Source organism: Sander vitreus, chromosome 2 (assembly GCF_031162955.1).
Source record: "Sander vitreus isolate 19-12246 chromosome 2, sanVit1, whole genome shotgun sequence".
In the NCBI taxonomy this organism is placed as follows: Eukaryota; Metazoa; Chordata; class Actinopteri; order Perciformes; family Percidae; genus Sander; species Sander vitreus.
The window spans coordinates 7678973-7739920 of record NC_135856.1 but is presented as its reverse complement, the minus strand read 5'-3'; the positions used below and the strand labels follow the sequence as shown (position 1 = coordinate 7739920).

The 60948-nt window shown below is 40.6% G+C and overlaps 1 protein-coding gene across 2 annotated transcripts; it reads left to right on the top strand.

Moving 5' to 3' along the window:
- Nucleotides 1-406: 406 nt before the first annotated feature.
- Nucleotides 407-33274, top strand: LOC144533696 (vasorin-like). Of its 2 annotated transcripts, XM_078275243.1 has the most exons (3): nt 407-700; nt 4636-5422; nt 28516-33274. In XM_078275243.1, exon 3 carries the CDS (start codon nt 28536-28538, stop codon nt 30669-30671), a length of 2136 nt encoding a protein of 711 aa, XP_078131369.1. In that variant the 5' UTR covers nt 407-700; nt 4636-5422; nt 28516-28535; the 3' UTR covers nt 30672-33274. The 2 variants fall into 2 exon arrangements, with proteins under 2 accessions (XP_078131369.1, XP_078131360.1); XM_078275234.1 differs by lacking the exon at nt 4636-5422.
- Nucleotides 33275-60948: the final 27674 nt, after the last annotated feature.

The window sequence follows — 60948 nt, the reverse complement described above, 5'->3', positions numbered from 1 at the left end:
CAAAAATAAAAAATAACCAATGCAACTTTAAGGAGAGCCGCTCCAGACATTTGATAAACTGCTACAAAATGCTGGTGTGAACACTCCTCATGTGTCCTTGAACACATCACTGAACCTCTGAATCAATTAAAATCTTTAGAATGGGTCATACAAAACTGGTAAACAGACTGCCAGGCACTTTTAGAAATAGACAAATACATATATAACCACATGGAAGATAGGAAATGAATAGAAAGTCTTGTAAATTGCATTTGTGAAAACCTTTTTAGTGTCAACATTTCACAATAAACCATCTTTCCTGCTGTGGATATTTTTTGCAGGTGCAGTGCGCCTCGGGGACGCGCACGACCGCGCGCCTCGGCTTCACACGGTCCCTCCCACATCCCCAGCTTGTTTAAGTGCTCGCCTCCTTTACTTCAATGAGCGCTATTGTTGAAAAGTCTGTGCGTCCCTGAACTCTTGCGGACCTGGGTCTCTCCAACTCTCTGAAAGACGGACGGACGGAGCGGAGCGAGTGCGCTGCAGTGATAGCCTACACCTTTTGGTTTTCGGGTGGACGCTAACTCTGCTTCCTCACAAGAAGAAGGGTTTTGAACAGTTTTGGGGCTTTGCACAGAGAGACACGCCGACAAAGTGGATAAAAAGTTTGGGAAGAAGCTGCTCGAGCGCATTCCCGCGGACTCTGGATTGCTTTACCAAGGTAAGCTTCAAGTGTGATTTCTCCACAATGAAATGCATGAAGTGCATGTTTAGTGCAAAATGCGAATGACTGAATAAAACAAGAACTCCACATGTGAATGCGATTTTACGGCATTTTAAAGAGAACCCCTCCTCGTGAAGTCTTTTAGATGCGGTGTGTATTATCGATTAAAAGCACATAGTTAATCAGTTATCCTGTAAACTGTGACACTCCGAGAGGTTCTGATAATGGATCCAGCCTCAGCTTCTTTACTCAAGCCGGGCTTCACATGTGAAAGCTTCCCTTGTGGCCGGTGGATTTGTCATTGTATCCTCGCATTCCTCTCCCCGGCGCGCGGCTCACTATCTTGGGTCAGGATCTGGCGGCCAGACGCGCTCAGAGGGAGGCACGGACAGGAGACACTGAGAGGAGTGTTTCCTGCAGAGATATGTGGAAACAGGATTAGCTCTTATCGTTGTCGTTGCTTCAGACCGTGATTGGGTCGAATGTTTCGGATTAGAGGATCTTTATCTGCCCCTCCATGGTTCCTCTCACTTCTAGCCGTTTGTTTTCACCTCAGATGAGGAGACTTTAATCTGTAAGATTGGCTGCTGATCCCCAGAGACACGTAGAGACATTCCCGTTGGGACATATAGGATGACTGTGGGTTTAAAACGGTTTTACTTTATAATGTTCTTCTCTGCATGTGCGGTTCCGTGTGCATTTAGGTTTGCACACATACTTAGGTGTTTTTATTTATTTATGCACTTCTACTCTATTTTATTCTATTCTAGTCTATAGAACTCAAACTATTTTGCTAATTGATTAATTGCCAAAGTAAATTTTCTCCAGCAGAAATGTCAACCCTTTTCTGGTTCAAATTTTTTTTTTTTTCAATGTCAAACGTGGATTTTCTAATGTTTTCTGACATTTTATATGAATCGAATGAGAAAACAATCACCAAATTCTACAATGAAAATACTTTAGTTGCAGCCCCACTATTCTGTTCTACTCTATTACTGACAGCCTATACATATTTCTCTATTGCAGCAGAAGCTAACTGTAAATTGTCTGAAATTAAATGATTAGTCGATAGACTGATTACATTTTGATCATTGATGAACTACTTTAGCTTTTAATCAAGAATAAAATGCCAAACATTTGGCACTTCCAGCATATCAAGTGTGAGGAATTATTGCTTTTCCTCCATTTATATCACTGCAACTTTAATAATTCAAGGTTTTTGGATTGTTGGTCGGACAAAACAAGGAAACAGGACGTCATTTTGGGAAGTTGATATGGGCATTATCATGTATTATCAAAAATAAGTGACAGCTCCAGCTGTGACATTTGCCTGTGCCCTTGCAGTCCTTGTTCTTTCCTCAGAAAAGACAACAAAAACTTAAGTGATCTTTATTCATGTCTGAACTGCCATATACACCTGCACTTTGTGGTATGCATTGGTAACCCATGAGTAATATGTAAATGAGAGTTTGTAATGCATGGAGAATCCAATAAATCTAGACAGTGGTATGTCGACCATGAGCTGCTGTCTTTACCTTTTATACTTGCTGAGTTTGGGTACAATAAGAGCTTTCCAAATCAATATTGGTCTGTGAGCAGGGAGAAAAAATAAAGCCAGCCTGGAGTATGAGTATGGGAAAAGCAAAGAAAGGTGGAGACTGAAGTACATACGGGAGAGAGGGATAGCAAAGCAAACATTCCTGACTTGGTGTCTGAGCAATTTAATTAAGGTTTTTGTGAGATGCTACAGCGAGCACCTCAAGGTGAAGGCTTAACCCCACTTCCCTCCCGTTTCCAGCTTGGACTAATCCCAAGGGTCAGCTAATAAGTGTGTGGGTCATGCCACCATGACAACTAAATAGGAGTGAACCCAAAGGAAAGCTCCACAATCAGGGAGTTAATAACCCCATGAAGGAAGTTAAGAGGTACAAGGTGTGTGTGTGTGTGTGTGTGTGTGTGTGTGTGTGTGTGATCAGCCACACCAATTTAAAGCCCCTCCTCTTAGTGGGGTTTAAGTGTGCCCTGTGGTGCTGGGATGTTACTTACACACACACACACACACACACACACACACACACACACACACACACACACACACACACACACACACACACACACTCCCTTCAGGTCAAATTTCGGTCACTGTACCACTGGTTGGGTAGATTATTTTTATAGGGAAATAAAATCAACAACACAACTGGCTGTTCACATTATCTGACACTTCAAACTGAAGTTCTGCTTCCATGTTGCAGTTTTTGAAGTTTTTCTTAGCTTTCAGGGACAAACAAACAACCATTTTTGCAATTTTTTTTGCTGTTCTCTACACCCACTGTGTTTAACATGTGCAGATGTGACATTTTTACCAGTGCAGAGAGGCTCGTGTCTAGCCTGCACCCTTCTGCTCTCATGTTCTGGTTTCAGTTTGATCTGTTTTCCATCTTGGGTTTTCTGCTGTTAGCCTAATTCTGTAGATTTCTCTGAACAGAGTACCAAACACTCTCACTTAAATCACTGATATTGGACGATTCTGCAAAACCCTTGATTACATTCAATGACACTGCCATGTTTGTGGAAGTATTTCTGCTTTTTTCCTTTATTAATATGCCATTTTTCAACCTCCAGTAAGGCTCAGTTGAAAACATTGGCTTTTTATTGCTGGTGTTCTGTTTTTTTTTTAAGCACACATCAAACTGCTCAGAAAAACAGGTGGAAGAAATCTTGATCTCTCCCTTCTCTTGCCGTCGTGCAGATGTATAGGTGGGGTGGGCCGAGTCGCTTGTCAGCTCATTTGGGAACGTTTAAGGAAGCAGGGACCACGCAGATGGAGCGGACGTCCAGCATCAAGCCTCTGACTGCTGATAAATCACTCTGCTCAGTTCAGTCATTATGCTGCTTTGGGCTAATTTCCCCCTCATGAACATGCTGGAACTCTGCAGCCATGCTGAAACCATTTACAGTAACAAGCTATTTTGATAATATATGCTGACGATAGGTTGTTTCCCTGGTTGCTCTGTTTTTGCTCAAGCATTTGGCAAATGCATTTTTCCAAATTATTGTGCACTCTAAACCATCTAACCTTGGAAGTGTCTAGAGGTGCAACTATTATCACTCATTCTTGATTACTCTCTTGATGAGTGAAAAAATGCCTATGACAACCCCCCCATGGTGACATCTTTGATATGCGTGTTTTATCTGACCAACCCAAAGTGTCAATTTACACTGAAATAAAATCGAGAGAAGCTGAAAATACTCATGTTTGAGAAGTTGGAAGCAGAGAGTGTTTGCCATTTGTTCTTGATAAATGACTTCAATGACTAATTAATTGATTATTACTGAATATTGCCTTGATATGCGTAAACCCAGTTTAAGTTTCTGGCATGAACGCTCCTCTCTATACATAAACTTGCTGATCATAGTATTAATAAAATGATGGCAGTTAGGATATTGCTAAACTTGGTTTCTGTTTTCAGCATAAAAAGGCTCATGTTACATCTTTACAAGGTTCCTTGACACCCGAGGAATTCTAGACTCAAACCTACAACACGCTGAGACTTAACATGCTCACCAGAGGGGAACCTCTACTTTCCTAAAACTCTACCCCTGCCTCCACCCCTAGGGAGGGTTTAGGGGTTGCTACTCCTTTACTAACCCATGAAGCGTGTCTCTAAGCATCTCCCCCCCCTCATCCTCTCAGTGTGTTTTATAAACACGGCGGTTCAGTAGGAAGGTAAAGAGCGTGACACACCCTCGTAACATTCCTCTGTGGTACCAGGAGGCACCAGGACAGAAAGATGCAACCCTAACCCTCAGCTGAGATTGAACAATTAACCTTTTGATAACCTGATATTAGCAGCTTCTCCCTCAGTTCATATCCCATGAAGGGATACTTTGCCGATTTTTAATCAAGCTCTGTGTCATCTTTGTGTGGGCAGTGTGTTTAGATGAATGGTGATTGGCTTCCCTCCCTGGCGCCAGTGCACGGAGGAGCGGAGCAACGGAGGTCTGCCGAGAGCCGACTTTTAACAGGCAGAAACCTCGGACAGAACCTGGCTCTTGGTGGGCGGCCATCTGACGCGACTGCTTGGGAGAGAGGGAGATCATTCTGCATGAAGAATGCTTTTTGCTTTAAGGCCGACACGTTGAACTTATCTTATCAGACCTCATTTTTTCATTAGTTAGGAAACAATATCTTTAATAATTATTAACCAAGTATTAAACATGCTTTCATTTTTTCTTAGAAGCAGAGATTGCATGTACAGAAAGTTTTTATATTCTGACTTGACACCTAATCTGTCCAAAGTCTTTGAGATAACACAACCCTCCCCCTCCATAGTCCGAGAGCAGCCAAACCACTACCTGAGGGCGAGGGGAGGTGTCGGTGTGGGGGGTGGTGTGGTAGATTAGGAAAACCCCACCTTCTAGCTCCCTTTTTCTGAGCCCCTCTCTCTTTTTTTCCTGAGGGCATGTATTCTGGCTGCACACACACACACACACACACACACACACACACACACACACTCTCTTTCATTCCCATTCAACAGCCCTCATTTCCCTAAACACACACACACACACACACACACACACACACACACACACACACACACACACAGACATAGGCTGGAAGTAGACCGTGGCCTGGGGGCTGCAGGGCCTCACAAAGCACTTCAAAGAGCCGAGGTCTGGATCTATGATGTCCTGAACAACCCAAAGGCACAACAGGTGAAGAGAGAAGCCGTTTGACAGAAGGTATCCGACAGTGATGGTTACTATGGACGCGTGCGCAGAAGTCAACGTTTGTGTGTAGCACGTCGTATGTGTCAGGACGTGTGAAACAGTATTGAGCTGCAGTTGCCTCAGGTGTTAAGCTTAGAGGAATGTGTTTTGTGCTTATGTCTGTCTACATTCAGCTGCACATGAAGTATCATGCCCCCTTTTATCCTCCTTTTGTTGTTCAGTAAACCTTGCTTTGTGTCTATGTGCGTGTTCGTCATTTTAACCCTTAAAACTGTGTTTTTGTAGTGGGGTTAATGCAGATAAATGTTTGAAAAGTGATTTTAATGTAGATCTAATTTATATATGATTAATTTAAAATTGTTAAATTATTGCATTTCAACCTGCTTCACATAGGCGTCTAGCCATTAAGATTTTATGCAGTTTTATGTAACATAGACTTTAATGAACTTTGATCTCTTGGTTGAAGCGCTTGCTGTTTTTGTTTCCTCAGTTTTATTGTATTGGATTCAGGGGATACATTTAAACTACAGTATATTAAAGGTTGCAGAGTGTTATATTCATTGCTTTATGAGAGAAGGTGTGTAACTGAACCCGATGAATTATGCTACAGTACAATTAGGGTGAATACTGACTCACAGCCTTGAGGCGTGACATCACACTTGCTCCTCAACTAATTAAACCAGGAAAATTGTGATTGACTTGTTTTGCCTTAAGTCAGACGCATAGTTTGTGTGCAGGTGAACTGTAATTTCACTTCTGTGTTGGTAAGTAATAGCCTCAAGTGTATTTGCAACAGAACTATAATTGCCCAGTCTTGCCATACTCAGTTATGTTGTAATACGCAATAGCCCAGTTTTTAACTGACAGTCCTTCATGTCTTGTCGCAACACTGATGCTGAAAAGATCCGAGACATGCACACTCACCAATCCACACACATCTAAAGATACATGCACACATTAACACATGCATGCACACACGATCACAGAGTTCTCCTTGTAGGCCTCGCTGCAGCTGGCAGGGGATTAAGAGTTCAGGAGTCAAAAGGGGGACCAGTCAACAGACGGCGACACAGAACTGACGAAGCATAAGAAACTCAGGCAAAGAGAGGGAGACTTACAGAGAGAGAGAGTGTTGAATCAGAGTCAAAGTTACAATCAGAAGAAATCTGCCCTACCGAGCGAGTATGTTCTGCGGTGTTTCAAAATGGCCCGAAGCCGATTGTCTGTCTGATTAAGCTTGGACCACCACAGAAAGAGAGAGTGATCAAACTAGTGCGTTCAGGCTTGCGCAAGATCTCCAACTGTTACTCACTTGTTTATCATGATGAGAGCAGATTAAGGTCATGATTCCAACAGTCAGCTTGGCTCTAAATGTCACAGATCCTGTCAGGCTTGTGGTATTTTGAAAGTAGAGGGTTCTTGAGGTGGGCTGCAATAAAGGATTGCCAACATCTTCAAACTAAAAAAAGGAAGGATTCACTGTCTGTCTGTCCATCGATTTTCTTTTTTTCTTTTTTTTTCTTCTTTTCCGACAACCGTTAATCCGATCGACCTCACACTTGATGTATTGCTGAAGAGCTCTTCAGATCTATGAGACATATTTATTAGTAATACATTATGCACACACTGTGTAGTGTATTAAGACGGGACCCCTATTAACTTTTACACCACTGCATGGCATGCTGGGTACGGTTCGCTCTCCTTTGCTCGCTACAACACATTCAAGAACAGATAACGGAAGAGAGACCGGAGATGTTACATTGTAGCAAACTCAAACATTTCAAGCATCGGTAATGTAACTTCCGGATGCAACACTTTTGTTCCTGGAAATAGCCTGGTCCCAAATAGCTAGCTGTTAGCAGTATGACGCATATTAAAAATAGCTAGAATCAATAAGAAAAAGTAAGAGTTAACTTGCACATTATATTGTAACACAAAATATATTTCTAGAGCCTGGCATTAGTTTCCATTGTGTTAACAAGGCCGCTGATGGCAAACTTAAAAAAATAAAAAACCTCAAATCTTGAGGGGAAAATTAAAAATAAGATCAAAGGGACAGGCTAAATGATCCACATAATACAAAGTACCCAAATAGAACTACTGTGGAAGTGAGAGGGTTTCTGTAAATCAATCAGCTTTGTCTGGTGCTTCAGTGAAAAAAGGCAACGGCAGGGCAAAGCTATGTATTTAATTGTTTGTGGGTGACATTGCAATGTTTGGTTTGCTGTAAAACGGCTACTAAAATATTAAAATATGTGGAAAGCTGAGGACAATTACACAGAGCCGAGAAGATCCACACAAAACTTCAAACGGTTGTGAATGTTCAGTATGAACACTTTAAAGTTGTTTTGAGTTGCAGAAGTAAAGATTCACATATGGTATGTTTGCAGGGTGAAGAACCCTCTTCAGCAGAATCTGAGCTTTTTAGGTGTAAGACAATAAAAAGCTTTAAATGTGGTCATGTTCTTAGTCACGTCCACACATACCAAAACGATCTTTTTTTTTTACCCGTCTTCCCTGAATTCGTTTCAACTATTAGTTACGTCCAAACGGATCCACTTGTAAATGACTCAACGTGCTACTTCATATTCCAGGCCTATCGGCGGGGTTGTTTCTGCTACAGAAATTCACCAAAAAACGGAGAAGAGCATCATCACTTCCACTTCCCATCATAACATGACTAGTTAGATTAACATTCTCTTAATACATCCATGGACTATAATAACTTTCACCATTGCTCATTTTATAAAGGCCTCCGCAAGAAAACGTGTCTTTTGTTTACATTTTATAATGTGCTGTTGGATTGCTTTTTATTTTGCAATTCTGTCTGCCATCGGACATGATTGCAGCGTGCTAGCTGGCAGAGCTAACCTTAGCGTGCTAAGGTTAGCTCTGCTAACTAGCTAACATTGGCAGTCAAACAAACATCAATGATCCAATATCTTTTTGATAATCTACACGTTTTTCTTGCAGTAGCCTTTCTACAATAAGCCGTGCTAAAAGTTACTATAATCCGTTCAAGGAGTTGATAAGCAGACAGATTAGCTAGCTAGTTGATAAGTTGTCTACTTCCACTTCCACAGATAACCATAGCAGCTAACGTTAACGTAACGTAGCTGCTTTAGCGATGTTTAACGTTAGCTACATAACGTTAGCAATATATTTTGTGTAGAATCCAGGATCGGCAGAGCAGAGGGAAGTGTCAGGGAGCAGAGACAAACTACTTAGCTAGATGAAGTAAGCTGGTTTGGCCATTGAGATGGGATATGCTCGCTTAGCTTCACCGCAGTGAGTGAAGTCGTGTGTGGCCGTGCACTAGAGGTCGAGGGGTGTGGCGATGACATCATCAATACGGACCTATTCGTATTCGCCATCCCAACGAAGCCAAAAGGGAGCCGTTTTCGAATTTTTTCACCCTGGGACTTGGTTTCAAAAAAGTGTGTTTTCAGGCAGTGCGTTTACTGGATCCGTGTGGACGACAGGCCCAAACGATGCAAAACGTGCGGTTGCATCAAAAAGCGTCTCCGTGTGGATGGCCCCTTAGGGTAAAAATGTAAACAACAGAGGAACTAATCAGGTTTATCTGGTGAAAAAAACAGTCATTCAAATGTAACACTCCCTCCGGCTTTCAAACAAACCTTCTGGTTGACTTCTTGCTGTCTCAGAACATCAATCTAAATTGCTTTGCACTTGACTCGGCACTTTACACATCCTCTACCCACTGAACCCAGCCTAGAAAACTTTGGTTGTGGGCGATCCTGTGGTATTTTTAATTTGGACATCTTGTTGACAGATGAGAACCCAAAGCCACTTCAAAGAGGGGGCAAACAAATCAAAGGTTATGCTGCAGCAACTTTTAATGCGCACTGGCGGGAAGAAGGGGCAATAATGGAAGTGTGTGTGTGTGTGTGTGTGTGTGTGTGTGTGTGTGTGTGTATATGTATATATATATATATATATATATATATATATATATATATATATATATATATATATATATATATAAACAGCATGCACAAAAGTTAAGAATATAGCAAGATCCCAGAAGGTATAAAGGGTGACATTTTGGATAATTTTGTGCCGTCAAACTGACATTATAGCCTACATAATTGTTGCTTGTTTGTTCAGTTAGCAAGGAGTTAGCAGCAAGTTAGCGTCTGCTTTTCATGTTCGGGTACCCTCAAATTACTCAGTAAATTCTGTGAGATAAATAGTGTTAAGTTATCGCACTCATTCCACAACACACTTTTTATATTATGCCGTTTTAATGCTACATCGGATGCTACATTTGTTGCTACATGTTTAGCTCTCTATGTCTACCTTCTGCCAACAAGCAGCTAGCTGCACACATGCTGCTGTGTAAATGCAGGGGAAAATAAACAGTAAAACTTATCAGCACATGGACAATATAAATGGGATTCTTGGGTTTAATAAGGCCTAAAGTTTTCTTATTGTGATTTTGGATTGCGAAATGTATGACTGAGGTATTGGCTGCCAAATACAATGTTGGGTTGCCGTTGACATACAAATCCTTAAACATATTTTATAGGATAATTATTGTGTTTGTGTGCACCAATTCTTAATTTAAGAGAACATTTAAAGTAACTGGAGGGTAAAATAATTAATCATTTCAGGGTCCACTACCAAAACGTTGGTCTCTGATACCTGCTGGACTCTATATTAAAGTTTTATAGAGGAGACAGTGTTTATTTCTTTGTGTCTGCTATGTGTAGTGAACCAGTGCATTAGTGAGGACCGCTAGCTAAACCAAGACACTCCATAAACACAGACACACCAACACAAGTCCAAGACAAGCAGTCAGCAGGTCAGTCAGCTGCAGAAACGCCGCTCCATACCTCTGACGAGGCCAAAACACACCAGACTGTTACCCTCATTGGAACAGATGGGACACATTAAACAAACAGTGGTAGCAAAGATTGATGGAGCAATTTCACAGCTGTATAGCAGAAAATGAACTTAATATATCTGTGTTGGGTTTAATTGGTTTGTTGGTCACTTCAGAGACTTCTGGCCTTCGCTAAACTCCCTGGTCATTAAAATTTGACTGCTGCCATTATTCCAGTGATGGAAAGGTTTGTGGATGTGTGCACGTTTGTGGGGTTTAAGAGGTGTTCCTCAAAGTTTGTATAGTTAGCCAATTGATGAAGGTGAAAAATTACCAAATGCATCATTATTTTTTACTTTTTTAATATGGGTTTAATTATGGGTTTATTGCCTCTGCTTCATTAGAGGGAGCCAGTTTAGTCTGCAAGCTGAGGGTAACATCACATCAGGGTCGGCACACAGGACAGCTGAGAAAGCAAATAACAGTGGGCATAAAAGTAAAGACTAAGTTCACTCAGTAATGTCCCAACAGTTGAAACAAACAAACCGTATTTTCATAATTGGCAGCTTGAAGAACAGCTGACCCTATATGTTAACCAGTTCTTTGTTTTAACATCTCTGTGGCTCACTATGCTCTTGCACAATGTGTTTATAGTAAATGCACGCTCTTACCAAACTCTCATAGAGGCAACACCACTAGCTCAGATGATGTGGAAACCACATGAACTCGGGCCACAAGAACTCGAGGAGGCCCACTGTGAAATCTACTTGTAATCTAATCTACCTGAAAATATTAATAGATGCACAATTTCTTTGCTGTAAAATAGAATTGAAGTGACAGCATGAACTGAGTTTGCTGAAACATGTTATGAACAATTAGCTCATTTTTTGGAACAGTGGAATAACAAAATGTTTTGTCTCAGGGTGATTTTGCAAAAGGATTTGAGTTTCTTTTGTGGACTAGCCATGGTCAAGCTGTGATTCAGCATTTCTGTTTATGCATACCTGTGTGTTTTATTCACAGCTGTTGTGGTCAAAGCTATATGTGAGGAAACTGGTTCAGATCTGATTTCCATCGCTAGATTTACACTTGTGATTAACATAGCCAAACTGCACATGCTCAGAAATTAACCCCATGTTTGGTTTTCCTGTATTTTGTTCTGCTCAGCCTCAGTATGTTCTATGACTAGTTAAAACTCACATATCTTTCTCATGGAATTGAACAGGCCAGATATTATCGTTAAAACATTCTGAAAAGAAGCATGGCATTTCTTTCACTGGCCCATTTCAGCACCTTATGTAACCCATTTAAGTTTTAAGTAAAAAAAAAAAAAAAATATCCCAAACAATTGAAACTAAATGTTTCTGTGAGGATTAAACAATTTGGGAACATTCTGGTGGTTATTACATGTACTCTGTCTATTTGTATGTATGACTCCAAAAAATTACTCCATTTGTTTTATACCCTGAATGCCAAATTGTTTATAAAGAAAGGCATTCTTTATGCTAATATCAGTAATAAGGTGTGTGTGTGTGTGTGTGTGTGTGTGTGTGTGTATCCAGTCACTCACCCCCAATTCCCTCTACACCATCGCTACAAGCCTCGGGATTATTCTTTTCCCCGCGAGTCGTGTGTCAGCACCCGTTCTGCAGTGGAGCGTGTCGTTCGCCATTCCATAACATTTCTCTTCCTCAGAGTCCAGTTACGCTACGCAGAGTGCAGCGAGGCCTGCATAATACTTGCACACGAGTAAATTGACATGTTTGCAATGAACAAGAAGCATTGGATTTTTTACAGCCACCCAATAGCTAGAACATACTGGTCAACAGAGTTTAGGGAAGAGTTGTGGCGTAGTTTCTTTTTTTTTTTTTGACTTTTTCTTTTGTGGGTCATTTAACTTGTGTGGGCACCTTAAACTAACAGACTGTCAGTGTTCCGGCATCTTTTTATCCATTCCCTTGATGCCCTTGTTGGAGCATTATCTGGAGCTACACCTTTTATTGCAGCTTTGATTGTTTGTTTATTTGTGATTTAGTAGAATAATTAAGCTATCCACTATATTAGCTGTCTATGTAACTGTTGGGATTTCATCTTTTTTACTTTTACTCTTGTGGAAATTATATGTATGTTTACTAGATTATTTACTGTGCTGTGCTTCCTGTAAAAAGTAAATCTTGATCTTTCATTGAAGATACTTTGTTTATTATTGACATGAACCACAATATAACTTCTTTGACAGCTACTCTATACTTTTGTGAATCCAGTTTCCAGTTTCCTTGTCTAACTCCTGTTTATGGAATCATGTGGTTTCCTGAGTTGTAATCACCGTCATTGAATTTGTTGTCCAATTCTGTTCTAACAAGTTTCACAATTCGCTTCCAGTGAAAGCCTCGAAGGCAATCTGCTGTCTCCAACCTTTTAACTGGAAGTTTGTTTAGCAAATCACTGCATAGCTGTGCACCTACATGCATAATAAGGAGTACATCTAATAGTACAAAGGCCAGTTACATCCAACAAAGTCAAATCCTGTTCTACTGTTCTTTTATGTACCCACAATTGAGTTAATTCCTTCCTTCACATAAAACAATACATTATCAAAACTTTTTAATCTGGGGGCAGAAAAAAACCTATCCCACTTAAAAAGTAAACAAACAAAAGGAGCAAGACGGAGTGTCAACGTGACCTTTGACCCTATTTGGCTAAATCACTTGTAGGGAAATTTGAGCTGCTTTTTCTGCACAAGCACAGTTGCAACCTAGCACAGGCTATATTACACCCACTATCACTTCACTCAGGACTTTGAATAAGTTGTCTCTTATTTGAGGTGAATGTTCATAAGTTTGCAGTTTGTCACAGCTGATAGTAAGCATGTGCAAGAGAGAGAGAGACAGAGCCTGGTTTCTGTCCTGATAAACTGCTCAGGAGGGTGTGTGTGTGTGTGTGTGTGTGTGTGTGTGTGTGTGTGTGTGTGTGTGTGTGTCTCTACATTCGTGGGGTCCAAAAACCGGGAGTCCAATATACTTGTGGGGTCCAGACAGCTTTGTGGGGCCAAAATGCCACTTTAAATGCCCACAACTTTAAAGGGCTGTTTGATAGATTTGTTAGAATTAGGTTATGGTTAGGGTGAGGGTAAGAGTTAAGGTTAGGCATTTAGTTGTGATGGTTAAGGTTAGAGTAAGGGGCTAGGGAATGCATTATGTCAATGATGGGTCCCCACAATGATAGTGAAACACACTCTGTGTGTGTGTGTGTGTGTTTTCATTTACCTCGGAAGTCGGAGCTGGGATTGACGTCATAGCCGAGTTGATGGCGTTCCATTAAAACGGGTCGGAATGCTTGCGCTAGCCAGGTTAGCCATTGTTAGCAACAAAAGTTGATAACAACGTATTATTATGTATATTATTTTTGTGCATTCAAACACTGTAGCAACATGTCGACCGCTAGAAGTTGAACAGGAGTTTGTGTGTGTGTGTACGGCTGGTTTAATGAGACACAAATAAGACAGAAGTGCTGTTAAACTGTATATTACTACAGATTTTACTACTGTTGATGCACGGAGCAGCCATGTTGGATTTTGAGGTTGGCTTTGCTCAGGGTACTGTGGGGTTCTCCGACTTTCCGAGTCGGAAATCCGACTCCAGGGGGCGTTCAATTTAAATTTTCAGCCTGGAACTTGGAAATTTCGACTTTCCAGTACAAATGGAATGCACCATTAGGTAAACATAAACATTTGACACACAACATGTTGCTCGAATAGCACAGGATGAACTTACAAACTAAAAGTAGTTCCATATTTTCTGTCTCCTGCAGACACAAAAGGTTCTCAACAGAGTCACCCTCCCAGGACCCATTTTACGCGCCTGTAGCTGCTTTTACACTCTGAAAATAATAGCATGAATCAGGTCTGGTCTTGTAAAGTTGATGGCCTGACGTGGCTCTGAACAGCACCACAAAGAGTTAAAAAAAATCTGTTTTTCTGTTCCTGTGTAAAATGCTGCCTTTGTTTCTGGGTCATGAACCAGCCGAGGTCACTGGCTTTAACAGAGCCAAACAAACACAGTTTGCGCTAATTGATTCCTCTTCCAGCAGAGACAAGAATGAGTGTGTGTGTGTGTGTGTGTGTGTGTGTGTGTGTGTGTTTTACTTTTAAGGAATCTGTCAGGAGTTTAAGTAAATAGATAAGTGACAAAGTAAACATCACACACACACACACACACACACACACACACACACACACACACACACACACACACACACACAAAGTTGCTGTTTTACATCTTTGGTGAGCAGACACCCTAGGGTGTGTGTGTGTGTGTGTGTGTGTGTGTGTGTGTGTGTGTGTGTGTGTGTGTGTGCAGTTCCTATAGAAGTCTCTCTTAGCAGTAAATTGTCCACAATCCATGACCTAACACTGGGTTAATGAGGTGATCCAGCAGCAGGGGACGGTTGGTGGAGGTCTTTGGGCCTGTTTCAGTGTGTGTGTGTGCATGCATCTGGTTAAGGATTTAAGTGGGTGTAGTAGAGGCAGCGTTCATGGTGTAAAGGTGTGTTTGCACGAGACAAATATGATCTTGAGACATGTGAGTGTAAATGACTGCACTGAGTGTTGTTGATTTCCCAGTGTGAGTCTGCCGTGCCTGTAAATTTCCAGCACAAATTACTTCTGGTGAAGACAGAAGTCCCATGATGATACCAAGACATGGATTTTGTAGCTTACAGCTGAGGCTGCGGTGAAGTCTGAAAGAAGTTCTGAGCATTTTTCTTTTTGCACAAATTCCAAGTTCTGCTTTGGGAATGGTTGTGTAATGTTTTGTAACAGGCTAAGCATATACATAAAATAAAAGAGAAATATCATTCAAAGCCAGAATCGCATCTGATGTTTGTGTAAGTACAGATAAGCTGTAATGGTACAGTATCTGTCTAGACTTGTACAAACTGGAGGCGTCTAGCACCCCCATTCGTCCCCCACAGTCCAGCCTAACCTGTACCCTGCCAGAGGCCAGCCTTTGGTAACTGACAGCTAGGCTAACAAGCATAAAGGGGCCCCTATTGGGTAAGAGTCCCGCAGGTGATCATCACTCAGTAAACAGGCCTAGAGTTGGGAAGAGGGAGGGATGGATGGATGGAGCGAGGCTGGAGATAAATGAATGAAAGGAGGTGACACGTGGAGTGTATTTGACTATAAAGCTACAATGTGCAACCGTACAATGATGGTAGGATGCATCCTGAAAAAAAGTTGGGTGAAGCTTTCTTACATTTTGTCCATGAATGGCATACTTTCTGTACTCTAATTTCAAAAATGTAATAAGTCTGTACTCCACTGTAGAGGTTTTACAATGTACTACTGGCAAAGTAACTGGAGGAATTGTAGCTTCCCTTCTGGGAGAATGAAACAAATATATTTAAGGAAGTAGGATATTTTATTTGAGAGTGTTGTCTCTATTGTCTGTGTCCCACTGGCACACCTGTGTGAAGATAAGTGCAGGTGACACGCTTATTTCCAGCTGATGACAGACAGGCTCTGCAGGTAGCCAAAATGTGCTTGTGGTGCCTCCATTGCTGGCATTTATACTTGTATCACCTCAGTGGAAAAACCGGTATCACCAATGTCATCCTGAATCAGGGTGTGTGCCCAACTGTGCCACAAGTAAATACCAAACAAGGTTGGTTAATTCCTCTTAAATTGGTGTGTTTCTACTTTCTGTTCTCTTCTCTTCGTACTTTCTGCTCGCTATATGCAAGTTAGGTTTGCATTAATGTTAGTCTGTGCTCAATGAAAAGTAGGCGACTGACCATTTTTATGTACAGAAACATGCATCTATTAAATATTTTGCTGGATAGGAAGAGACCAGTTACCTGAGTGTGTAATGAAAAACAAAACTACTTGAGTGGACAATTAACCGTATAGTGTATTTAGTGATAGTGATAACTTCGAAATGTATTGTGATTTATTTTTGCGACGATTTTTAAAATCGATCCTTTTCCTTTTTTTTTTTTCTTTTTTTTTTTTTTAAACAATGATTCAACTACATATTTTCTGTTTATACGGTACCGCTGTCCACGACTACATCATAACCGTTCTCTGACCAAAAGCAATGTTATGTACTTCTTTACAAATGAAATAAATGTCAGACTGACTGACATGGGATGTGCATTTCTTTTTAGATTTTTTTTTCTTTTTTTAGAAATGACTCATGATATATTGTCTATAGAAGTATATTATTCAACTTTTGAATAACCTTTTGTTAAAAAAGGAAAAGAAAATTGCAACTTCTAGAATCGCAATAAATGAAAATTGCAATACATATCGAATCGGCACGCATGTATCGTGCAAGAATCAAATTGGGACAAAAGCATATCGTCCCCTGCACTATAACCCACTGAAGGGGGAGCATGAATGAATATAGGTGGGACTTCAGTGCTCTGCCTGAACGTACAGTAACATGCTCAATTATTTTACGATTGACTTGAATAGAAGTCCCTAAACAGTTGAGTACCTCAACAACTACTGTTGCAGTTGTGCAGTAGTTGCTATCTGCTATTGCAGCACCAACGTAATGTCTTGTTACTCTGATGGAACAGAGACTATGTAGTTACAGAAGGACAACCACAAAGGATGGGCCATGTCTGAAAGAGCTTTCTAACCATGGACATTTTGACTTGTTAAACACAGGCGTAACTAATAACCTTAATTATGGCTCTGTTTCACTTTGGTGCCAGAGCCCTGGCACTGAAATACCAAAATGCAATGCAGCAATTATCAGTGATATTACTTACACCTGTGTCTCATACGCCAAAATGTGAGCTGTGAGAAAGGTCTGTTGATAGCTCAAATTAAAACATTTCAGCTTTCAGATTGCCCAACTAGTTTATTTTTTGTAGACTCTCTATGTGTATTAGCAGGTTAAATATCAGACATCCATTGGCCTTTCTAGTATTAAAAATACACACACACTTCACACAACCCTCAATGACATGAAACTAACTCCTACACTTACTGTGTGTCTAAACAAGGACATTACAGGCGTGTTTTTCAGTCGTCTCACATGCATCTGTGAAACAGATACACATCTATTTTAATCAATCTGTATGTCTACACAGGTTGCGTAACGGCTCTTGCTAAACACAAGTATAGACATCCCCCCTCTCAAGGCTTTAAACTCAAATTGGTCCTTTTAAAAAGATAGAAGTTGAACACGCACATGCACACACACACACACACACACACACACACACACACACACACACACACACACACACACACTCTCCTCTAATGTCAGGTACTTGTCACTGCAGTTCTGTTTGGAACAATTTCAGCAGGAAACAAAAATCTGTCTGTTGGCATTTGCCCACAAACTCCTCAAGCTAAACCCAGATACCGTTGTGGAAACCTGCAGGATCTGGTATTGTACTGGGAGAGGGGTTGATCCCCTTACAGCAACGTTTCCCAAACTCAGAGAAGAGAATTGAGATCTGACACGCAGTAGCAGCACACCTAAAAGCCACTTTGCATTTTTCCATCTTAGCAGCAGCTGTCATCTCTGCCATATACCTGAGTCAGACACCACAACGCCCTGGCGTCGCTATGGAAGCCACACAGGCCAAACCATCCACTGATCTGGCCAAGGTGACTGTCAATAATGATGATGGATTATAAATCAGCAATCCCCTTTTTTTTGGTGCAAACACACCATTTTGTATGATTATCTCTCTAACAACACTGTAACCACTGTGGGTAACCAGGTTAAGGAGTGCCTAATAACTATACTAACTCATAACTAACTATAATGTTTTTAAATATTTGTATTCATGCCTGCTGAGTGCACCTTAAGTTGTGAGGGTTTTATTTTACCATTTACTACGTCCTAGCTCTGAGGTCAACCTGCTGTATCAACATGCATTCACATAGTTGTAGCATGTTTGAAGCAGGCACTGGATCCCTATGACCCTGACCTGTGACTTCCACATGGAGGCCTTGGAAGCTTTGTACTGTACGTGAAGCTACTTCTGGCTTGGACAAATGGCAAGCTGCGATTTATGCCTATTAACACAACAAAAGCTTGAAGCGAGCGGAGACAGAGAGAGCGCAGAGAGTCTTTAGACAACGTTAAGACAAGACACAAAGTAAAGAGGACTGGTGGAGAAAAAGAAAAATCCAGCAGGTATGGAAGTCAGATCAAGATTTGGCAGCCGGTGAAAGCCTAAAGAGGGAGGTTTACGGTAGTTTCAAATAACAGGAGATGGCTGTCACACACCGTGTTATTCATTTGTTCCAGAGGTGTGTGTGTGTGTGTGTGTGTGTGTGTGTGTGTGTGCGTGTGTGTGTTTTGCCAAAATGAATGGCAATATTAAGAAAGACGTTCGGCACAGAGAAGATGAGCTTTCCAAAAAGAAGGTAAATAAAGTAAGTGTAGTATGTGTTTGATTGTTCTTTCTTTCACAGTTACATGTAATTGTGTTCAGTGCGACATATTTATGTTCCGCTACTGGGAGTCAAGAGGTGATTTGGCTTCGTCTGTCTCACAGTTCACTGTCATGTAGAGGGAAGACCACAACAAGTCCTGAACACAGCTCCTTCTGCCTTATTTAATCATTTTAAGTAAGAGAATTCATGAGTCCCTCTTCATCCCAATATAGACTTAATCACAGCTGTCACTTCCCAGTCTAGACAACAGTTGTCACCACTCAGGTGTCAACTGCTGCGTAGAAGCTGACTAAGTTGCTGGCGATGTCTCACAGTCTCTGTTTACTTGTAGTTCACATCATAAAACTGTCAAGCCGTTTTACACTAAACGTCTATTTGGATTACTGATCGAGACGTGAAAGCAATGACCAACAGAAATGTCTTTTGTAGGACTTTTCCTCCTGTAGCATCACATGACCTTTTGGTTTGTATTTTTCCTCAAGTTTTTACTGACTAGATCCAAACTGCTCGATGGATACAAAGTGTTGAGCAACAATTTTGTATAGATGTTTACGGTTCCCAGACAATATATCCTAATGACTTTAATGACACTTCTAATTATCCTATTCAGTCACCATGAGGTTGACATTTTTGGTTTTAATTGAAATATATCAACAATTATACTGTAGTATTGCCATGAAATATTCATCGGATATTACAGATACAGATATTCATCGTCCTCGGAGGAAAAAAACGTTTTCCTCTTAATTTTTGCTAGCATGACTGTAGACTCTTACTGGGCAAAATTGCCTGAGTGCACAGGGGTTAAAGATCAAGAGTTGTCAAAGCAACTTAGGCTGTGTCATTTAAATAATTAGTTTCAGTTGGTTAACTTTTTTGCTGCATTGTGATTTTCACAGTGCTGTTTGGCTTCATAACTGTAATAACGAACCAAGTGATGGAAAGTTTGTTTGATTTGCCCCAAATGAAACTAAGCGTGTGTGTGTGTGTGTGTGTGTGTGTGTGTGTGTGTGTGTTGTGTAGGATTTACGTATGTTGTTAAATCCTTACACGTGGTTGTTTGTGCATGTCCATTCATCACTTTGCAACACCCACACAACACATATGGCCGACTTTATTTGCTTACACAATCATTTTTGGGGCTAAGAGTTTTAGAAAGATTGAAGCCGTTAAACTGATTTTACGGGTACTGTAAGCTTTTTCAGGCATTAGGTAACAGGATATTCCACTTTGGGGAGTTTCAGGGCGTGGGAGTTGAGGGAAGGTTTTTACCACATACTCAACTCTGCTTTTTTTTTTCTCCATGAAAATGAAGTAATCTCCCCGTAGAGCAACTTTCTAACACAATTTACGATACCCTCTCTCCCTCTTTGTACCTTCATTCCTAACTGTACTGTCTCTCCTCCTCCCTCCTTCACCTCTTCCACAATCCCCCCCAAAATCCTTCCTCGCCGATTTTCCTTAAAGTGGAAATCTGTATTAGTTGATTTTGGCTTCAGCTCTAGTGATTAAGGTCATTGCTATGGCGATTTCACCTAACATGGTTGATCCTTTTGATTTCCTGTAAGTGGTGCTCTTCATGGTGGATATTGCTGCTCATGCTAACTCAAGTTTTTTTTTTGTTTTATTCTAATAAAACTGGAAAAGGGAAAACCCATCCCTTCCTGTGCACCAAAGCATGTTTAACACAAGTCTTGGTTGAACTTAGAGCTACAGTAGGGAAAAGTGACACCTGTGCAAAACAGCTCCTAAATGTCTGCTCCCTTTTGTTGCTCTTTTATCACAGCCACTGTGTTTTTGTCATCAGTATTTCCAGTTTCCCTTGGTGACTTCTTTAATCTTCATAATGCTCCCTACTGGCACAGAATGTAAATAAATGAAGAATACCGAGCCTCCCCCACCTGGCAAGATTTAACCACAGGAGTTGTGCTGCTTTCCTTTGATATCTCAGTACTCACCCCTGACTGGAATGAAAAGAAAAAACAATACAGTGAAATCAAATGACAAAGGCTATGTTTAGTATGTTTGGGATGGCCAGTTGGACTTACATAGAGTAGTCTTCAAAAGAGCAAATTATGTTGTATTTTCAACACAAGTAATATTAATTCTAAAAAATTAAATAATTGCACACCATGATTAGGGGTGGGACTCACCAGAGGCCTCACAATACAATATCATCAGGATACTTGTGTCACAAATAATAAATTGCAATATTCTGCGATATATTGCAATTTCTTACCTTTTTTCCAACTTCCCAATTTCAAATTATGTCCCCCAAATGGAAACTTTGTCAACATCAGTTTTTCTTTTAAATGTGGGAACATAGGGCCTAATTTTCAGTGGAAAGACCTAATGACTGAGCATCTGATCGTGACACACACAGAACGTCAAAGGTGTGTTGTTTTTGTGTCTCAGCGTGTGGCTGTTGCCACAGCCAGAAGACAAAATTTGTTTCAAAAGAAGCTGGAGGCAGCAAAAAAACCACCACTGGCTAAACTATTTAAAAATGGCGGGTTTGTTCAGGACACCCCCCGTCTGTCGCTAGCAATGATGAGGCAGTGATTAGTGACGATTCTCTCTGACCAATCAGTAGTCTGCAGGTTTTCACGTCACCTTTTGGTATCGCCTCAGCTCGCTTGGAACCTCGACAGAGGTGATATTAAAAAAGTACCTGTTAGTAGATACCAGGGACTTTTTTTCGTAATGGAAAACCAAAAAAGGTGAGTAGAGTCAAGGCGAGCAGGTACCTTTTGGTGTTTGGGAAAAACGCCAAAAGTTGAAACCCAGAAGTCTGGAAACTGTGACCGATGTTTGTCACAGACATTTTGGGCGGTTCACCTTTGTTTTCTCATCCACACAAGTTTGGCTAAATTGGGGCTTTGTTTACAACCTGTCTGGTTGTCTGACTTCTTTTTACTGACAATGACTTCCCAGATCCCAGCAAGTAATTTATCAAGTAAAATGGTTTTAGGAATCATGCACAAACCTCTAAAAAAATATCCGAGTTGTAAGCAGACTCATTCCTTAATTCTTCTTGAGTAATTGTCACGCAGCAGTTGTGCTTGAACAGGATTTTGTAGGACTCCATCCACCTCAGTTTCAGAGAATACACGGTCATATCTGGCTTTTGTCATGCACTTTTAAGTTTAGCAGAGTCAGGCTTTGTTTACAGCAGATTTTAGAGCTGTTGTCAGCTACCAGCTATTAAGCCACCAAATGCGCTCTCTCTCTCTCTCTCTCTCTCTCTCTCTCTCTCTCTCTCTCTCTCTCTCTCTTCTTCTCTTCCCCCCTCCCCCCCATTAGTTTCTCTCTCCACCTTTCTCTTATCACGGGGAGGACAAAGGTTTATGTGAGCCTTTCATTCTGTCTCACAGTGAGATATGGTTGCAGTGTATTGTGGGTAACAGAATCCAGCTGTGTTGTAGACTTGGTGTGACACGTGCAGGAGTGTGTGTGTTTGTTTGTGGCTGTGTTGCTATGGTCTTTGCATAGGTGTTGCAGGTCTTGGGTGCATGTTGACCTGTTTCATGTCATTTTGACGCCGATGTTTTGCTTTCACCATGCAGCCTTATCTACGCTCAGACAAATAGTGGTTAATATGGTACATGGCAGATTCTTGGCTTTGTAACCCGTTGCACCCATTCAATATCAAACAGAAGAGGGCCAAGATGATAAAAAAGAGAGGTACTTATGCACAGATTGAGCTGTCAGCTTTTCATTCTTCACTTCATCTCTTCCTGCATCCTTGTTTCCCTCCCACTCTTTCTGTCATTCCTTTTAAAAAGTTGAGCAAAGTTCAAAAAGTGCATATCAACCAGCTGTGATCACAAGGATGTCACAAGTATAGCATATAAGCTATACTACTACTTCAACTAATACTAATCATAAGTTATTATAATTGTAAAATCCTGCACTGATAAACTAAAATTAAGCACAAGTGAGTTTACGTGTTTAAGTCAAATCAGATAATAATACAGAATCAGGAATAATACAGCTCATTAGAACCTAAAAACTACCATTATTAATACCATGCATTTCCCATAATGCCCTCAGTGAAAGACTCAACCTTCAAAGAACAAGTCCAGAAATTAAAACCCTAATAATACTATATGTAATCAGTTAGTTAGTTAGGAACTGAATATGGAAACCAATGTCTTTGGCCTCACTATGTATTAAAAAAAAACACAAGACAATTTATGTTTTTGTATTTGAATTGCAGAGAATTGTGAATATAAAACAAAACAATGCTACAGTGAAGCTACATTGACAATGGCCACAGCTGGAACAGGAGCTCCCAGTCCGTTGGCTGATCTTTTGATGACCTCAACACATAAAGATGCTATCACCTTTGGCGAGACAAGGCTCAAATCACTAGAAGATCCTTGTGACCTTTGAAGGAAAACTGTCTTTTGTCTCATCCCTACCTACAGTGAGGTCAGAGGTCAGAGGTCAGGTTCAACTACAGCAGAAGGGGCTTAAACTGTTTCTTAAACAAGGATGCTTCAGCAGGGTGGATGCTGTCATGGAGGTTTGAATCCTTATAATCTGTGGTTGTAGGTGTTTCTACCTTACAACCCAGCTGTGTGTTTCCCTGACTTAGACTTACAGAAAGGCTGCAACTGACACATGCTGTTAGGAGGGTTTACTACAGTGCATGTCTGGACACAGTCTCTTTGGAACAGCAAGACATATACACTGTTTACTTGGGATTTGACATTGCAGATAAATATGTAGAAGAAGAAGACTACATACTTTACGAATCCATTGATGGGGAAATTTCATTTTTTTTACAGGAGAAAATATCCAGAGCTGAAACCTATAATGTTCACTTTAATTTTTAAGAATTGTCGAAAGCAAAGCCTTCCTATTGCATGATTAGTTATTTTCTTTCTCGCTGAGACATAATTATTCTTTTGTTCGTATTCCATTCATCCCTCTCTTCCTCTGTCATCAAACCATTCACTGTGCCAGCTCCCTTAAAGAAATGACAAGCAGCTCTTCTTATAACTCTGTTATTGTTCTATAACAGTATAAGTGACTGCACACAATGAAAGATCCGGATTCTGCAGAGCACAGCGTGTCCTTAAACTCGTCATGCACTTTAAACAAAAACAGTCAAATGCCTTATCGTAGCCCTTTGTCATCGGTGGAACATGCTGTCAGATTGCAGACAGCTTCATTGAGTGAATGCATGTGAATCAAGGTGTGCATTGTTGTTGTTTGACTGATTCTTAGTTAGAATAATGGCGATGATTGATTGGTTTGGTAACATCAGCAACATGATGCCACACATTTTTTACGTCATCTTCACTCATCCCTTCACACAGAAGAAAACAAATACTGTCACACTGGCACGAACAATTGATGACAAGGGTCATGTTAAATTTTGTTTTGCGTCTAAACTGTAGTGGAACTTCTAAAAAAAAAGACAGTATCTGTATCTACACATCAAATATCCAAATCCCCCTACACTAAAAAATAGTTTTCCCACCTGTAGTTCGTTTGCTTTGGTCCAAATCAGTTGGTGAGTTAGTAAACTTGGAGCAATTTGCCCTCGGTCGGTTTGGTTTGGTTTAACACCTGGAAAAATCCAAGCATACCAAAATGCGTCATTACAAATCAGGCAAGAACGTCCAGCCCTCTTATTGGTCGGATATGTCTGGGGGCGGGAGCAAGAAAGTAAATACAGGAAGAAGGTCCTGTGTTCTGGTCTAGTGGTCAAACCAGCTCATTTCATTAAAATTATCAGACATTGTTTCGCAAGAGACGTGACTACGTCTGCTCTGGTCACCGAGACTTCACACTGCTCTGCCGGTGTCTGTCTCCAATTTTAGCGGCAGCTGGTTTGACCAAGGAGATACGAGTGACGGACGGCAAGCTTGACTGCTGTCTATTTCTGTGATAGAAACACTGCAATCTGCTACAGTTTGCTGCCCTTCTGCATCGCAGATTGCTAAACACACCTGACTACAGGAGACATTAGCTCAGACTTGCGGAGTATGTATAGTTGGTGCGGTTCGAGTACAGATCACGTTCTCACCACAAATGAACCGCTCCAGAGTTCGAATGAAAGCGTACCGAGACCACCTCTTCAAGCAGGTCTCGGTACTCTTGTTTGGTCCGCTTTTAATGCGCACCAGAGTTTGATTGCCGTGTTCTCACCTGCCCAAACGGACCGCACCAGCAGGGCAAACGAACTCTACTTTGATTCAACCGAACTACTGGCTGTCGGTGTGAAAACGCCCTTACTTATTGTTACTTTACTTGGATATTTGAGCTTAAGTATGCAGAATGATGTATGTGCAGAGTTTTAATAGAAGGCTGTTTTTTATAATTATCTGCTGAAGCAGTTTCTTTTTTTTTATTTTATTTTTTTTACATTGAATGAAACTTCAACATGTTTTGCACGTACAAGCAAGATTTATCTAATTGGTGTAGGACTTGCACATTTCCACCTAAACAGATGTTCCCGCCATTTTCAAGTTTTGGCCCAAACAGAAAAAACACTGCACCAACGTATCAACGGAAAACGTACTATAAACCAATTATACTTGGGATCTGTTTAAGAAAACTTAAGAGCCTGTCAAAGATCTGACATCACTCTGTGGTTTACAACAAGACAAGGCATATTGAGAAAGATTAATTCTACATACTCAAAATCCATTGTATTCCACCTCATTCTTTTGCCTTATTGTCACCCATTTGTTAGTGGAAATAGTTACTTTCTATAAAACAAAGAAAAGCATTAGAAACATGCTGAGAACTTGAATTTATAGACCAACCAATAAAGCGTGGCATTTTGGCTTATTGTTTAGTCTGTCATGTGAGTAACAGGTTGGAGGTTTGATCTTTCACAAGTGTGCCAGCCATAAAGCCCGACCACAAGATTGGCAGCTTCGGCAGCTTCTGGTTTATATTAGCTGCTTTTGAAATCCCAATTTTGGTTCTAAAAAACAAACAAAAACTTGTGTTTCAATCTTGTGTTTGCCACCAAGATATCAATGCTCTTTCTGTCAATTGACACTTTTTTTTTAACCTTTCTGTTTCCCACTAGAGATGGCCCGATAAAATTTTTTGCTTCCCGATACCGATTCTGATACTGAACTTGCGTATCGGCCGATACCGAGTACCGATCCGATACTAGTGTGTCATATATTTGATTATGTTTTAACAACTGTATACTACTATCCCTGTATGGATGTGATATGATTTCTATCTTTGTTGTCGGTCTGGCTCAGGTTAAACTCTTTGTGAAACATGAACAAACACAAACAATGAATGTGACAGAACTTTTTTTTATTATCCAGTTTGACAGTAAGTTATAACGGAAAAATAACATAAATAAACTACTTTAACGTAGATTTTCTTTAGGGCTTTATTACGTGGTATCGGATCGGTGCATAAACTCCAGTACTAACATCTCTATTTCCCACCCTCTTCCCACTTCCTTTCCTTTCCCTCTCATCACTTTGTGCTTAAAGGTGCCCTGCCACACAAAACCGTTTTTACTTGTATTTTTTGAATTACGTTAGGTTCATATGTGTTTGTGTTATGTCGTGAATGTGAAAATTAACTGCTACCTCCTCTGTCAGCTCTAACCACTGAAAATAAATAAGCAGAGAAATCAGGCCAATTACAAAAGCTGGTCAGTCTAACATCATGTTGCCTGAGCTCATTACTATTCATGAGCTCGCCCAGTTGCACTGGGTAAAGGATGATGATAGCTAGCTGTTAGCCAATCAGAGTCAAGTAGTTTAGCTCGTTGAATATTAATGAGAAATGGCACAAATTGAGCGGAGTCTTCCTGCAGGCTTTCTATACCACGCTAGAATAGCTTGAAACAAGGTAACCATGGTAGAACTTCAGACATTACCACAATGTAATGAAATACATGTGGCAGGGCACCTTTTAATAAGGACAGATCTTGAGAGAATATTGCAAATTCCTGTCAACTGACGGGCTTTGACCTCGTATGTTATGAGTAGAGGGGGATAAATGGAGGAGACAGAGGGCAGAAAGGGAACGGCGGCATGGGGCCGGAGGTGCGCTCCTGACTTTAATAAAACATCTTAAGTTTCTCCTCAACTTCCACCTCAGGAGTCCTGGAAAGGGCAGGAGTGCAACAGTTTACGAACACAGACCAGGTCAGAGGGGAGATAAGAGGAAAGGATGATGCAGAGATATGTACTGCATCCTACTGCAGCCTAATGCACGTGATTAAAAACATTTCCCTGTTCTTCTGGACTTCTAGTTCATTTCTTACCCAATTTCCAAGTGTTCGAAAATGCTGATGAAATTATGAAAGTATTTTTAGGCTCCAACTGGTCTTGAGTACAACATCACAGTATCCAGACATGATCCCATCATACTATTGAATCATTAATGCCGACCCCACAGCAGTGTTTGCAGTTATCTCTATATAATTTGTGTGGACAAACAGCATATCCTATTCTACCTGAGGCTACATCTAAAATAGAAAACAATCTTTAGTTTATCCAGTCCAAACAGAGATGTTTATGGTAGCCCTGTACAAGTGAAGAGGATCTTTGTCCTCCTTGATTCCATTGAAACATAAAACAAATATGTACAATACTTGGACAATATTTTATTTCTTCATATAACGTAGGTGTGAATTACATGGACAGTTTACTTATGGAGTGAGAAAATAGTCACAAGACAATGAAAGGAAAGGAAACAATGCATTACCTCTGTATAAGTCAGGCTAAGATTAAGTTTGATTGTTTATCATTTATCAAATAATGTATTACACTGAGAAGGCCTGAGTAGGAGGAGGCCACTAAATCTGGACTGCATAGACAGAACTTAAAAGAAGATGAAGTTGGAAAAGTAGGAGGACAGGCAGGGAAAGTTTGGAGGTTTGACCCACTTATCTCGTCGTAGAACTCTGTTTGGACAGTTTGGTTAATAAGACCTTGTGCTCTCTAACTTTTAGTCAAATTTATGTGGCGGCAATTCAAATTGATATTGTTTCAACACTGACTAACCTACACTAACACATGCACAAATTCATTTGTCTGATCTAAATTAGATCCATTTTTTTTTAACTCACACACACTTGCCGCTGTTGTTTTCGGTAAAATTATTACACAAATATGTCAAAAGATGTGATTGAGTGTCCGTGTACAACACACTCACAGCATATTTACCTTGGATATGTTTGTTTGTAGTAACCGCGTGTTGCTGCGAGTGTCGAGCATCATTACTGCAGACTTGGTTTGACGGGCTAAGGACCATGTGATAAACACAGGGAAGAGGCTGAATGGGTTTCTCACTTACCCCAGAAGGTTCACCCTGGGTGGGCTGTGTTAACCCGTCGTGTGTGTGTGTGTGTGTGTGTGTGTGTGTGTGTGTGTGTGTGTGTGTGTGTGTGTGTGTGTGTGTGTGTGTGTGTTGATTGGTAAAGTGTGCTTGTATCCATTGTATTGTACTATACTGTTTGTCTGTGTGCCCGCATGCTTCAATGTGCAACGTGAGTGTATGGATGCATTTTTGAAAGGAATAAAGACAAAACACCTGGCATTTATTTATGAGCAAATAGTGTTTAGGAACAGGCTTTAGGAATTATATTGAGAAAAATACTTCTTGCATAACTTATTTATTCCTCAGTAATGATGTCGTTAACAGCCTATCCATCCATTTACAGTATTTTATGTCTGAATTGGTTTCTTACTATAAAGCCTCACTTTTTAATTGTGACCTGCTTAGTAAGCGAAGGGTGATTAACACCAACCATTTTCTCTCTCTCTCTCTCTCTCTCTCTCTCTCTCTCTCTCTCATGTCTTTCAGAGTTTTAGGCTGACGTCACCATGCTGCCCTACTTCCTGCTCTTCTTCCTCTCATCTGGTCTAGTGTTATCCTCTGACTGCCCAGCAGACTGTTCCTGCCAGGCCCAGGGCTCAATATTCTGCATTCAACGACGCTCCAGCACTGTGCCTCGTGTCCCCACCACCACCCAAAATCTATACATCTTCCAGAACGGCATCAACACTTTGTCTCAAGATGACTTCAAAGGCCTGGGGGAGTTGGAGTTGCTAGATCTGAGCCAGAATGAGCTGGCAGAGATTCCAGACAGTGTGTTTGAGATGCTCTCAAAGCTGAAGAACTTAGACCTGTCCACCAACCACATTACCCACATTTCCAAAGGCAGTTTTTCTGGGTTGGTCCAGCTGGAGAGGCTGTATCTCCACGCAAACAACATTCAGAGCATACATTTGGAAGCTTTTGAGAGTTTAAAGATGCTACTGGAACTCAAACTCCAAGGGAACCAGCTCACCTCGCTGCCATCTCTTCATTTCCCCAGGCTTCTGCTTCTAGACCTCAGCTACAACAGCATCCCAACTCTGGGACCCTCAGACCTCCAGACTCCCCACCTGGAAGCCCTTAAGGTGGCCTCTCTGGGGCTTACCTCTGTGGATGAAGATCTCATAGCCTCTCTGGGGAACCTCCATGAGCTTGACATCTCCTCAAACCAGTTAACTGAGGTACCCCAGGCCCTAAAGCAGGACTCCCTCAAGGGGCTGATCAAGCTCAGCCTGGCTGTCAACCCATTGGGCGAGCTCAGGGTGGAGGACTTCCAGAAACTAAGTGGACTTCAAGAACTGGATCTCAGTGGTCTTAATATTCAGGGATTTTCACAGAGTTTTTTCCAGAACTTCCCTAGGTTATTGCACCTGATAGCAGCTGAGAACCCATTTAATTGCATGTGTCCATTAGCTTGGTTCCATGTCTGGCTAAAAGAGAAGGATGTGAGTCTTGGGAGGCCTGAGGAAACCAGATGTCACTTCCCTTTAGTTAATGCTGGGAAGATGCTTTCAGCACTGGAGCACAAAGATTTTGGGTGTCCACCCACCACAACAGTGCTGATTGGCTCCCCCATTGGAAGTACTCCTGTTCCCCTGATGCCCACCACATCTCCAGAAACCATTCATACCAACGCCATTCCTCCTCCTCCTCCTCCTCCTCCTCCACCCAGTGAGACAACCGTCTCCTCAAAAACAGACAGCCCTCTTTCACCAGAACCTCCAGTCTCCCCAAGCTCCACCAGCAGGGAGCTAGGGGAGCACATTTGCCCACCGAACATCTGCCTCAATGGGGGCACTTGTAATTTTGACCCATTAGGTCAACTCAGCTGTATGTGTCTGTCGGGAACCTCTGGCCTCTACTGTGAAAATGTGGATGAGGTTCCTGAGCCACCGAAACCGTCAGCAACAGAGGTTTTGATAGTTGCCCATGTGATGCCCACTGAACTTGATGCTATCAGCTCACGACAGGTCACATCCACATCTATTCTTCTTGACCTGCACCGTTTCATCGAGACACGGCCACATATCCGTGGCATCAGGTTGACCTACCGCAACCTCTCCGGGCCTGACCGCCGCCCCATTATCCTGAGTGTACCGGCATCCTACCCTGAGTACACTTTGCGCGGTTTGAGACCCAACTGTACCTACTCAGTCTGTGCCAGTCCCCTGGGTGAAAGAATCAACTCTAGGGCCAACAGCTCTGTAGAAACAGGGTCGTGTACAGAGGCTCGCACTGAAGGGGTTCCACTGTCATCCCCAGAGTCCAGGGTGGAGACACAGAGCCCGCTGACATACACTCTCATCCTCGCCCTAGCTGCACTGGCCCTGGTGCTGGGGTTGGCTGTGGTGGCGGGGACAATCATCTGTGTCCGAAAAAGAAGACAGGCAAAGGCAGGAAAGGAGCTGGAGCTGGGCCCAGCAGATCCTGATCCCATGGAACTGGAGGGGATCAAGGCCTGCCTGGAGAATGGGGGAAATGGTACGCTACCCCACAAACAGCCTGAGATTGACCGCTGTCACACTCCTCAGCCGCCTCCATCCTTGCAACAAAATGAGGGTTTGGACTATGAAGTATCCTTGATGCAAGGACACTGCCCATCAAATAACAATCTAACATCCTTAAAGCCATCTTATTTCTAAGATGCAATAAAATACTAACACTTTTTTGAGAGAGTGGGCTTGCCCATCAGTACTTGAGAGATCCTGCTATGGCTTACTTAGTGGTTAAAAATCAAATTTTCATTCCAATTTCAGATATCAACAATTTGAAAAGTGGCGCTTACTATCCTTTGTTGTCCAAATGATAACACTACGGACTGGATCATCTATTTTAGAGATACTGAATGATGAATTTAAGATTACAGCATATTGGAAATGTGCTAAATCACTCTGGGACTATGATCAGGATGTGGTTTAAAGTCATCTAGCAGAGTTTGATGGTGGTGAAACCTAACCAAGTGATATAAACTAAGTGCAATCGACTAGAAGGGTCCTAGTAGCAGACTAAATACGGAAGTGCCTTTTTGCATTGACACAACTGTCACCAGTGGCTCATTTAAAATAAAAAACTATCTTTGTTTATATAAAAGAAACTATACGAATGAGCTGTAATCCTGCTGCTGGATTTGGGAGATACAGTTTGGAGAAAAGTGCCCAGTGTTTGGGCTATAGAAATGGAGGAAGTGACCGTGGTTTAAATAAAAAAAAAACAGCGATGCAGATGTGTGATGCCTGGACCACACGCCCCGGTAAAAAATGGGTTTTTCGACCAACCACTCCATGGGGATTATGAATCTAACTTGCACTGAAAAGAAATATTTCTTTTCCTTTCCAGTGTCCCAGTCACAAACTGCCACAAGACTGATGATGGTCACATAAAGGAATGCAATAACACAAAAACTTTGAAAAAATACAAAGCTAGTAATAGGTTGATGACTGTAAAAGCTGTTTAAACTTCATATTTTGCTGTTGACATTATCTAATCTGAAACAAAACTTTAACGTTTCTTCACATGTGGAGTTGGATTCTTCAGTGTCAACAGATTTACCATAATTCTCTCCACACATCCTAAAGCTTTTGGCTTCGTAGGAGATGAATTTGCTGTGAAAGATAAATGGACTGAATAAAGAGCCATTGAGAATGGACTTTGCCTGCATCGTTCTGTGCCGTGACGGGAAGGCTGTTTTGTCGAACTTATATCATGATATTTTGTTTTGGTCATGTTTTTTGTATTTTAATCATGTTTTTGCTGTTGATGTCCCTTAAGTATTGCTATGGTTGCTAGATGAAACATGAATTGTTCTCCCTTGAAAACGCCTGCTTATGTCATCAGGAATTCTATCCTTTTCTATTTGCATTTTGCTTACATGTAGCTAAAACCTTGTAGAGCTACTTGCAGTGTGTGCAAAGTAAATACTAGCTAAGGTTCTTGAGCTAAAATGACTAAACACAAGCAACAATAATAAAATATCTACTTAAGCTTCAATTTAAAGATTTAATTAAAACAGTCATCTTTACATCATTCACAGAATGCTTTTGTATGAGGTTCGCCAAAATACGTCTGAGGAACTCACCAAGTGAATGTAACTATAAAGTGTATTAAGTGTCAAGACACTTTATTTTCTCTGCCAGGTCTGCCAATGCTACATAAAGGACAAGCCACAGACTGTTTTTGAAAGCCAAAGCTGTCAAAATTGTGTTCAAAGGCCCATTGCCGCAGAACCCACTGATTCAAAGCAGCACACGCGTGCCAAGAACAGAAAAGCAAGTTCAAAGAGCTTGAAGGAAATTTGCTGTGAGTGTCAGTGAGTTTTAGGCACTAGTTTCCTCTTGGCGCTGCTGACTGAACCATTTCTGAGATATGGTCTAGACAGTGTCCCCCTAAAGCTGTTCTCACACACCCTCTCACTGGCTCTCTGTGCCTCTACTCTAACCATCCATCGTGTGTTTTGGTCAACAAGGATTATAGGCATGTGTGTGTTTGGTGACTGTTTTGCTTGTTTACTGCCAACCAGACTGTGAAATGCACAGGCTAAGTGCACCGTTCTGATGTATTTGTTCTGTATTTCCTCTCTGGGGCCTGGGAATGTCACAAGCTTTTAGTGTTACTTTTCATTTTATATATATATATATATATATATATATATATATATATATATATATATATATATATATATATATATATATATATATCTTCTCCTTTCATGAGAAAGAATCTTAAATGGCAAAGTATAACCGGTGTACAGAGAGGTGCCTTAGCAACATTCGTGCAGAGCCTTTGTGACATCGTGTGTGTGTGTGTGTGTGTGTGTGTGTGTGTGTGTGTGTGTGTGTGTGTGTGTGTCTTCAGCTTCCACAGTACCTTGTCTGCTTTATAATTGAGTCCATGCACTACACCCCAGCACTGTCCAAAATCAACTTACCATTCTTTGGCTTCTCTGCTATCTTCATTCTGTCAATATTCCAGTATAAACACAGACACAGATGCTCATATATCTGCTCTCCCCCGATATATCAACTGGAAGACTCTTTGTATTGCTTGGGACAGTGAGAGGGGCAGGAAATGTTTGAAATATATTCAACATGTTTGTTACAGAACTTTCCCTTTTTATTTAGGGAAGTTTGTCTTTTTTGTTTTTCTTATAGTTTTATGTTTGTCAATTATGTCAATTACATGTTTGTGTTTGCCAGAAAAGCAATGCTGAGAAAAAGAACAGTATTAAAAAGATGTAATGTTAAATCTGCCCACGCATTTGTGTCTTGGTTTTGGCTTCCCGATTCAAGTCACTTGTATATGGTTTTATAATGATGCAGTAACATACACATTCATGTGTGTTCCTCCTCCTTGTGGATTTGAGGAATTTTGGTCCATTTGAGGCTCAGTTCTGGATGTTGTCATAGAGCAAAGTTAAATACAAAAACAGAGAAAGGATTTCCAGTAACAACAGAAGCTGATTACACACGTATCTCTCAATACCTTATTACACTCATACAGTCACACATTCCCACTAACCTCAACCACAACATAATTACTTTGTGACGTTATGTTGGTTTGTGGATGGAGCTCAGTTTCTGTATTTTCTTTTATATTTTCGCTAATAACCAAGGTCAGATGCCAGTGGAAAATATTACAAAATAATACACAATTTCCAAATAACAGACATTACATGGCTCTGCTGCTTTTTGCCATTTTCTTGTTGACTCTTAACATTTTGACATCGGTAAACCGCAATGAAAACAGTGCAATAGGATAAAAGTCCACAAAATGCAACTTTTAAGGGTAGAAAATTGTGTTAATTTCTCTTCTGAGCATTTGGTAAATCTTTACTACCAAGTGAAGGTTTAGATTATTAATTCAGATATAAACTAATTTCAGCGTTCAGCGTTGTGTCACTAACACAGACTGTATAAAATATGGACCTAGTCTCCGTGACAGCACCTACAGGTTTCAGAATCCAAAAGAGGCAAATAAGTGGCAGGTGGATGGAGCTGAGGCTGGTCAATTGAAGCCTACAGTCAATGCTAGCCACCTGTGACAGCAGCCACCTGTCACTCAAAGCAGCCATGCCCTTAAATATAATATAAACGCGTGATTTAGTTTAATCCAGTCGGCTAATTTTCAACTGTAGTCTAACTAATTACCTACCTTAATCCGGTTGTAGAGGCATTTTTTTGACACATACACAGGGCATTCGGAATATGCGTCTCAATCGGGGCTTTTACCGCAGTTTATGGCTTTCGTCAGCTCTGTGCGTTGCCATGGTTGTTGTACACAAACCAACTAGGCTGCGCTAGAGATGCATGCCCAAAAGAAAAGAAGGATAGGAGAAACACACCTACTTTGAAAACATTATGAAAGACTTGGATATCAACCGGTTTTTGGATATGCGCACACATGGCAACGCTGACCTTTTCAAGAAGCTGGTTGAAGGAATGAAAGAGGGACGCTGTGTCTGCACGGTCCAACAAGTCCGCCACCGGTGGAAAACTTTGAAAAAACCCTTTTTTTGCATGACTACATGTAAATGGGAATATAAGTGGAATATTCACTTTAGCCATGTAAACATCTTAGTCGGAATATCGTCTTTTTCGGAATAAGGGAAAAAAACGGAATACTATATATATGTAAACGTAGTCATTGTATATAAATCCCCCCCCCCCCGTACTGAAGTCATAAAGGGGAAGAATTAGCTATAGAGACCAAAACCGTTTTACCTGCGTTTCTGCTGTAAATTATGGCATTTTCACATTGGGGTCTATGGGAATTGGTCTATATCCTTGACGTTCTACTTCCGGGATTGCTCCATTGCCGCCGGAAAATCCGCCGGATTTCACTCATTTAGGCCGGATATCCGTTGCTTTGAGCTGTCTTTGTGTTGGCATTTTAAACTCCGGTCGATTTATGAGGACTATGGTTAACTGCTCCTCAGATCTCTGCAGGGTAAATCCAGACAGCTAGCTAGACTATCTGTCCAATCTGAGTTTTCTGTTGCATAGTGTAAAACAACTTTTAAACGTACACATGGTTCCACCAAAACATGTTCCCTCCGAGCCTATTTTGCAGCGGCACCGCAGCTTTTCTCCGGTGCTTAGCACCGCCCAAGACGATTGTGATTGGTTTAAACAAATGCCAATAAACCAGAGCACGTTTTCCTCCCATCCCCGAATGCTATGTGGAGTAGCCAGACCCTCCTCCAGCACACTTTGGAGGAGGGTCTGGCAAAGTGAGACTAATGGGAATTGACTTGCTTTTGGAGCCAGCTGCAAGTGGCCACTCGCTGAACTGCAGTTTTTGGCACTGCTGCGTTGACTACATCTTTCAACCGTGGAGGTTGCCGCTTGTTCACTTATCAGTATCCATGGAAAACAACGATAGTGACTTCACTGTTCAGGTATGTCGGCTCTTACGTATAGTAATGGAGCTGCTAATTTGCAAATGTTTCGTCAATGTGGTATGTTCACATAGGATGAAGTACATGTAAAGCTGTGCTCCAGCATAGTAAAACTGCTTGATTTATGAGAGTGGTATTTATTGAGAGTATTGTTTCACAAGGTAAAGCACAATGGAAATGAAGGGACGATGGTACAACGGCAGCAGCAATAATACAAAAAAAAGTACACTTTGAGAGTACATTTTGTATACCAACTGCCAAAATATCAACATTAGTGTAGGGTTTTACGCTATATTGTAGACTATTTGGACTTAGTTAAAAAAAGAAAGCTTATTCTATGAAGTCTTCTCAGATATAACTAGATTTAAATAGTCTCTATCTATAGACACAGAAGAAATGCATTCAGAGGACGTGGATTAAACTCTATGCTGAGGTCTGAATCAGTCAATTTGCCAGTTCAGCATGCCCAGTAAACCAGTAGAGTCGATACAGAAAAAAACAAATCTAATTATATATTCACGAAACAGATTATAGCCTTTCAGTTTCTAATGAAAAGGTGATTAAAATTAAGAGGATTCTTTTAAAGAGCTGCAGCCAATGTGGCTCAGTGGGCATGTTTTTAGATTATTATTGTGAATTCCACAGAAAATTACTAGGGGGGTTAACATTTTTGTTTGGTTGTTTTGTGCTTGCTAAAACAAGAACCACTTTTGAAGGGTGTGGCCTTGAACGGCATAACTGTGGCAGTAAAGAAAGAGAGATTTATTTTGTAGGATTCAGCAAAACAGTTTGTAGTGTACACAAAAGTCAAATCAAAACTAATGAAATGTCTCAATAGTGCAAAGGGTTATAACATGGAACTGAAATTGAACCTGGAGCGTGTCTTGGTCGACTTCTTGGATCATCTAATTGGTGAAAGAAATGAGAGAGAATTTCTTTCTTTCTTTACTGTCACATAAACCTTGAGCAAAACACTGAATCACAACCTGCCTCTCAGGGTTGGTCGTGGCACTCATTCTATCGTGAAGAATTTGTATAAATTAGCCTAATCTCTTCTGAAATTTTGTAATACTACAGACAAATTTCAGATTTTAACTTTAGAGCGGGGATGCTTGAAAAAACTGCCTGGACCAAACATTTGACCAATGACATAGCCGTGTCTGCGCCCAAGAAACATAACAGACATCAGTACAACGCTAGGATGACATCCGGTGCCATGATGTCTGAACCTGTCAAAGACATGAATATGAGCAATGTGTTGTGAAGAGCTGGGGAAAGACATCGTCTCTGTTTAGATTACAGTAACAGAGTCAACAGAAAAGATCAGTTGGTAGCCAAGCAGCAGCTACTGCTGCAAGTTTATGCTTAAGCTATTTTGCGGCAGTAGAAAAAAAATATATCATTCACTTATTTAGCAGGAGGATTAAAAAATATGAGAGCCAAAGTAAGCAGTCAGACATGATGGATGTGGACCCCCCCCCCCCCGAAAAAAAACATTTCTATCATTGGCATCTGGCAAACAAACTACAATAGGTGTTAATGATGGAAAACTTAGACAACTTTGATTGTGTTAAGGCAGGTTACTAGCCAGCCCTATATTTACTATATATAGTAAGATTTCAGTCATCTTTTTATTACTTTTAAACCACCCAAAATTAACTTTTTTCCCATCTGATAAGCAGTTGTCTAATTTCTAGCTCGGGATCAAGGCTAATTGCTAATTGTTCCGAAATAACATTGTCCCATCCCAGCACTGTATTTGATAAAAGCATCAATACATTTAAGTGCAGTTTAGGCTTGAAACTATATATTCAACAAGTGTTGTTTCTCTCAAATAGTTTCACTGTGTAGTTTTTGATAATGCAACATAGCAGTGTACAGTACACTTCTTCAGTTACAAAACCCTTAAGACCCAGAGTGGCAACACGTTCACAATCCAAGATATCCATTTAAAAGTGCATGTGCCTGGACTACTGTGTGGTCAAAGGTTGCTTTTACTTTCTTAAATCTGTGGTTTTGACTGGATTGAACCAACAAACCTGGTCAATATAGACAGTCAGTACATACACAACGTACACTGGGTCCACAAAGAGTCCCTAAATTAAAACAAACCCCAACTTCACAGCCCATCACCCTCATTAGCCCCGAAATGTGCTTCTCATTTAAAGACCTTCTGTTGTAGACTGCTGCAGGGTGCCGAGAGAAAAGAAAGAGACAGAGAGAGAAAAAAGAAAGCAGGGGAGTTGGGGGTAGGCTTGATTTATTTGAGCAATCTGGTTGTAATGAAAGCAGTCAGGACTTGCTGGGGGTGGATAGATGGAGTTTGCAGAGAAAAGCGTGGGGAGGAAAGAGTAAATGGGGTGAAATCCAACTGCAGACAGATTGTTGGACTTGATAACGGGCCCTCCAAGCCTCTTAACCCCCCGGCTCAGTGTGTGTGTATGTGTGCACACATATTTCTGTCTAAACACTATACCTAACTTACCATATTACAACCAGGAATTCCATATGCAACCCATTTGTGCTCCAATATATCTTCCTATCAATGCTGACATACCTGTGTAAAATATAAAGGCCAATGAGAGATTGAGGGAGAATGTTTACCACAGCTGCTAGCACACTAAAAGCATGGTTTATGTCTTTGGGACATTGATGCATTTTGAAGAGCAAATTCTGGCACATAGAGTTTGAGTGGCTCGGTTAAAAGGGAATCACATACTTCATAGTGTTTAAAATCATTTATGAATGCACTAAAGCTTTTGGCACTTATTCATAACACAGATCTATGGTCCCTTTTCCGGAATGCATTTCTAATCTTTAAAAGGGATTCTGAACTGAAGTTTTATGTCCTGGCGTCTCATCTTAGATCCAGTCCTCCAATTCGCACAACTAAATATGTTGTTTGACTGTGCAATACATAAAAGCGTTTTATGATCCAATGCCCCTATCAACAAAGAATCATTTGTCAGTGCCTTCCAAAACCATGGTATGCTAATGCTACGATCAAGGCTTGGTTAGGTATAGGGGAACATGGTGGTGGTTATAATAAGTGCTTTGTTAATGTTAGGGAAACAGTGAGTACGTTTACATGCAAACCAATATTCCACTATTATTCCAAAGATGGCAATAGTCCGAATTTGATACAGTTCATGTGAACAGCATATTCTGTTTGGATATTCTGAATAAGGCCTTTTTCCGAATTTAGCATTTTCTGATTAAGACATGGGAAATGCCGGTATTGTTTTGTAAGTTTATTTGATTAGGACAATGCGCATTAATCAACATTTCTGTAAATGCGCCAGTGTTAGCCAGTCGGCTAATTTTCAACTGTAGTCTAACTAATTACCTACCTTAATCCGGTTGTAGAGGCATTTTTTTGACACGTACACAGGGCATTCAGAATATGCGTCTCAATCGGGGCTTTTACCGCAGTTTATGGCTTTCGTCAGCTCTGTGCGTTGCCATGGTTGTTGTACACAAACCAACTAGGCTGCGCTAGAGATGCATGCCCAAAAGAAAAGAAGGATAGGAGAAACACACCTACTTTGAAAACATTATGAAAGACTTGGATATCAACCGGTTTTTGGATATGCGCACACATGGCAACGCTGACCTTTTCAAGAAGCTGGTTGAAGGAATGAAAGAGGGACGCTGTGTCTGCACGGTCCAACAAGTCCGCCACCGGTGGAAAACTTTGAAAAAACCCTTTTTTTGCATGACTACATGTAAATGGGAATATAAGTGGAATATTCACTTTAGCCATGTAAACATCTTAGTCGGAATATCGTCTTTTTCGGAATAAGGGAAAAAAACGGAATACTATATACATGTAAACGTAGTCATTGTGGAAGTTTAGTGGAACTTACTTTTGAGATTGAAGAGGAACAGACTGAACACAGATGGTCACATGTGTTTACATCACTGCTTTTAGACAACATTAATCACTTAAAGAGCTAAACTGAATCAAGACACAATGCAGGTTCACTTTGTAGTTATCTCCAAAATGGCTTCCCACACTGTGTGGGTTGAGAGCTCATGTTCCTTATTCTCATGAGAAAACACAGTGGATGAAGCTGTGGATGGCTCTTTTCCTCCCTCAAATGCAATACAATGTTTAATTGAATTAGCTTTAATTGCCATTCATTTGCCTGTGGACCAAAGGTCTCCTCTTACCCAGGGCCCTTAATGACTTCCATGTTCTCTGGGGCAGAATTTTAAATTCAATGAAAAAGTCTTTACACGGAGCAACAAAGGACCACCCGAGATCTCGCTGATGGTTGAAATTGTTAGCTTAAAACCTTTTCCAAAAATGTGGTGTGGAATTCTTCTCATCGTGTGATCTACTCTTACTAATGAAAGAAATTCAATTTGATAACGAATAACCAAAAAATAAGACGGAAGAGAAAGAAATTTGAATGTTTCTGTGGCTAAATAATCATCTTCTTGTCAATCAGGCCGCCGCTTTAAAGTCCCTCTAGCCAAGAAAAACACTTTCAAACACTCCTTCTTTCCCACTGCCATAAACATCCTAAATTAAAAGTAATGACCCACACAAACACTATCACTTTGCACAATTACATTGTATTATTGTTTTTATCCTGTGTAAATTACTTGTATAAGCTATTGTATGTTTGACAGAAAATAACATTTTCTGAATCTGAAACTGAAAAAACAATCAGACCTTGTTTTTTTTTTTACAATTAGAAACTTCCTAAAAGTTTGCAGGATGAAAAGAAGAAGAAGCCACAGAACAAGGGGAAGGAGAAGTGAAAAATAAGTGCAGTCAGCAGAGGTAACCTGCAGGTAGATGAGGGGAGTGTTGTGTTGTTGCAGTGAACTCGGGGGCCTTGGAGCAGCAGCTGAGGGTTTATTCGGCTCCAGTATTTTTGCGGCACAACAATAGGCCTTCAGGGCCAGGCAGGGTCATGTTGTGATAGTAGATGACATGACTGCACAGAGCAGGGACTACCAGGGACTTGCACCTTTTCTAGGCCTTCACTGCAAAGTATAACAGACAGGACCAATACTACACCAGGCTGGGGCATACGTGCATGTAAGCCATATGCTGCAAACATGCATGCAATGTGTAAATCATGCATGCTCATGCATAGAAAGGCACACTCACACAGGCAGACATGTCTGAAAAACAGATGCAGAGAGTAATTGTAGCGTTGATATGTTAAATCTATTATTTCTTGAATCTTGCCCATGAACATATCCGTTATGCTGATTTTAAGGTTTTAGAATTACATTGATCTTTGGTGGATTTAGAACATTTGGTCAAATAAAACCCTTTTAAACCCTTAAATTAACTCTAAAGTGGAAAACACCCTTTAGTGGCAGATTTGTTAACTCACATAAGAGACAAGCACACCCCCCCCCCCCTCTCTACAAGCTTAACAGAGCTACCTTTCAACCCTGCAGGCAATGAGTATTGATAGCTATATAATATAATTACTATGAATCATATTTCTATATATCTGTGTATTTGTATCAGCGTCTCTGTGTCCCAACCGGCACCAAGAACTTTTTCCTCGTGCCACTTTCGCACCAAATGCTTGCTCTTGGGGGGAATTGTTTGGTCTCTGTAAATGATAGTGTGGTCTAGACCTCCCTCATCTGTAAAGTGTCCTGAGATAACTTCTGTTATGATTTGACACCATAAATAAAATGTAATTGAATTTCTTTAAATGTCTTTATTCCTTTATTGTTTGTGACTCAGTATCAAACTGATGCACTCAGAACTTCTCTTGATGTCCTTTCAGTCTGTCCAGCTCAGCTTTATTGTACAAAGCTGCTCTCTAAACGTTTCACTGCTGCGGGGCTTGTTCCCCTTGACCTTCCACCTCTGGCAGGAATAGGCCATGGCCAGCCTCTTTATGCCCACTTATAGCCACAAGAAAGGGTGTGTTTGAAGTGTTATGTGCTATGTGCTATTTTCAGTAACTCATCACATCCCCCTGTCAGCTTTAACTACTTTGCTTTCTATCATTCTCCTTCTTGCGTCTCCCTCTCTCTGCTGCTTCTAATTATCTCTCCCACTCGTCATTTCACTCAGCATGTTTTTATTTCATTTTATGATACATTCTTTAAATCTTGCTCATTCTCTTGGGCAGAGTGACACAAAAGTTAAATCAAAAAGGATGCATTTCAGTTTCATGCCCATCTCTCCCTCCCATTTATGTCTGCGCTCCCTCGTTCTGTTTCTTCCTCCTTCAGGAAATGTCTGGTGAGCCTCTGGGCTTCCCCCCTCCCCTCATCAAATTGATACCAATTAAGTTATTGAATAACAAAGGGCCCTGTTTTATTGGTGTTTGTCAGGCCAGATGTGAAGCAGGTTTTGACATGACCTGGCAGGAAGGAAAAGGGGAAGGGGGGAGAAACCGAGAGGACAGGGAGGAGGAGCAAGCGTTTGTGGACAAAATCAGACTTGTTTATTTTCTGTTTGACATGGGATTGTTTTGTGTGTGCTTCACTAATTGTTTACTATAGCTAAGGCAACTATCTGATCACAATGAACTGGTTACACTTAAATGATTCCATAATGATGTTAAAGTATATTAGAGTGTCTTCGGGGGCTTTTATAGGACATTCTTTTTTTAGGATGCACTTAAAACAATGAACCTCTACACTGGGCTGAGTCATTCATTCTGTTTCACCAAAAATGAAACTTGTAGTTGAAGACTGAACTTGATTAAGATTTAAACCCTCATTTGCATGGTATTGTTCTAAAACTTTGATTTAACTTAGATTAATCATTTCTGATTAACGTGGCTTTAGAAAGTGCCACTTGGCGTTTATGCTGTGACTTTGCAGACTGCCGTCCGCTGTATACAGCGTAAACATACACGAGGATAGCTCAAAATGCGTACAGATAACACGCCACTTGGCTTTAGGAAAGTGCCGTGTATGTTTACGCAAAGTCATGATGCCATGTTGCTGGCAGACACACCCAAGGGTTAAGGTTTAAAGAACTTATGAATTTTCAGAATTGGCTTTGAGTTTGGATTCTCATTTCTTTTCCATCATTTCTGCTGATCCACACAAATCCTCTACCAGTTGAAGCCACATACGAGCCTTTCATCTCGTCTGAGCATTTGTTTTACTGTCATTTAAAATAGAACCTAAAAGTTACCCATTAACTGTCAAAAGAAGATGACGCCGATGAATGAGGTCTTTTCTGTCATTACAGCCGCTGGTAAATCTTGTGTTAGATTACTGGCAAAAAAATCCAGCTGTGGAGCAGAGGAGTGCAACTCATTTTTATCTCCCTTTAAACAAAATCTTTTACAGTAAGTTTAGGTTTTGGTTTACTTATTTTAAAGGTTTTGGTTTACTTATTTTTAATCTAGTTTTACTAAATCCGGTTAGTGTAATCACTGCTGTATTTATTAAATTCAATCGCAATGCAAAACAGCTTTTGCAGCATTTACATGTAACTTTTAAATTTCATGCAGATATGTTACTATGCTTTAACCTGACTCCACCAGATGGATTGCTTCGCATTTGCTCGGCATATTCATCTGGGAACTTTCCGTTGGAGAACTTTTGGGAAGGGGCGAAAATACTGGTTAGCTGATTGGATAAACCATCTGTCTATCACCACCTATGTTGGTGATAGACGGGCCAAATCAAACAGTCAGATCAACGATATATCAAACTCTTGCCGAAACCAGTCGGGAGAAGAGCAAAAACATCTTTTCCTCCAAGAAAAGCCTCCAGTGCCGTTTTTTGCTCTTCTTTCAATGAAGGAATACTTTCTAATTCGGATAAAACTTGCACGATAGCTACCCTCATCTCATCCGTGGAAGCTGCCATGTTGTTTAGACAGAACAGTCGCTTCTCGTTGGGTCACACCTAAACCCGCCTCAAAACCAACGCTGATTGGTCGGTCGTTTGACGAGGCTAACTATGCTTAGCATTCTTGCCCATTATGTCAATTAGCGTTCCAGCTAGCCTGGCTCTGTCCAACGGTAACAAAGTCCACCTACCAGCACCACTAAAGCTCACTAATTAACATGTTATTTCTTATTTGTTCCTGCCTTTAATTTCATATTTAGTAGACAAATATGAGACTGGTATAAATCTTCTAATGCAACTCTCGGCAAGAAAGCGTGTTTCCCAAAATGTGAAACTTTCATTTGAATTTCCTTTAAAAGCATTACATAGATTGGCGATAGAGAATGAGAGTGCAGGTCAGTCTTATATGTGAGCACTTTGTTCTCAGGGGTGGGGCTAGAAGGGGGGCACGTTGTGGCACAGGTTCTCCACTGATATATGATATGGCCCAACCTGAGAGCCCCCCCACCCCCCCCAACCCGCTCCCCACCCCCCCCCCCCCTCCCCCCATTCTGACAATTGTGATTTCCATTGGATCAGAGTACTGTAACTTGGCTGCCTGTTCTGCCAATTTCCCAGCCCTTCGTCACATGACCAATTAATGTTTCCATGAGACTGTTCAAAATCTGATACCATGGAATACGCACTGGAACAGTTTCTTAAATAAGTGGCAGACTGAGCCTATTGAAAATGTGTATTGTATTCAGAAATACAGGACAAGGACAAGTGAAATTAATAATGAATGTAATTTTTTATTTAGCAGAATTACATTGTGTTGTTCTATCCTATCCAAAAGTTCCTATATTTCTTAGCAGATTTTCTATGCTGTATTCTGATGTATTCTGGTCCACCCTCTCTGACCCCAGACCCCCAGATCTATATCTATGTATTTTTCATTTATGGATGTATGTAATGTTTGGTGGGGTGGGGGGAATGTTATAAGTATTTTTATTTCGTATTACGTGTGCTGTGATATTCTGTCATGGGCACACTGAGGCAAATTCCTAACAACTAAGTTGTATGGCAATAAAGTATTGAATCTTGAAGCTTAAATGCCATCCGGTGTGCAGACTTTAGTTTTATCCAAAGCAGGAAATGGAAGATTTCATATTGGGTGGAGTATGTCTTGTGTCTCCAATATTTCATAAAAACCAAATATTGTTCTCTGCACTTTATGAGCATACTGTGCTCTTTTACGCTTTCTCATTAAATTGTAAACAGTTTTCCATTTCTCTGCTGAGAAAAACTAACTCATTCCTGCATTAAATCCAGCCATGTTATCCTGTGTGTTGGAAAGCAGCCAAATTCAGGATGTCTGAACTGTCATTAGAGAGACAACATTTAGTGAGTAGCACCAAGATGAAATTACAATTCCCTTATTTTATTTTACATCTGCACTTTTGTCATGTGAGGCTACTTTGAGCCTGTTGATTGACAAACAGCAGTTCATTTCCTTTCACATAGATAAATCCCCCACGAGCCTCGAAACAAATGAGTGACCTCCACTCTCAGTTATGAGTTTTTCCTCCTCAAACAAAAGACATTGTGTCCGTTGTCTCTATTGAAGCGGCCAAGTGCGATGAAATATTTAATCTTGACAGACTCCGTGTAGAGCAGACTTGGTTAGCAGGTGCAGGCCGGCAAGCGCACAATGATTTCACCTCGGAGACCAGACAGACAAGGTCAGCTATGTTCCCATTGTGAGAGAAACACACACACCATACAAGAATGCTCACACACTGAATACGTATATTCTTCTCTGTTACTACATTCTTATTTATGTTCCCTATTCTTCTCTGTTAGTACGTTCTCATTTATGTTCCCATATGGGAGTCAAGCAACATGAATTGCAATTTGAATCTGTGGGTTTCCGTTTGCTGCTTACTGTATGTGTTCATTTTTTGATGAAAAATGACTGATGAACTGATAAACCATTTAAAAGAGGAGGACTTACCTAGGAGGATATCTTCAACCCTATTCCCTAAACAAATTATGATTATAACTAAATAGTTTTGCCTATTTGGAGGATACTTAAAGCTATAGTGCGTAGTTTCTGTCGCCCCCATGAGGAATTCTAAGTAATGACAACACCACTGTTGTTGCATCCACATGATACAAGCCTAACATTAAATTTCCAACACAAAGAAAGCGGAAGGAAACGGACATCGGCGAATATACATGCATCCGGCGGAATTTCCTGCGGCACTGGAGCAATCCCTGAAGTGGAATGTCAAGGATATAAACTGTTGCACCCACAAGAAAAAGAGTCTCTCCAAACTTTTGTTTTGCATTCAAGACAAATTTGAGGGGAATCTGACAATAAAGTGTGCTCTTATTTTATCTTATCTAATTGGTCACTACAAAATCAATACGTTCATCTGAAAACAAAAAGGTATTTGGCTTTTTAAATGACATTTCATTGTGATGGGCCTCAGGTTTGACATTTGTAGGAGGCTGTAAATCCAGAAAGTGAATACACCAGTGCCATCTTTTTGTTGAACAAAAACAAACACAATTTATACGATTATAATGAAAATGTCTTTTGAGATGGGAACCTCATTGAGATTTTCTAATTCAATAAATCATAATCAGTCTGAGATACAAACTCTGAACTTCATTATACCAAACAACACACACACCCACACCGGCACACCGACACACACCAACACACACAAACACACACCAACACACACACACACACACACACACACACACACACACACACACACACACACACACACACACACGCCATCACTCTCCCTCCTAACGGAGAATAGGATTGTGTGGGATCACCAGTGAGCTTTCTAAACACTGCAAAGCTCACAGGTGGGAGATTGAATATTAAAACTCAGCAGCAGGCCGTGTGGTGCCCTCTGAGAGGAGATATGAGAGAGTGTCGTGCTGAAAAGCAACCAGGCCTCATGATGTGTTGCTGAGATCTGTGTGTGTTGACGGGTTGTCTGGGAGAATTCGGCGAGGAAATGTTTGAACAGAACACAGAGCAACCAAACAGATGTGTGTTAGAGAGAAGAGGAGTGTTTGTGGGTAAATGTGTTTAAATATTCAAAATATGTATTCCTTTATGCCGACATTAACTGGTCCATTTTGTTTTATATGAGACATTGTTCTTATTCAATGTGGGATACAACATTGTATGAAACTCCACAACTGTCTAGATGTCACTGCATTTTTAAATAGCCATTGTACTAATTATAGTTCAACCTCATCTAAAGTCACATGTGGGTTTCTCTTTGGCCTCGCATGAATTTCCTTGCCCTGCCCAAGCTGCAGCATCCTGTCAGCCTCATGTAAACATGTTTAATGTCTAAAAGAAAAACCTCCACTGATCGTCAGCCTGTCATTTTCAATAATCCAAACCTGCGACAGTGGAAGAAACTGAAGCAGTCAAACAGGACAAACAGAAATGTGTTCCAACAAACAGAGGCTAAAACCAGAACCATGCTAACAAACTAATCTTAAGGCCTATGGCAAAGCTCTATGAAAATGTCACGCTTCTTCTTCTTATTGGAAGTTGAGCTGTTTGGCAGCGATTTCAACACAAGCAATTTGCGGCACCGGAGCAATCCCGGGAGTGGAACGTCAAGGATATAGACTAAATGACATCATACTATTAATAGGTGCTCATGGTATCTCAATTATGCCTGCATTGTGACCAGATCTCAATATGCTCATTAGTTAAGTGGGACTTACAGTATGGTCCCAGGTCAAAGGAGGTGGATGTTATAGATGGGCACCAAATTCGTTTTTTCGAGAGAAGACTTGCTAGCTACTGCTACAACTTTTTTTTCTTTGCCTGAGATTGTTTTTGCCAACCTATTTTAATATTATGATATAATTACTTAAGTTAGCTTTTCACTAGTCTCGCATAGCCAGACCTATCTCCACAGCGCTGTGGAGGAGGGTCTGGCTACACCACACAACATTCCTGGATCGAAGAAAAACGAGCTCTGGTTTATTGGCATTTCTTTAAACCAAAAGAAAGAAAGTGGAAAATAAGGGACATCCGGTGGAACTTCCGGCGGCATCGTAACTATCCCGTAAATGAACCGTCGTCGATACCGACTAGCTTTTTACTATCTTGGGATACTGTCATGATTATTCTTTATTTATAGCTTGACCAGTGTTAGCCATTCAAACTGACAAGCTAGCTAACATGTGGTCTACAACAGCTTCACCCAGCATAGTTTAAATTCACCAATGAGGTTGATACATTGTCTGAGTAATGTTCCTGTGGCTAAAAACTATTATCTGGTTTTCTCATCTCGTTTTCCTCCTCTGAGGTACACGAGCAGACGGAGTGTTGATTGACGGCCGGAATGAAGAACGTGCACACGCTCTGGCAACGCTCCCTTGCAGGACCTCATACTGTTTAATCAAAACCATGCCCAGCACTTGCCCCCAACTTTCCACCGCAGCTCCTCCAGTATTCTTTCCCAGAAATTAAAGTAGTCCTTTTTTTTCCTTGTTGATCTTTTTTCTTTTTTAATATATATATATATACAGCGGAAAGTTTACACAAAGGCGAGCCTTATCCCTGGAGCCTATCTCTCTCTCCTTTCCAAATACCTGCAGGATGAAATCAAACTCCCTTTTGAAAATCACATTATAAGTCTTCCTCTCTCTCTTTCTTTTTCTCTCTCTCCCTTTCCGCTGAGCTTGTCAGATCAGTCCAGCTTTCCAAGTCTCCAGGAGAGGATCAGCCATCATTCTGTGGGCGTCAGACTTCTTAATTAATGCAAGGGGGTTTCATGAGAGAAGGCTGCAGTCATGAAGGCTTTTGCCAGAGAAAATACAGGAAGCTGGAACAGGTAGGATACTGTTTAGATGGATGGATGATGCGTTAAAGTAACTTGCAGTGAAAAAAACATAAAATAAATACTAAATGAAGAGTGTATTTCTTTGATTATGTCATTGAGTCATGTTTGTCTCCATTTACTGTATTGTACATTCGTAAGTGGTCAGCTTGTTTTGCGTTAAACAAATTAAACAAATTGATAAAATGACTCTGACGCTGCTTATTTCAGTTGTTTAGGACATGGGTTTCTATATGTGTGACTTGTTATGAATCAGACTATAACGGTGCGTTTCCTTTCAACCACATACAAATAAGTTAAAACCTGAACTCACTGAAACTTGAGTTAAAATAAAAATGTGTGTGCACATGTTTAATGCCACTATCCCACAGAAACTTGTTTTATGTTAAATGTTAAGCTTCATGGGGGGACATTCTTACCCAACACTTCCTCTTCCTTAGAGGTCAAATGTCAGGATCAGCTGCACTGAAGAAACTAGAGGAGTTAAAGTAAACAGAGCTCTGGACCTTCTAAAACCTATATATTGTATTTATTTTCCATAGAAATGCTTGTTTGCTTTTATTCTGAGTTTCATGTATGTGAGTTAAATGACTTGCTATACATTTTGGTGAATATGCTTGTTTGTTTGACCAGAGTAGATGAGTAGATCGAAACCACTCTCTGTCTGTTCGGTAACTAGGGACTTTAAGGAGCAGCGGCTGAAGGGATGGCTACGATGTTCGAGAAACATTCCAATGGGTTCCTGTCATAACTGTGCAGTAGGGAAGTAGCACTGGTTTGCCGTACCCACTACTACGGCAACCCATTGGAATGTTTCTGGAATGCTGTATCCATCCCTTCAACCGTTGCTGCGTCCCTACTATGTAGTTGGAGACCGTGGCCAGTTAGCTTAGCTTAGCTTAAATACTAGAAACAGGGGGAAACAGCTAGTCTAGCTCTGTCCGAAGGTAACAAAATATGTCTACCATCACCTCTTAAACTCCATAATTAACTGGATTTCTTCTTGTTTGATAAAATAAAAGTACGCTGTTTTACAGGACATTTTATGTTGGACAGTCTTTTGGCTGGGACCAGTTGCCAGGCAACCAGTGGAGACTCCATGGAAATGACTGCTCCTTTGCCGAAGTTACAGGCAAAGGTTTGGTCTCAGGAGATATAACCTGTTAATGAGTTTGCTTTAGAGGACGGACAGGCTACAGTAGCTGTTCCCAGCCTTCGTGCCAAGCTAAACGGCTGATGGCTCTGTTACATATTTACTGTACAGACATGAGAGTCGTATCAATCTTCTCTGATGAAAGCGAATAAGCTCATTTTCCAAAATGTTGAAATATTCTTTAAAAGTCGGCCATGCTGTCATCTGAAGACAATTAGGGAAAATGGAAAATAAAAAAACTAGACTACTGTACCATCTCACGGAAAAGACCACAAATATGTGAACAGTGCTATCCAAAATGTGTGCTGGATACAACCAATACTACAGGGAAACAAAGACACCCACAAATTGAATTTTACTCCTAGTACGCTTTTCTTATGTAGTCTCACGCCAAAAAGACTGATGATGATGCATGTGGAACTTTCTGTGAGCCAGTGTTCCTACAGTATAGTGTATTAAATTAATTTATTATTCAGTTAGGGCTTTGGACAGATGTAGGAGATCAAAACAGGGCATCTGAAAAGGTGTAAATGTGTATAAACTGTGTAAAAGTGAGTAGAAACAGTTAAAACATTCCTTGGATTAATACAAATAAAAAGAGGGAGTCCACTGAATAGTGTTATGGACCGGTTTTCCACTGAGCGTTTCTGCTGTAAATCTAAGGTGTAAATGCTGATGGATTTACTGCAGCGCTGCCCAGTGATCCAAGGCTCTTGTCATAATTTGTTCATCTGACTGAAGGTTTTATTCAGAGATGACGAAACAATTCCTGAGTCTATAGTCTATTACTGTTGTATGTAACCCATAATCTAAAACTCATATTTCTGTTTCCTTCAAGTTCATACCGATACGTTTTTAATGGCTTCCTTCGGCTGGGCCTTTTTCCCTGTTGTATTTTTATTTTATTTTCCCCCGCAATTTTTCCCTCCTAAACCTCATGGCAACCATTCAGGTTTGAAGGGCTTCCTGTAATTCATGTTAAGTGTATCGAAAAGAGGCTGTAAGAAAGTGGAATGAGCTCATGTGTGCAGTTTTACTGTATTCATAAACAGCTCTCTTCGAAGGCTCACCACTGTGAGAACCTGAGGGCATCATCGGTCTGTGATTTAAACAGAGAGAAGAGAGGGACGTCACAAATACACAAATGAGAAAAAGCTGCAGAAAAGACAAGAAATAATCAGTAATTATAGGATTTCTCTTTGTCCAGTGTTATTTATGGATCTACTATGAGATTTCCACAACCAGTGTTGAGCAAGTTACTGTGAAAATGGAGTTAGTTACTCACCCTTTATTGCAAGAAATCACATTACTTTACTGCTTATTCAATCGTAGAGGTAAAATATAGGCTACATTACTTGTTACAGTACTTTTTGTTACTTGCTGAATTCATCCAAAAGTTGACCAAGAATCCAAATGTGAACTGATTTGAACTGCTGAATATCAGGTTTCTGCAAAGCTTCACCTTTCACTTCCCACTCTTAGCAGCATGAACACAGACCAGCGCATTTAACTTGAGAAGAAACGTGAGGGCCGTTTTACTAAATGTGGAACATGCAAGCTGCCATTTGCAACACAAGATTTTGTCGCTAATTTTAACACGTCAAAGCACACTAATCAAAACAAATGCCACACTACGACCCATCTGAGCATGTACTGTAGAGTCCCACTCCTGACGGACTCGCAAATGCATCTGCAATTACCGAGCCTAAGACAAATTGTTTTTGTGAACCATGCTCCAGATATCTTCTGTGTACTGATGTTCATACAATTCAAGCAGGAGAGTTCCATGCCAATCCCAGGTTTGAAAGTGCACTACATACCATTAATCTAAGGACCTAGACTTTACAGTAATTTACAGAACCCTGGACACCCCCAAATAAATGTTCCAACTGGTAACAGTTAACTTAACATTTTACTTCCTCCTTCAAAATGTATTTGCATCTACTATGATACTAAACTAAGCATTCTGAACCAATTAACTGAACCAAACTGAACCAATTAACAAAGAGATTAGAAATGAATGATGAAACCGTTAAAATGTGCAATTTTCAATACTTGTTCAGACCTGGAAAAATAAACTAGAAAAAAGCAATTGAAAAAGACAGAAAACAATCACAGTGGAAAGGAGTGAGGGGCGGGGGGGATGTGTAGGGAGCCAAATGAACCGTGTGTGTGTGTGTGTGTGTGTGTGTGTGTGTGTGTGTGTGTGTGTGTGTGTGTGTGTGTGTGTGTGTGTGTGTGTGGCACTGATTACAGAGGTATGGATCAATTTCAATCTGAGTCAGGTCCCAGTCAACCCTGTGAAGGCAAACAGCCAGGTCAATATTTCACATGACCCTGACAATCTGAATCAGGCAGGCAGCCTGACGAACAGCTGCCCCTCACCACCAACAGCACCTCTGTCCCGTCTCTGACAGGACCCCCACACTGGGCCACCCACCTCAAAAGACTGAACCACCATTTCCCACCACCTTTCCCATAGGAGCCAATGTGTGTAGAATATAAAGCTTGTGTTTATGTGTGCTGGCATGTATGGGTTCTGTAAGTGGACAAGAACTACCCAGTTAGCATCACCCTGCATGGTTCCCTCAACAAAGTGCCAATGGGTTTATTCCATTTGCTTTTGGATTATTGCAAAAGAATAAGCTCTGTGGCAAACAGCAGTTCATGATGACTTACATATTTTGTTCAGCAAGATCATCTTGAAAACCTCTTTTATGATTTTAGACGTGTAAATACAATTACCAGGAGTAAAAAGCCAATATTAGGCTATAAAGGAACTATACCACAGTTGCATGACTTCAATGTAACCATCACTAGCTTTTGCCTGTTGGGCGTAATGCCATTGGACAACCTCTGTAGTCTTATTTAGCAACTTGTTAGCAACTGCCTTTTCCAAGAAACTTACAAGCTTCAAAATTCATGAGTGGGGTATTTATGGACATATTTTATGCCGTAGAACGAAACTGGAAAATCAATCAAGCTTGCGTTAATAAGTTGACTCAATTCTGCACTCTATATGGACCCCTCTCATGTCTATGCATAAAGAATGGAACTAGTGCTTAGAAGAGATTATTTTAGTTTAGCATAAAGACTGGAAGCAGGGGACAACAGCTAGTCTGGCTGTGTCCAAAGTTAAAAAAATATGCCTACTAGCATCTCTAAAGCTTACAAAGAGTATCAAAGTAATATATCAGTATGCATGTGAAGGTGGGACTGTAAAGCCCGCAGGAGTAGGGACAGAAAAAAATAAATTTGGTTTTATTGGTTGCTGTTAATGACATACACTCCCACTGCTGTCAGTTCTGTCACGCCTCATCTGCAACTCAGAATGTTACTTTACTGCAGTGAGACCGTAACATGCTCCCCTTCCCACACACAGGAGGTCCATGTCTCTCTCCCTCAAACACACACATCACAGTCCCTTCCATCACTAGTTTTATCACTCAAATTCTGCTCGGTTAATTACACTCACTATGCATATATCAGCGTGCTGCCAAAAGATCTCCTTTTATTGGTACAGAAAGAGTTTTTCTTTAAAGCCACGCCTTCTGTTTGAGTAGAGTGTTTACTCTGTATACTAACCAGAAAAGCCTGTCTTACTGTATAGTGCACCACACACAAAAGTGAACAAAGCTTAACGCATTTTAAAAAGTTAAAACAGCGATCACAGTTTAACCACGAGCCCAGTCATTCCCTTTATTATATATCTGGTTTCTTCTCATGCGAGGGTGAGCATTTGGAGCGTGTTTTACATCACACAAATCAATGGGCTGCATGGTTTCAGATGGGTTCAAGTAAAGTCTGTGTTGCTTGTTTCAGCTTTAGGCCATTCTGAACATTCTGTCCTGTAATTTATTTTCTTTGGTAGATCTTTAAAGTGCTCATATTATGTTCATTTTCAGGTTCATAATTGTATTTAGAGGTTGTACCAGGATAGGTTTACATGGTTTAATTTTCAAAAACACCATATTTTTGTTGTACTGCACATTGCTGCAGCTCCTCTTTTCACCCTGCTTGTTGAACTCTTTGTTTTAGCTACAGAATGAGGCATCTCACTTCTGTTCCATCTTTGTTGGGAGTCGCACATGCACAGTAGCTAGGTGAGGACGGAAATAAAGGCTGGACTACAATAGAGCTGTTTGGAGCAGTTTGTGAACAGTGTTTTCTGTTAGAGATGGTAAGTCCCTTTGGGGTGGACTTTGTGCTTTTTCACTTTTTAAACCTATAACGTGCACAAAAAAGATATATAACACAATAAAGGAAAGGGAAAAAGCATAATATGAGCACTTTAATGCCAAGCATGACACTGACATTTCCATATGAGTCACAAGAAATATGTCAGCCAACACTATTGTGTACACTATATGTATTTAGAAAATGTTGCATGAGTTTGTCATGTAGCGCTATTATAAAGCTTGCAATATATGTCTGTGTGTTTTAGTGACACTAGTGGCTCTAGGGATGGTAATATCAGTCAGTCAGTCAACCACTTTGTTCCAGACTAAACATTCTCCCAACTATTGGATGAATTAAATTACATTTTGTACAGAAATTCTTGATCCCCAGAGGACGAGTCCTACCAACTTTGGTGATCCCCTGACTTTTCCTTTAGCAATGCCATGAGGTAGACATTTATGAATTTGACTGAAATACCTAAACAGCTATTGGATGGATTGCCCTGACGTTTGGTACAGACATCCATGGCCCCCTCAAGGTGAATTTTAATAACTTTGGTGACCCTACGATTTTTCATCCAGCGCCATCGTCTTTGTCCAATGCTTTGGTTTATGACCATCAGCCTCAGCTGTAGTTTGTATGAAACATGCTAAACCAAAGTGGTAATCATTGTAAATATATACCTTTTAAACATCAGCATGTTAGCGTTGTCAGTGTTCTCATTGTAGCATGTTAGCATGCTGACGTTAGCATTGAGCTTTAACCGCCACTGTGCCTATAGCATGGCTGTAGACTTCTAGTCTTGTTTGGTAGCATAGCAGTGTACACTAGCATAAAACTCCAGATGAGAAATACTACAGGAGGAACAGTAATACTAGATAAGCATCACAGATAGAAAGCAGAGTGTCTCTGTAATTGTCTAAAAGATTGCATGCATTCAACCCCACCCAGGTTTCACTGACGGGTCTTTAAATGTTTGGAGTCAGGTCTGGCAGTGAAGGACCAGGAGGCCCATTAAGTTTGCTGTGATTGTGTTTATGCAGATAAACTGCAAGATAATCACAGCGTAGAGGAATTTCCTGTGAGTCATATGTTCCATTAAAACTGATAAATGATCCTCTTTTTTGGATCTGTCTTTTTAGTCTCTTCTTCATCTAACTCTGCATCTTAACTGAAACAAGATTACTACTTAGTACTGCAGCCTCCACTACAGCGTGTGGTGTAGCAATGAAAATACAAATAGTTTCTTTACTTTCTTTTTTTATCTGCCTGGAGCTTGCACAAGGCATACATTTCAACACTTCATTCTTCAAACTAAAAGTGAGACCCTCGCTCAATGAAAACTTTGCAGAGTAATCATTTCAGGCTTATTTCTTGCCAAGTCAGCATGCAGCCTTGATTAAGTACACGTTAAATAGTTTTTTTCTTCTGTGTCACTTCTCTAAAGCTTTGAGGAAACACGCTGTGGTGGAAACAATCAAAACTAAGTCTCACAGACACCACACTGAACTAATGTTGCAGAAAACATACACATTTGCAAATTGTGAATTTCTCTTTCTCATTTGAATTGAATCTAAAACGCTTCAAAACCACTTTGTGTAATTTATTACAAATGCTATGACAGTGGTTTCATATACTTTTAGCATCTTTGTTTGATTTGTAGGTTTTATGGCTTTAATTTAAGGAGAAGAGATGTGGCAGAGAGAAGCACACACACATGTGTCTACTTCTTTACTTGTGAGAACCCCTAACCAGAACCTCAAACATTACAAACAAATGCCTATACCTCCAAACCTCACACTAATTTAACCAAAACCTACATCTAAGCCTAACCCTTAAACCAAGTATTTAACCCTTAAACAACCATTTTGAAGAAAATAGGATAGGCTAAAATGTCCTCACTTTTCAAAACTTTTCCTACTTTTAGTGTGTAAAACTAAAATTGGTTCTAATAAAGTTAGAATAATGCAGTCTAATGCAGTACATCAAGTCCAACCTTCACAAAGCTTATAATGAGAGGTGTTGATGCAACTTTATGGTTATTGTTTGCTGGAGTTTGTGTTGCTGTTGAATTATATTGTGTTCAATCAGAGTGGTGCTGCAAATATTTTGTCCACGCCATTTATAAGGGGTGATAGAATGATTATATAGGGTATTTTACACTGTTCCTTAAGGTCTCCTAATAGGGTATGTGACATTGGTTGGGCTGAAAATTGCCCAATGCTATTTTATTAGGCCCTTAACTACCCTGTGAATATGGCTCTATTTGGAACAAGCGCTTTTCTTCCAAATAGGGTATGCTCATGAATATTTAGATGAGCTGCGCGCTGATTGGTTTGAGCGAACCACATAGAAACACATTGGAGACGAGACAGCAGGTCTCATCTTTCAGACACTGCAAAGTTATACATTGTTTGTCGGGCTATTTCGTTATTAAATTCACTTCTGAGACTTTTTTAAGCGAGAAATCAACTATATAAAACTAAAATATGGGCCGTTTTACGAAAATTTGCAAATTTGATGAGAAGTGTCAGACTTTAGGAGCTCCACACAGTCTGACAAGAAAGCGGAAACCTTCATACCCAGTGAAAGTCACCGTTTCTCGGTTACTGGACGACCGGGGCTCAGGGCTCCGCGGAGCTCCGGAGCTGCAAGCTAGGCTATATGTACCATTTAATCCTATGGGAAAAGATCGTTGCTACACTTTCGGCATAACTTTCGTATATTTACAGTTTGAATTTCGTCACGCCACTTACATAACATCTACCCCAAGGTCTTATAAAGCTAACAATGGTGTCCGATTTCAATTTAATGAATTTTTGTGAATATTAGGGGTTTCGTTAGCTGCGACTGTCCCTTCAATCCTATGGGTAAAGATCGCGGCTAGCTGCAGACCCTGGAGCTCCATCAGGGCCTCGGCATTTTGTAGTCCAGTAACCTAGAAACGGTGACTTTGCGCGGGTATGGAGCGCCGCGGGCTTCCCTTGGGGCATTACAAAGATAGAAGGTAGAGCCAAATGAGGAGGAATTGAGATGTTGACGTCAACTTTTAGCTTTGTTCAGATTCGCCCGTTTTCAGCAGCAGTTTCAAATTGTGAGATTTGCAGAGGAAAGATGTGTCAATGGGATTTTGAGGTTCTATGTACGTCCTAGTTACCCACTAAACTGTTGTTTTTCAACTATGACAAGATAAAATCGGTTTTGCATTCTATCACCCCTTTAAATGAGGGTAGACTAAATATTACACTATTACACTAATATTCTCAGTTGGTAAAATACATTTTCCAATATTAAATGTAAGGACAACGCATGATAATGTCTTTTAAGGTAGTATATGGCAAAACTCTGAATATCATGTCTCTTGTGAGGTTAAAACTTTAGTGCGTAACTTTTTGATATTAACGAACGTCCGTTACATTCAAGCCATTGCCAAATGAGTTGCTACGAAGCTAATTAAGACTTTCAGCTCCACACAACTCTCTCTGTATTTCTCAGTATGACTATGTTCAGAAGATTGTGTCGTCCGGCAACTTTCGTGCGCAGAAGCTCGAGTGAAGATAATGACCTCTTCTGAAGAGTCCATCATGTTTTTTTAATCCTCTGTGTCCTCCTTGGCTACTAGCAACTGCGTGGAGGAGGGGTGGGGGGCCGTGCGCAATCACAGAAGGCTTGTATCATGTGGACGTGCTGACAGTGTTGTTGTCATTACTTAGAATTCCTCATGGGGGCGACAGAAAATACGCACTGTAGCCTGATGACATGCACTCGCTGTGTGGGCTTTTGCCTACAATACTGCTGTCGGTCTCAATGACCCCTTACACTTCTGCAGCTTTTCCCAAGCAGGAAATTGGGGCTGTGTTTAGGATATGAATGCTTGGTTTCTATCACTTGTCAAATCAAAAGTAAAAGAGTACTGTATTATAAGAGCAAACATCTAAACCTTTTTAGATTATGAACTGTTAACTGGCAAAGCACCAAACCATCAAAATCATTTCCATAACCGTTTCCCACTGCAAGGAACGGCTGAGAGGTCGAGGCCATACCACCTGCAGGGTCACCACTGTAGTATTTGTGGGTCATTCCAAAAAAAGAAAAGGATCAAAGGTGAGGAGGGTAGTCTCTCTGTCTACATGTGGAAAGTTCAGGAAAAAAGAACTTCACTCTATTTTTATCTTTAAAAAAACAAATTGGACTGCAGAACTGTTTTCTTGGAAAAACACTTAAAGTAACATCAATCCAACAAACCGATCAACCTTCATACTCCCTAACCATCGTCTGCTCCCATCTGCTGCACTGCTGCAAAAACAACAGAGCCCCTAAAATTAGGTTTAACCCGATAAATTGGCAACATTACTGCAATGGCCCCTTAAATTAGGACAATTTTGGAGAAGCAGTCAGATCTAAAATTTCTTAAGGACAACAATGAATTTGCCATTTGTGTCTGAACAGTTTTGTTTTGATTTATGGGCTTTACGCCACACAGCAAAGTGGAGAACAAGAGATGGCTCAGCTTTCTCAGGATGGAACAAAAACCATAAAAGACCAGTGACAAGGAAAGTTTAGTTTGACGAGGAACAGAAACAAAATGTATATAATGGTTATGATGAAAGAAAATTGACATGTAAACGACACGCAAATGTTCAATTATTCCTTTAGTCGCCACACACCGTGTCACCATGCAAGACTATTGTGCGGTTAAGAGTGTGCCCGACTTTTTTTTTTTTAAGATCTTTCTAAGATTTTTTTTAGGCCTTTATTTCCACAGGACATATTAAGACATGAAAAGGGAGAGAGAGGGGGAATGAAATGCAGCAAAGGGCCGCAGGTCGGAGTCGAACCCGCGGCTGTTGCGTCGAGGAGTAAACCTCCATACATGTGTGCCTGCTCCACCAACTGAGTCAGCCCGGCCACTGCTGACGTGCTCTTGAGCAATTGATACAGAGTAGTATTGCTCTTCTGTAGCTGACTGAAATTCTGATTTACATACTTTCCCTCTTGTTATTTATTAAACTGTTTGCATAGAATAATATTATATTCTCTCTCTCTGTTAAATTAAACTACTGTGGATATTGTTAAGAAACCATAACATTACTTGAACTCTAAACAAGATAACATGGAGCCATTGCGTGTCCTTGTCTGAGCACGGTGTGTTCATGCCCTCCCAGACCAGTTAGGGGAGACGTCATCGACTCTGACAAGACAACAACTGACGACATCAAACCCTCTCATGATTGTATTTCACACATAAATAAACTACTGTAGGGAGCTTTTCGTTAGGTCATTGTCTGTACTATTCCGTAGTGCGGAGAAGGCCTCCTTGTTGTGTCATCTCCTCTTTCTCTCATCCTTTATCTGTTCATTTATGGGTTTGAGCTGTCAGTGTACTTCAAACACACAAACGTTCAAAACCAGCATGGCAACAGACATTTAACTGTATGCATGGATGGATGGATGGGAAAGATAAAGGGATGGATGAGTGACTTGTGGTTGGATAGATGGAAAGATAAAGCCAAGAACAAAGGTAAAGAAAGATGGGAGGATCATTTTGCAATGTTTATGACAAAAACAAAATGGAAAGAAAAGTCAAAGGAAAAGACGATTTATGAGGGGAAGAGCAAGATTGAGATTAGTATGTAGTGAGAGACAAGAAAATGGGATGGGGGTTAAGAGAGAAATCAGACATATTGTTACAACATGACAAGACTGTGCTGACAAGAGAAAAATATCAGACTTTCTTTTAAAGGAAAAGGAAAATATAAAAGGCAAATAGTTCCCTGACTGTATTTGGAGCAACCTCAAACATTGTGTTTATAGGTAGGCTATGTGTATTTACTGTAAATATTCATGTTAGCGTGCGTTTAGTCTATATCCACGACGTTCCACTTCCAGGATTGCTCTGGTGCCACCAGAAAATTCTGCCGGATGTCCTTCTTTTCGGCCGGATGTCCCGTTACCTTCCACTTTCTTTGTGTTGGCGTTCTAAACTCTGGTGGATTTATGAGGACTATGGTTACCTGCTCCTCAGATCTCTGCAGGGTAAATCCAGACAGCTAGCTAGACTGTCTGTCCAATCTGAGTTTTCTGTTGCCTGACTAAATCAACTTTTGAACGTACACGTTCCACCAAAACACGTTCCTTCCCGATGCAATTTTGCAGCGGCACCGTGGCTCCGTTCGGCGCTTAGCACTGCCATAGACGATTATGATTGGTTTAAAGAAATGCCAATAAACCAGAGCACGTTTTTTTCCCATCCCGGAATGCTGTGTGGAAAAGTCAGGCTCTCCTTTGCAGCGCTGTGGAGAAAGGTCTGGCAATGCGAGACTAGCGTGCATGTTGATTATCTTTCCTCTAAATAAACCATTTAAGAATCTGTTTAATTAGCTCAAAAAGGATTGTCACAAATATGAAAACAAGGCTTTGGTAGCTTTCTTAAATGAAAAGTTGATAATGGCTTTGAAAATCTGAAAATCTCAACATCAGGGCATCACCCTGTTGCACCGTCTGTGCTTTACATCTGTCCAATACACCACTCAGCAGAGGAAACACCTAACATTTCCCTTAAGTACCAAAGACAATACACCAGTGTTCCCACCAAACAGGGCACCACAGCTCAGACCTTTTTCCAACACTCACAAGTACTTGAAAATGAGGTTCCTCAAGAAACAAACACACATTCAGAAGAGGATTAGGGCCACATGTGGAAAATGCTTATTGGAAGGATTTTGACTTTAAACTAAAAATTCAGACTTCATTCTCAGATTTCTGAGTTTAAACAAAAATACTTTTTTCACCTGTGGCCCTAATCCTTTTCCGTACACACACAACCAATGTTTAGAATGACAACCTACTGTTTTTAAACCACGTTTTACTCCTGCAAATGGCACTCAAACCATAACCCGAGCTTGGACTAACTGTGGGAGTGAAACCTAATTGGAGAAACAGATACCACAATGAGCATGCTCATTACCTCATTATCTTCCCGAAGCTCCCACAGTTTGACAGGCTTGGGACCAGTCAGTAACTGGCCAAACATAAATCCTTCAACAACAGTTCATTGTATATTTACATTTTGATCTGTTGCTTTACTGACTTTCCCTTTTTAATGCAGATTTTATATGGATATATATATGTTTAGCACTGTTCTTAAATGTTGAAATATCAACCCTGTCTGCTGAAAGTTATATTTGAAATATGCAAATATGTTTAGAACACCGTTTACACTTTTTATCATTATAATAAGGAAACATTGTTAGTGAAAATATCTGTAAACGTATTTGATTCGCTTTCCCTACAATATCCACTCCCAGCAACTAAACCATGAATATTTGTTATTGTGGTTATGTTTGGACAAATAGAAACACTTAACTAATAAAAAGACAGGACAGGACGTTTACTTTTGCTTTGTACGCCATCCTCGACCCATGATCCTCGACCTGTGTGGTACAAGAACCTTTTAGTAGTACTGTATATTAATGCCATTTTTAGGAAACAAAGTTAGAAATACTTTCAGTGCAGCTACA

Excerpts from the sequence above, each read along its gene's own strand:
- LOC144533696 (XM_078275234.1), top strand. The coding sequence starts at position 28,536 with ATGCTGCCCTACTTCCTGCTCTTCTTCCTCTCATCTGGTCTAGTGTTA.